Source organism: Homo sapiens, chromosome 16 (genome assembly GCF_000001405.40).
Source record: "Homo sapiens chromosome 16, GRCh38.p14 Primary Assembly".
Lineage (NCBI taxonomy): Eukaryota > Metazoa > Chordata > Mammalia > Primates > Hominidae > Homo > Homo sapiens.
Window position 1 is genome coordinate 32,147,824 of NC_000016.10, and position 72,089 is coordinate 32,219,912.

Here is a 72,089-nt window from a genome sequence, read left to right on the forward strand (position 1 = left end):
TGTGAGTAATAAACCTACTTCTGTGATTTCCCATGTTTGGTTCTGTGGCCTCCATGTGTCTGAGCTGACCTACACTGGAACCTAACTCTCTTCCTGGCCAGGGTCTCTGAGAGTGGCTCTTGTCAGAAATACACAGGACACAAGTCAGGCAACAGTCACTAGGCATCTCCTAGTCTCAACAGATGTTCTGTGAGAGGGAGGCCTGGCCGTGGGATGCACACCTGGCCACTGCTGGGGTAAGGAAGTGTCCTGTGAAAGGCACATGTTAAGCATCCACAACCCCCTGACCAGAACCCCAGAAAGGCAGGGCTGCAATTGTCAGTCACTCTCCAGAGACAAACCTCAAGCCCTAACTGGAGGAAAAGAAAACAATGTAAAAAGTTCAATTTATCTTACTATTTTAATGATCCAGTAAAGACATTCTATGCCTGTACACCACATATTTTCTTCGATTGTGGATTTATTTTAGATAGAATTTTAGGTCTGGCTTTCACTTTAGCCTGGTCCCTACCTCAAGCATAAGGTAAAGATTTTCCATGCGTTCTTTTCTCGTACTACTACCTGCCAGTGTGGGGTCATGTCCTAGTCTATCTTGAGGGAATCCCCCTGTTCATTATTGTCAGAGTGAGACTGTTAAGTCTTGATTTCCCTGGACAACTTCACTGCATGACTTTTAATATGATTTTTTAATATACCCTTTACTGGACAATAAATTCTATAGTTATCTGAGTAAGAGATATGGTCAGGAAGAGGCATTGCCTCATTCAGCTATTCTCTTTGGTGAACTCGCATATGTTCTCCTCACCCGCCAGTCACCTCTAAACCGTATTGTTCCAAGACAACAAACAGAACTCGAGTGTGTATCTTTCACCACTGGATTTGTGTTTGCTCCATAAAGCTTCATGCTTAACAGAGTTTCCGTTAGCATTTTCTCTATTTATTTTCCCATAAAATATCACAGGCCTTCTTCATATGGAATTATGGGTGATTTCCTTCAATCTGCATCATATCAAGTTGAGGTTCATGTTGATGAAAAGTAAAACATACATTGAAAATATCAGTAAGGATGTTTTCCCCTCCTTTTTAGCACCTGTGCTTGTGATACAAGCACATTTTAATACAACTGTACTCTCATGCTTTGATCATTCCTATGATGAAAATAACATTTTTAGATAAAATATCTGAGTTTTATGAGGCCTTTAGTATGTGATGTGATAGAATATCAGAAGACCATACTTTTTTCTAGTTGTCCGTGCAATTCTATCATTGTTTCATCTTTACTCCTACCAGAGTAATTTTCCAAAATACATATCTTGTCATTCTTCCTGTTGTTATCAGTAAAAAAGTGAAATGAAAAGCTAGATTATATAATTTATCTACAACAAGAAAGTAGAATTGAATCTATATTCATTAATGAGTCTAACCAGTCAATTACACAGACAGGCATTTTACATTTTGAAGATCATATGGACCCACTGTCAGAAATATTATTTTTTATGTCTATATGGACATCACCTGTGCATATTTACATAGAAATCAATGAGAGTTGATTTTTATTATTATATATATTTTTTGAGATGGGGTCTTCCTTTGTTGCCTAGGCTGGAGTGCAGTGGTGCAATCGCTACACAAATCAATAAATGTAATCCAGCATATAAACAGAGCCAAAGACAAAAACCACATGATTATCTCAATAGATGCAGAAAAGGCCTTTGACAAAATTCAACAACCCTTCATGCTAAAAACTCTCAATAAATTAGGTATTGATGGGAGGTATTTCAAAATAATAAGAGCTATCTATGACAAACCCACAGCCAATATCACACTGAATGGGCAAAAACTGGAAGCATTCCCTTTGAAAACTGGCACAAGACAGGGATGCCCTCTCTCACCACTCCTATTCAACAAAGTGTTGGAAGTTCTGGCCAGGGCAATTAGGCAGGAGAAGGAAATAAAGGGTATTCAATTAGGAAAAGAGGAAGTCAAATTGTCCCTGTTTGCAGATGACATGATTGTATATCTAGAAAACCCCATTGTCTCAGCCCAAAATCTCCTTAAGCTGGTAAGCAACTTCAGCAAAGTCTCAGGATACAAAATCAATGTACAAAAATCACAAGCATTCTTATACACCAACAACAGACAAACAGAGAGCCAAATCATGAGTGAACTCCCACTCACAATCACTTCTAAGAGAATAAAATACCTAGGAATCCAACTTACAAGGGATGTGAAGGACCTCTTCAAGGAGAACTACAAACCACTGCTCAAGGAAATAAAAGAGGATACAAACAAATGGAAGAACATTCCCTGCTCATAGGTAGGAAGAATCAGTATCGTGAAAATGGCCATACTGCCCAAGGTAATTTACAGATTCAATGCCATCCCCATCAAGCTACCAATGCCTTTCTTCACAGAATTGGAAAAAACTACTTTAAAGTTCATATGGAACCAAAAAAAGAGCCCGCATCACCAAGTCAATCCTAAGCCAAAAGAACAAAGCTGGAGGCATCACACTACCTGACTTCAAACTATACTACAAGGCTACAGTAACCAAAACAGCATGGCACTGGTACCAAAACAGAGATATAGATCAATGGAACAGAACAGAGCCCTCAGAAATAACGCTGCATATCTACAACTATCTGATCTTTGACAAACCTGAGAAAAACAAGCAATGGGGAAAGGATTCCCTATTTAATAGATGGTGGTGGGAAAATTGGCTAGCCATATGTAGAAAGCTGAAACTGGATCCCTTCCTTACACCTTATACAGAAATCAATTCAAGATGGATTAAAGACTTAAATGTTAGACCTAAAACCATAAAAACCCTAGAAGAAAACCTAGGCATTACCATTCAGGACATAGGCATGGGCAAGGACTTCATGTCTAAAACACCAAAAGCAATGGCAACAAAAGCCAAAATTGACAAATGGGATCTAATTAAACTAAAGAGCTTCTGCACAGCAAAAGAAACTACCATCAGAGTGAACAGGCAACCTACAAAATGGGAGAAAATTTTCACAACCTACTCATCTGACAAAGGGCTAATATCCAGAATCTACAATGAACTCAAACAAATGTACAAGAAAAAAACAAACAACCCCATCAAAAAGTGGGCGAAGGACATGAACAGACACTTCTCAAAAGAAGACATTTATGCAGCCAAAACACACATGAAAAAATGCTCACCATCACTGGCCATCACAGAAATGCAAATCAAAACCACAATGAGATACCATCTCACACCAGTTAGAATGGCAATCATTAAAAAGTCAGGAAACAACAGGTGCTGGAGAGGATGTGGAGAAATAGCAACACTTTTACACTGTTGGTGGGACTGTAAACTAGTTCAACCATTGTGGAAGTCAGTGTGGCGATTCCTCAGGGATCTAGAACTAGAAATACCATTTGACCCAGCCATCCCATTACTGGGTATATACCCAAAGGACTATAAATCATGCTGCTATAAAGACACATGCACACGTATGTTTATTGCGGCATTATTCACAATAGCAAAGACTTGGAACCAACCCAAATGTCCAACAATGATAGACTGGATTAAGAAAATGTGGCACATATACACCATGGAATACTATGCAGCCATAAAAAACGATGAGTTCATGTCCTTTGTAGGGACATGGATGAAATTGGAAATCATCATTCTCAGTAAACTATCGCAAGAACAAAAAACCAAACGCCGCATATTCTCACTCATAGGTGGGAATTGAACAATGAGATCACATGGACACAGGAAGGGGTACATCACACTCTGGGGACTGTTGTGGGGTGGGGGGAGTGGGGAGGGATAGCACTGGGAGATATACCTAATGCTAGATGACAAGTTAGTGGGTGCAGCGCACCAGCATGGCACATGTATACATATGTAACTAACCTGCACAATGTGCACATTTACCCTAAAACTTAAAGTATAATAATAAAAGAAAAAAAAAACTTAAAAAAAAGTTTTTTTAAAACTTGAGTTGTTCAATAAAAAGTAAACTTCATAAATTCACATTTTAAAATAATTAGAACTACCTCATAGACGCACGGTACCTTCTAGGTTGCTAAAGCCCTCTTCATGTCTCTGAGGCTGAAAAACACAGGAACCACTGCTTTAGGTGCCCTGTGAGACAGGCCCTGCTCACCACAGAAGCGCAAGCTCACACAGCTTCCTAGAAGGCAAACTTGAAGTACCAGAATCAAGTTCTTTCAAGTGCTAATGTTGGTGCTGGGTCCTAGTGTAAAGCCAATTTCCCTTATCATACAGTAACTGAGCACAAGTTCACCTACTGGTTTCAGCTGATTCAATGGGCAAATGTGACACGTCCGCATGTCAGAGAACTGCACGGTGATTTTGCCCTTCGGGGTGATGCCAGTCACGGTGCCTTCTCCAAACTCATCGTGCACAATTTGGCCGCCCAGGCACAGGCGACCATCGATGCCTCCAATCACAGCCAGGACCGCCATGAGGCCCCCCACTTCAGGGTTCTCGGAGTTGGGGAAGTAGTCCTCTAACTGGGCCTAGTGCAGACCAAACAGTGAGCTCGACCAGGGACACTCACGGAGCTGCCCAATCCCTACAAGTTTACTGTTCAACTAAATTAATTCTGAGAACACAAACTCACCCCTTCAGAAGGCCTTCCCGCAAAGCTGTGGGTGATGGAGCGGAGCTGGGAGTTGATGTACTTGTTGATGAGCCCATTCCACTGAGTCAGGGAGTGCAGCGTGCACAGCAGTGCCACCACCACCTCCACCAGTGTGCTGCTATGGGTGGCAGTCAGCAAGGCCTGCGGGCACACCCTGCGCCACCTCGGCATGGACTCTGAGGAGGAAACAAGGGGAGAAGCTGCTGCACTGCTCTTCACCAGGACACAGGGAAGGGAGATGGCCACCGACCTCTGAGTGATGGCACTGTGCCACAATTCACCAGGGCACAGGGAAGGGAGACAGCCACCCACCTCTGAGTGATGGCACTGTGCCGCTCTTCACCAGGGCATGGGGAAGGGAGACGGCCACCCACCTCTGAGTAATGGCACGTCAGAGGAGCAGGTAGTGAGCAAGCTCCCCAAGAAGTCAAACAGCTTCTCCACCAGGCATTTCATGTCCCTCGCCCTTTTGGTCTTGTCCCATGACCGAAGGACTGCTTGCAACAAATGCACAGCTAAGATCTGATAAAAGAAAACTTAAAATGACAAGCATTAAAAATCTGATTAAGAAACTACAGATTGTTACTTTCTCTTTTCTTTCTTTTTTTTTTTTTTTTTTTTTTGAGACAGAGTCTCGCACTGTCACCCGGGCTGGAGTGCAGTGGCACGGTCTCGGCTCACTACAACCTCCACCTCCCAGGTTCAAGCGATTCTCCTTGCCTTAGCTTCCTGAGTAGCTGGGATTACAGGCACCCACCACCAAGCCCGGCTCATTTTTCTTGGATTTTTAGTAGAGACAGGATTTCACTATGTTGGCCAGGCTGGTCTCAAACTCCTGACCTCATGATCCACCTGCCTCGGCCTCCCAAAGTGCTGGGATTACAGGCATGAGCCACTGTGCCCAGCCTCTCTTTATTTTCTGTTCTCATAATGCAAATAATCATGTGAAAATTTTGAGATTCGTTATTTTACAGCCAGGTAATTACACTCAAGTTGATTAGTGATTAGGATTGTCAGGGACTTTAGAAAAAAGCAACATTACAGATGCATGTGTTTAATTAAAAAAGAATTATTTTTAGTTTAATTCTTAAGACAATTATGCTACAAATTCTGTGAAGCAGATGAGCAAGTAGTTGCAGGATTTACCACTTAAAAGCAGGTAAACTAAAGGTTAGCAACTTACCAATTATCAAGGACCACTGCCCCTTGCCTCCAGAAAATCTACCCTGTTACTTCTAGACCCTTTCTGCACTCCTTACTGAATAAAGGCCCGACTCTAAGGGCAGGGAACTTCAGTACATGGATGCCTCTCTCAGGGAACTGGTTTTGCCTGGCAGCACGTTACCTGCCTCTGCAGCGAGGCGGCAGGGAAGGGTGCGTGCCCTTTCATGACCTTCATGAGCAGCGTGATCCACTGCGGGGAGCTGAGGGCGCCGCACACCTGCGGCGTGAGAGCGATGCTCCGCACAAACCCCAGCATGCACCAGCTCCGGTGTTGCTCCCTGTACACCAGCCTGTTTGGAGAAGCTGCGGGAGGGAAAATAGACATGCTTGGTAACAAGTCCCTAAAGACAAATCCCTAAAGATAAATCCTTATTTTTTTATCAACTTATTTTATTTTCTACAATAAGCTCCTTTAAAATATATTGCAGTTTGTAAATTAATTCAAACTAATTCAAAGTGAGAAGTGCAAGAAGGCTTTTAAGGTAGTTCAAGAAACATTTCCGCATTTTTCTTTTTTTTTTTTTTTTGTTTTTTTTTTTTTTAAGAGATGGGCCCTGCCCTCACTACGTTGCCCAGGCTGGTCTAAAACTCCTTCAAGTGATTCTCCTGCCTTGCCCTGCTGAATAGCTGAGACTACAGGTATTTTTAAAACCTTCTAAGTATGTGTAGTAAAAGTAGTTAGGGAATTTTAGCTATGTATTGTTTCTAGGCAATAAGAAAATGATCTATAATTCAAATAGCAGTAATTTGCAACAGTGTATCTACTGTATTTTTAATTTTGTGTTTTAAATATCTCCACAATCTTGCTTATATTTAATCTGCACCACTTAAATACTTTTTTTGCATTTTTAGTAGAGACAGTTTCCAATCCAAGTTTAATACATCTGCATTAACAAAATGAGTTTTTCACTAGGTTTACACCATTGGATTCTGGCACCAGTGGGCCCACCTCTGCTCCGCCTGGCTCCAGGACTCCATTACTCCCTGAATGGAGGCTGAGGCTTGGAGGCTGGGCCCCCCTAAGGGACCCCGCCCACAGCCCCACAGGACCTGCTCTCGCCTCCCACCTCCCACCCGCCCACCTCCCCCGCCCTCAGCTATCCAAGCTTTTGAGGACACCTGCCTTCTTTCAGCATACTCACATGCGCTCACACACACACACTCTCACACCCTCACATGCATCCTCACACCCACACCCATACTAAGTTATTCAGACACACTCATGGGCACTCACACACCCACCCTCACACAGGTGCACTCACACCACTGTCGCAATCACTAACACACACACAATCCCAGTCACACGTATGCACACACAACCTAAGATGCAATCTGACACACACTCCTATGCACTCTCACATACACTTACCCCTCCCACTGCATACAAAAACTCACATATGCACTCACACTCAACACTAGTCACAACCGATTCCTCACCCACTCACACCTTTACCCACTTTCTCACTTTACACTCACACCTACACCCACTTTCTCACTTTACACTCACACCTACACTGTTACCTCCCACTGACACAAGCAAAATGCTCACATTCGCTCACACGCCTTCACAATAACGTCACTCGTGCTCACACTGATTCAAGGCACTCATACACATTTACACAAATGCTCACAATCGCACACTTACACTTGTGCTGCCACCCATACTTCCTCACACTCATCAAGCCTCACTGACTTACACTTCATCTCATTGGCACACCCAGTAATCCCCTCACACTCACACTCATGCCTCCCTCGTGCTCACCCTCACACACACACTGGCTCAATGCACTGACGCTTTCACTCCCACTTCACCTGACTGTAGTCACCTGCCCACTCACATGCTGTCACGGACATACACACCACTCACATAAATGCATGCATACATACACCCACACAACCACATGCTACAAACACACTGTCACACTTGCAACACAAACGCTCAGCCACTTGCCCATCAACCGCTAACACACTCTCACCAATATGTGCAGATGCTCCAGCACACCACTAATACATGCATGTTCTCACACACACTGGAGCACACCCACATACCCACCCACACTCACATGTGCTCACTCTCAGTCGCATGCACACTCACCCCACTCCCTCAGCTCACATTTCTCATACTTATTCTCCACACACACAAACACTTTATGGATTAAACTGTGCCTGTCCCCCAACTTCACATACATTCGGAACTCAGAATATGATCTTATTTAATGAGGTCTCTGTAGACGTCCTTAAGGTAAGAATTTAGGTGACATCATGTTGGATTAGAGTCAAAGAAGCTCAATGAAAGAGTCCTTTCAGAGACAGAAAAGGACATGCAGAACACAGGGGCAGGGGCCATGTGAAGACGCAGGCCTCTGAGACTGGCACAATGCGTCCCCACACCAGGGAAGCCTGGAGCTCCCAGAAGCTGGATAAGGTAAGGAAGGACCTTCCCCTAGAGCCTGTGGAGGGAGCATGGCCCTGCCCGCACCTGGATTTGGGACTTCTGGTCTCCAGAACTCTGAGAGAACAAATTTGTTGTTTGAAGCCAGTGTTATGGGTTGAATTCAGAATTGCAAAATTCGTATGTTGAAGCCCTAACCCCTACCATACCTCGGCAGGTGACCTTGTTTGGAAATAGGGCCGCTGCAGATGTAATCAGTTTGATGAGGTTGAATGATGTCCTTATGAAAAGGGGAGATTTGGAGGTGACTCACACACAGGGAGAATGCCATGTGAAGATGATGGCAGAGATCAGGGTGACCCCTCTACAAGCCGAGGAACGCTAAAGAGGCCAGCAAACTCCAGAAGCTGGGGCAGAGCCCTGAAGCAGCTTCTCCCTCACAGCCCCAGAAGGAACCACCCTTGATCTCAGTCTTCCAACCACCAGAATCATGAGAATTTCTACTGCGTAAGCCCCCAAGTTTGTAGTACTTTGTTACAGCAGCCACAGGAAATGAATCCACACACATCCACACCCACCCACATGCACACCCGGACACGACAAGCGTGCGGCCCCCAGCGCTGACTCCCTGGGCCCTCAATCTCTCATTCCATGCGTGTCTTGTCCGTCGTTCCGCTTTCCACTAATATTTGCAGCAGTCCGCATAAAGTCTTGGTGGCTTCGCTCTGCATGATCTCAGCATGAACTCTGGCAGGCAGACAAAGAGTCTGCAGTAAGTTAATAGTGCTGGTAAACATCATTGTAGTGGGGTGAATGTTCCTTTCAGTTTGTTCAGCTTCTAAAAAAAATAATCAAAATAACAAATTATATTGGCAGCCCCAGCCTCTTGGATGGTCTTACCAAGCCCAGCCATGTGAAGCTTCGCATGTCTTTTAGGAACAGCTAAGAAATGTCATGAAACCTCCTCCCACAACCTGGATCTCCACAGATAGGATCTAGCTTTCTTGGTCCACCCCTAAATTCTCACCTCTGCTTCCCTAGAAGCAATAAAGTGCTGACTAACTCCACATTACTTGAAGAGTTCAGAGTCAGGGACCGCAGAGGAAAGGTAAAGACAGGTGGCAGGTTGGGTGTGCTCAGGCGGGGGCTCTCACTGGAGGAGGAGGCAATGGACCGAGACCGCAGGGCAATTCCACCAGGCCTCGGCTCACTCGCTCAGATGCAGGCTCAGCACCAACCACATGAGACTCACTGGTGGTGCAGCTGCCCCGACCTGGCCACCACATTCTCAAAGAGGGGCAGGTGCACACGTGAGAGGAAAATGCAGAAAGTCAGTTCCAGACAGATCGCCGGATCCCACAGCCACTCCATGCACCTGCATCGGAGGTGCCTGGGAGCTTATTTAAATGGCAGGTTCCGAGGACAGAGTGCCAGCTGCAGGTGCGTCCTGACATCCCATTCTAAGGCCCAGATGGCAGTGGTGGCAGCCAGCACCTGGACAGTTTGTGGGCTGCCTTGGACTAAAGGCCTTCCTGAGTCACCCACCAGAGTCGTCCTCTGTGTCCGAATCCTCTGCTGAGGGCTGTGCAGCGGCCGGCAGCTCTGCCAGCTTGAGGTCGTATTTTCCTTCTTTCCCCATCCTGTAGGAGTTGGTGCTGCCCGTGCCCCACTGGACTCTTATCCACCCGTCCTCTCCCAGCTCACCAATCACTCGGCCTAGGCCTGGAGGAGGCCCATCCTGACAAAGCCCAAGTAGAGATCAGTTAGGAGGGTGCGTGCCTTGCCCTGGTCCTTCCATGGCTCCCAGCAGACCTCAGTTAGGCGGGTGCGTGCCCTGCCCTGGTCCTTCCATGGCTCCCAGCAGACCTCAGTTGGGAGGGTGCGTGCCCTGCCCTGGTCCTTCCATGGCTCCCACCAGACCTCAGTTGGGAGGGTGCGTGCCCTGCCCTGGTCCTTCCATGGCTCCCACCAGACCTCAGTTAGGAGGGTGCGTGCCCTGCCCTGGTCCTTCCATGGCTCCCACCAGACCTCAGTTAGAAGGGTGCGTGCTCTGTCCTGGTCCTTCCATGGCTCACACCAGACCTGCCACACAGATGTCGCCATATGCCACCCTGTCTGTCAGGGGCTGTCCCCAGACACAGATTTCACCTCTCCTACAAAATGTGTGCTTGCATCATTTTAAATTAAATGGCATAAAATAACGTGCTCATGCTGCTTTACCAAGGAAGTAGGGGAAATCTCATCTCAATGAGGATCCTCTGAGTTAATGCACAGACAGGGCTTTGCAGCAAGTCCTGACCCCTCAATCCCTCACCGGCCTTGCAAGAGCAGAAACCTGAAACAAGTACCAGCACCTGCACATTCCCTTTTCTTCAGTTTCCTCCGGGCCCCAGGGGGAAGCTCTGTCTCTCACTTCTGTAGGAGAAAGCTGTTTCTAGGATGGATGCTGCTGTCTCCAGACACTGCTATTTCTAAGATGACTGTGACAAAGCCGGGGCTTACTAGCGTGGCTGAGAAAAGCTAGACAGACCATGGGAAGGTGAACACTGCCCTAACTTAGCTAGGGCTGTGGTAAGTGACTTCCACCTGGGGGCACCTGGCAGCGATTTAGAAGACACCTGCGATGAGGGAAAATGGAGACATGGCCACAGGCCCATGAAGTATATCCCTAACTACTGGGTTCAGGGCACTTCGCAGCACGTGGCCATCAGCTCACAGGGGCAGAATCTGGGCTTCCTGCCTCAGAGCCTTCACTACACCAACTTTCAGAATGAGATTTACTCTCTTGCTCACTCTCACTCTTGTTCCAGTGACCCATCAAACTGAGCCTCATGCCAGTGAGTTTCCTGAAAAGAGCTGCCTCTCTTTCCAGACTTGATTCTGCTCAGATGCCCTACTTATGATTCCCTATTTGTGTTCACTCCCTTCAGCAGCTCGGGAACCAACACCTGTGTCATCTATCAACCGACACATCCTGGATTATTCCAATTTCCACCCACCAGTATCGTACAGACCTGTGCAGAAGATAACTAATGTGTGGCTAATGTGTTCACATCAAATCTCTGAGTACCTGATCGCCCCATTTCCAGTCCACACCTCTCATGACCCTCGTTCCAATCTTCATCGTGGCAGCCAGTTCTGGCCCTGAAACAGGGAGATGCACAGGAGCCGTTTCCTTCCTTGTTGCTTCCAAAACTGTGGCAGAAACACCTTGAGCAGAAGCATTCATATCTTCCTCAACATTGTCACAACTGGGGCCTGACAGAGCATCAAAAACAATAGCTGAGCCAACAAGTAGCTACAATGTCCCTTTAATACACACAAAACATTTAAAAAATACTAATGAAGATCATAATGTTTTGAAGAATCCATACTATATGTTTATCAATATAATACTATGAATATTTTACTGATATACGATAAAAAGAAGATAAACGGAAGGACAAAATACATAAATATCCTAGGAAGATATAAAAGATATTAAAATGCTCAGTAAAGCTACTTTCTCTACTTCTAGGAATTACTCCCCCGTAAAAAGCAAAATAACTGAGTTAGAAAGATACTCATCACATTTTTTATTAATAGAAAAACAAAGATAACTACCTAAATATCTAACAGTGGGAAACTGACAAACTTTAATCATGGTTCTGTGCAGAAGACAGCTAACAGCTGGCCCGAGATACAACCTCAGACAGGATTGCTGCAGGCTAGCCCTCGGCTGGAGTCTGGATTTCAGGAGGGCTCCCCAATTCCCTAGGTGGTAGTTGTGGTTCGCTGTGCCTGAATTGACTGTACAAACAACATGGTCTGTGCTGAAACCTGCTTTCCTTGTTCTGGAACTTGGTATGCACCAGGCACGGGGTGCCCATGTGGTCAGCCCTGATGGAAACCCTGGGCCTGGAGTCTCTACCCAGCTTCCCGGCAGACAGCACTTGACATGGCTCGGTGCCGGGGCAGTTATGCTCGTCCTGTGTGGATCCTGTGGAAGCTTGTACCTGCTTTCCTCTGGACTTTACACACGTCCTTTTTCATGATTTTGCTCTGTGTCCCTTCACTGTAATAAACTATAGCCCTGAGTACAACTACATGCTGAGTCTTGTGAGTCCTCCTGGCCAACCATCAAACCTGGAGACCCCTGACAATTGGTGCCCTGGGTGGCTACAGAGTCATCCATAGCATGAAACAGAAGCTGAGCTGCTGTCACCTGAGAGAAGTAAAACTTACCAATGGATTTGAAAATAGGAGAGCTAACCCTAGGAGAGTAGGCTAGATTTTTAACCCCCCTTTTCTCACTTGCTAAACTGAGAGCGGGTAGGAGTGCGGTTCTGGTAACTCCCTTGATTTTAGTTTTCTCCTCCAGGTGGGAGGGAAAAAGATCCAAACGGTCCCAAAGGTGGGCTTGGGTGAGCCAAAAAATGTAAAAAGTTTGTGTTTCTCTCTCTTCCAAGAGAGCAAAAAAGGATATTCAATTCCCAGGGCTGGAGCAAAACTTTAGATAAACTAGCGGGGGAAACAGCCTTTCCTTTAGCCTAGCCGCTACTTTAGGGCTCCCAGGAAGGGGCCCCAAGGAAGGGACAGGAGTTGCATTCCAGGTGGATCTCCCAGGATCCCCTGGGCAGCTATACTGTTAACTCTGTAAAGACTGAATTTATTGCTAAGGGCTTGAATAAATTTGCAACCAAAACTGGGGGAAATTTTTTATTTTACATAGCTTTATGTTTTGTGGCTGTTACATGTGGATGTACACATTAAGCTGGTATAAAATATTATATGCTTATAATTTCTTAAATGATAAGAAGGATACCCTGATCAGGGCAAGCTGCAAATATAGACGGATATTCATGAGACACAACTTCCTTGCTTTTTGCAGCCAGTGGGCCAGATGAAATTTAAACACATGAATACTATCAACAGAACAAGTCCCCATACTTAATGATTTGTGCTGTGATTTTTACTTATTGGAACCTCTGGGGAAAAAGCAGACAACATAAAAAGGCCATTTCTCGATGGAGATATGCTTCTGTAATTTTTAAATGTAACTTTTGGTTGCTAATGAGGCCTCAAGAAATCAGATATAACTCTTACTAGATGATTCTTTTCAGCTGTAATACACATATTAAAATATATATTTAACATAATACAACATATAAATATAATATATAAATTAAAAAATAATTATATACATATATATATATAGAGAGAGAGAGAGAGAGAGACAAACTGACAGACAGACAGACAGAAAGATTCCCCCCACCCCCAAGACAGGATTTCACTCTGTCGCCCAGGCTGGAGTGCAGTGGCTTGATCTCCGCTCACTGCAACCTCTGCCTCCCTGGCTCAAGCAATCCTCCCACCTCAGCCTCCCAGGTAGCTGGGACCACAGGCACACACCACTATGCCAAGCTAATTTTCATATTTTTTATAGAGACAGGGTTTCGCTATGTTGCCCAAGTTGGTCTCAAACTCCTGAGCTCAAGCAATCCACCCGCCTCAGCCTCCCAAAGTGCTAGGATTACAGCCTGGCCTGATACGTATTTTTGAATGGATTAATGTGAACTCTAAGACTGATGTGATTAAAAGAGCTTGGGAAAACCTTGCTTTTTCACTGTGACTTTGACAACGGGCCCTGCAGCATCTCAGTTTTAGCCAAAGAACACCACCATAAACCAATCAGATCTAATAGACATATACAGAACATTTCACCAAAAAGAGCAGAATAAACATTATTCTCAAGTATACCACAGAACACTCTCTTAGACTGACCAGACCATATGTTAGGCCACAAAGTCTCAAATTTAAACAGACTAAAATCATACAAATTACCTTCTCCAACCAAAATGAAATGATGAGAAATTAATAACAAAAGGAAAAGTGGAAAATTCACAAGTATATGAAAATTAAACAACACACGGTAAACAATCAGTGGGTCAAAGAAGAAATCACAAGGGAGATTAGAAAATACTATGAGATGAATGAAAACACAACATACCAAAACTTCTGTGCTGCGCCAAAAGCAGGGCTAAGACGGGCAATTATACTATAGAAGTCTGCATTCACAGAAGATGATCTCAAATCAATAACTCTACATCTGGAAGAACTAAAAAAATAAGAACACAATAAAAACCAAAGTTAGGCCAGGTGTGGTGCCTCACACCTGTAATCCCAGCACTTTGGGAGGTTGAGGCAGGTGGATAACTTGAGCCAAGGAGGTTGAGGCTGCAGTGAGCCATGACTGCGCCACTGTACTTCGGCCTGAGGGACAAAGTAAGACCCTGTCTCAAAACAAAGACAAAAAAACAAAAACAAAAACAAAAAAATACAAAGCAGAAGGAAGGAAACGACAGAGATTAGAGCAGCCATAAATTAAATAGGGAATGGAAAAATAATCTACAAAACCAAAAGTTCGGTTTCTGGCAAGAACAAAAAATCTGATAAACTTTCCGCAAATTAAGAAAAAAAGAGGCCAGGCAAGGTGGCTCACGCCTGCAATCCCAGCACTTTGGGAAGCTGAGGTGGGCGGATCACGAGGTCAAGAGATCGAGACCATCCTGGTCAACATGGTGAAACCCTATCTCCACTAAAAATACAAAAAAATTAGCCGGGCATGGTGGCGGGAGCCTGTAGTTCCAGCTACTTGGGAGGCTGAGGCAGGAGAATCACTTGAACCTGCGAGGCGGAGGTTGCAGTAAGCCGAGACTGTGCCACTGCACTCCGGCCTGGCAACAGAGTGAGACTCCGTCTCAAAAAAAAAAAAAAAGAAAAAAAGAGAAAAGATGCAAATAACTAACATCAGAAATGTAAGTGGAGACAGTACTAGCAACATAAAAATAAAAAAGATTATAAAAGAACACTGTGAACAACTGTATGCCAACAAATAAAATAGCCTAGATAAAATGGACACATTCCTAGAAACATAAATTACCCAACCTGACTCAAGAAGAAATAGAAAATCTGAATAGACCCATAACAAGTAAAGAGATTGAATCGGTAATTAAAAATCTTTCAGGCCGGGCGCGGTGGCTCACGCCTGTAATCCCAGCACTTTGGGAGGCCAAGGCGGGTGGATCACGAGGTCAGGAGATCGAGACCATCCTGGCCAACATGGTGAAACCCTGTCTCTACTAAAAATACAAAAAATTAGCCAGGCGTGGTGGCAGGCGCCTGTAGTCCCAGCTACTCGGGAGGCTGAGGCAGGAGAATGGCGTGAACCTACGAGGCGGAGCTTGTAGTGAGCCGAGATCGTGCCACTGCAGTCCAGCCTGGGCAACAGAGTGATACTCCGCCTCAAAAAAAAAAAAAAAAATCTTTCAACAAAGAAAAGCTTAGCTGGTTAACTCTACCAAACATTTAAAGCAGAATTGACACCAATCCTCAAACTCTTCTAAAAATAGAATATATGGGAACACTACCTAGTTCATTCTATGAGGCCATTATTACCCTGATAACTGTAAAACAATAAAATATTGCTGAAAGAAATTAAAGAGGACGGAAATAAATGGAAAGACATTCCACATTCAGAGAATGGATGTTAACATTGTTAAGATGGCACTATTCCCCAGAACAATCTACAGATTCAATCCCTAGCAAAAATCCCAATGGTCTTTTTTGCAGATATGGAAAAGCCAGCCTTGAAGTTCATATGAAAATTCAGCGGAACCAAAGCAGACAAAATAATCTTGAGAAAGAAGACACACTTCTCAATTTTAAAACAGTACAAAACTACAATGTTCAAAACAGTGTGGTACCTGCATAATTATCAACATATAGAATGTAATAATGTAATTGAGAGTCCAGAAATAAACCTAAATATCTACAGCCAACTGATCTTTGCCAAGGGTACCGAGAACCTCAGGGAAAGAATAGTCCTCAACAAGTGGTATTGAAACAATCAGATAATCAAAAGGAAAAGGCTGGACTCTTACCATACACTGTGTAAAAGAAATTACCTAAAAATGGACCAAAGATCTAACTATAAGAGCTAAAACTATAAAACTTACGGAAGAAAACATGAGATGAGGATAATCTTCATCAGTCTTGTATTTGGAAATGGCTTTTTGGGTATGATATCAAAAGCATAGACGACAAAAGAGAAACAGATAAACTAAACTTCATCAAAATAAAAAACTTCTCTATGAAAGGAAATACAATCCAGAGAACAGGAGAAAATACCCACAAATGATATATCTGATAAAGGTCTACAGATCTGTGAAGGTCTAGTATACATGAAATTTTTAAAGAGTCTGAGGACTGGTGTTAATTCTTCTTTAAATGTTTGGTACACTTACATAGTGCATTTACCGGTACAACAACAAGATGACGACAAATAACCCTATTTAAAAAGGAGAAAGGGGCTGGGCGCAGTGGCTCATGCCTGTTATCCCAGCACTTTGGGAGGCCAAGGCAGGCAGATCACCTGAGGTCACGAGTTCCAGACCAGCCTGGCCAACATGGCGAAGCCCCATCTCTACTAAAAATACAAAAATTAGCCAGGTGTGGTGGTGTGTGACTGTAATCCCAGCTACTCGGGAGGCTGAGGCACGAGAAGCGCTTGAACCCGGGAGGTGGAGGTTGCAGTGAGCCGAGATTGTGCCACTGCGCTCCAGCCTGAGTGACAGAGTGAGATTCCGTCTCAAAAAAATAAAATAAAAAATAAAGAGAAAGGGACTTGAATAGACACTTCTCCGAAGAAGATATACAAATGGCCAACAAGCACAAACATGTAAAGAAGCTCAATGTCATTCATCATTAGTGAAATGCAAATCAAAATCACAATGAGATAGCACTTCACACCCACTAGGATGGCCTTAATCCAAAAAAAAAAAAGAAAACCACAAAAAATAGTGTTGGCAGGGAAGTAGAGAAACTGGGACCCTGGAATCCTGCCCCCTGGTGGTGGGAATGTAAAAATGATATGGCACTGTGGAAAAGTTTGGTAGTCTCTTAGTAAGTTACACATAGTTGTACCATATGACCCTGTAATTCCAGTCCTAGGTGTATAATCAAAAGAACTAGAAACAAGTGTTCAAACAAGTATTTGTATATAAATGTTGCTAGCAACACTATTCACAAAAGTCAAAAGGCAAAACCAACCCAAATGTCCATCAACAGATAAATGAATAAACAAAATGTTATATATTCATACAATGGAAATCTTTTTCAGCCATAAAAATAAAGTACTGATATATACCAAATGAAATAACCCAGACACAAAGGCCACAAATGGTATGATTCCATTTATATGAAATATCCAGGATATGCAAATCCATAGACAGAGAAAGCAGATTTGTGACTACCAGGGGCTGGAGAGCAGGTGAGTCAGGACTGATGGCTAAATGGGGTGCATTTATAGTGATGAAAAAGTTCTACAACCAGACAGTGGTGATGACTCTAGAAAATTGTGAATGTATTTAATACTGCTGAATTGCGACGTTAAAATGCTACACTTTCTGCTATTTGTGTCTTACCATAATTTACAAAAAGCTTAAAAAAAAAAAAAAGAAATCAAAGCAAAATCTTGACGTTTTCCCAAAGGCTCTCAAGCCAGTGCAGACCTACCAATCAGGCGCAGTGCCGTCTGAGTGAGGGCCAGCGTGCCGGAATTGAGCAGGAGGTCGAGGTTGTTTGCGCTGTGCTGCAGGGTGAGCATGCTGAGCATCATCAGGAGGAAGCGGGCTTGCGGGATGCTCCCCAGGCTCGGTCCCAATGGGTTCTCACTGGTGATGGTCTGCAGGGGAACCGGCTGGATACCTAATAAGCATTGACACCCACTTACGTTTCTTGTGATGGATACAAGAATAAACATAACGCAGAAAGCACGGGCTATTACTTTAAACATCTGACTAATAAGCATTGACACCCACTGACATTTCTTGTGCGTGGATACAAGAATAAAAGTAACACAGAAAGCACGGGCAATTACTCTAAACATCTGACTATTTTTCAGTGGTTTCCACAGAGTGGGCAGCTCTGTCATGCTGCACGATGGGCCCAACCCCTGTATTCTATGCACAGGTCGTTCCATCTGTCTACAGGACTTAGCATGTTTCTCTCTGAATACACTGGTGCCCTATTCCATTCCTTCCATTTCAAATATAAAAGTTATGTCTCACTTTTCCTCCACAAAACCAATCCAATCAACTCTCTGTAGATGCTCAGACTATCCAGGAAATAAATATTAATATAGGACACAGACACTTAGGATATGTGGTGATACACATATAAATGTCAAAATGTAAAAATGTTATACTAGAGTACTTCAACATTGTATCTCCTGCTAAATTTTAAAGTTTTGTTTAAAATCTGAGAAAGCTGACAGCAGCATAGATTATACAAGTACAAAGTACAAACTTATTACAGTCTTCTCAAAAGCAAAAATTGGCATTTGCAAGTTTCCACAACACATAATTAAAGGCAAACTATAAAATAACATTGATGCAATTGTTGACTCACCAAGCTCTTTAAATTTGGCACTGGCATCCATCAGAACATTTAGAATGTTCTGAACAGTCCAAGCATACAGCTTGCCAAAGGTGACTTCCAGCAGCATCCGATTAAAAGGTGGGATCAAATCAACATCCTTTAAACAATCAGTAAGAGGTTCCCTTTCAAATAAAGATAAAGAATTTGACTCGGGACACTGCCAGACTTCTAACTGTTACAGAACAACATTCTGTTGCCACAGCTTCCTTAGTTAGGAAAAAAATATGCTAACGTTTTACCCTATATCGATTCCTTCAGGAATAAGTCTTTGCCATCCACAAAACATCGCTTACTGCACAGATGGAAGTAAGAAATTCTTGCTCACCAGATACAATTTCAAAATTGTATCTATCCCTTCCAGGCGAACCTCTGCTCTCTCCAACTGCAAAATATCAATGCATATACAGTTAAGTGTTATGTATATTACCCACTGCAGAGAAGCATTTCTCATCAAATGTTATCTGTTTTAGTAGGCACTATCTCATTTTTTCCACATCCACTGGCTCTTCCTTAAGGGCAAATTCAGCAATTGTACTGAGGAGTGGAGACTGCGGATAAAGATCCTGAACATTCTGCTTCAACCACTTGTATCTGTGAACCCCTGTAACAGTACTCAACAGTGGCTGCCATTTGTCCTAACAAAGGAAAACAATTTTCATCATTAGTCTACCCTATTTAATATTAAACTGTGCTCTAAAAGTTATTCAAGTAAAATATAAATAATGCTCATAGGTTTAAATTGGTTAAAATATGTTAAATTTAGTAATTAATACATGGTTTTAAAACTATGCTATAAATATAAGTGAACTTATCTCTATACTAATATATGTTGGAACAGGCTAGCTTGGCATACGAAGTTAAGTTGTGGTTCATATTAATAGCCACAGGGCCCAGCACTGTTTCTGGAACAAAGAATATATTTAAGGAATGAATGGTGAATAATTAATGATACAATCTAGTACCAAAAATAAAAGGAAACCCTTCTCCAGCTACAGCTCTGACCAGGACATCATAAGTCAAGTTCATGAACCATCACTGGGGCCGTATTTCTAACAACCGCCCGTCCCTCCCTCCGGATGCTCAGGTACGGAGGTACAAGACTGTGGATTCCTTTGCTACATGCTATGATTCTATTCAGCTAACCTCAGAATCACAGAAAACACTGCACCTTGGGTGATTTAATTGCAATGGGTCTCTTGTCCACATTTATTGGACTATGAGGCAAAATGCAGGCTTCTTCTAAATCACTCTCTTCGTTTCCAATTTTTTCTTCATCAGCCGTAGATTCTGGCTTCTTAGGAACTGTGTTTTAAAACATCATTCACTATAAAAAATCATACACTTAAACATTAATTTTAAATTAGGAAATACTTAGACTTACATGAAAGACAAATATTTCATTCAAATAAACATCTGAACAACATTATAAATTGCAAGGCTCAAACAACAAGAGTGAAATGATCACCATGGCAGAACAAAATGACAAAGTGAGAGCGTGACAAGGGGAGAAGCCCCGAAGCAGGGGAAGCCCAGCAGCCAGCAAGCTCTTCCTCAAGTGCCAGAGAGTGAACATTTGAGTCTTTCAGGCCACGCAGTCTGTTGGAAATACTCAACTCTGCTGCTGTAGCACAAAAAGTAACCACAGATAAAGCAACAGGTGTGGCTGTGCTCCCGTAAAACTTTATGGTGCTACAATTTTAGCTTCATGTAATTTTCATGTGTCAAAAATAATATACTTCTTTTAATTTTTAAAAAACAATTTCAAACTGCAAAAAAAAAAAAAAAAAAAGGTCTTAGTCCACGGGCAACACAAAGCAAGCAAGAGGTGGAATTTGGCCCACAGTTCCTGGCTTGTCCACCATGGTCCAGTTCAGTGGTTCTGTTAGTGTGTAACTGAATTAATTGAATTCATTGTGATATGTGGAATTTCCTCCCTATATTTTATCTCTTTTAAAATTTTTGGTCTAAATCTCCTCAGCATATAATATAAAAAATAAGCAACATGACAATACACCTGGGCAGTAAAGAGCTAACATAGCAGGCCGGGGTTGCTCAAACACTGCAAATTCCCAAGGAAGGTCTGTCCCTTCAGGATTGGTCCTTCTTCTTCTAGGAGCTGAGCTCTGAGGCCTTGGAACATCCTGCCTGATAAGTTTTTTGGTATACCTGACACCCAGGACCTTGTGGCAGTGGTCTGGCCAGGCAATTTATGCTAATGATGTGACTTGCGAGGGACCACTTGTTTTTGCACTGGGGCACTGGAGTGTAAGTAGTTGAGGTCAGTCACATGGGCACTGCCTGCGTATGTGACTGGCCCCCAACAAAATCTCTAGACTCGAGGTTCAGGTGCGCTGGCCTGGTTAACAATTCTGCACACATGATGTGACCCACTGTTGCTGGGAGAGCTAAGCACATCCACGTGACGCCACTAGGGAGAGACACCAAAGCTTGTGCCTAGTTTCCTCTGGACTTCCCTCCATGCACCCTTCCCTTTGCTAATTTTAATCTGTATCCTTTTTGCGGTTAAAAAAAAAAAAAACACACAGCTGTGAGTATAACAGCTCTTCTGAGTCCTTTTGGTGAATCATCAAGCCTGAGAGAAGGCTTGGCGATCCCTGACACAGCAACAGGAATATTAATCACTTAATCTTCTTAAGTTACTTAATTTCCAAAAAAAAAAAAAGAAAACCAGCTTGAAACAACACACAATAAATCTATAAACCCACAAGAAACTCTAAAAGTGACAGTGTGGGCTCAGAACCCACGGATATGAAATGGCAAATGGTGGAGTCTCTCTCCCTCATGCTGAGGCAGGCCTGTCTCCTGGGCCCGGGCTGAGTTCCTGCATGCCTGGGTTAAAGGAATTGCAGCAGTGTGACTGCTGTGACTTCCTGATCCAGAGCACCCATCGGATTCCGACAGGCTGTTATGGTGTAGGGTTTGTTCAGGAACAATCAAATTAGGATGGCTTCTAAAACGCTCTAGTCTTTCATAAGCTTATTGTTCAAAATGCCCATCAGAAACTGAGTAATTAATACTGTTCAATAAGCAGGTTTGTGAGTAAATCAGTATAAGTCATAAGAACATGATCAGAGGCCAGGCGGGGTGGCTCATGCCTGTAATCCCAGCACTTTGGGAGGCCGAGGCAGGCAGATAACAAGGTCAGGAGATCGAGATCATCCTGGCCAACATGGTGAAACTCCGTCTCTACTAAAATACAAAAATTAGTCAGGCGTGGTGGCGCATGCCTGTAATCCCAGCTACTTGGAAGGCTGAGGCAGGGGAATCGTTTGAACCTGGGAGGCGGAGGTTGCAGTGAGCTGAGATTGTACCACTGCACTCCAGCCTGGCGACAGAGCAAGACCCCGTCTCAAAGAAAACAAAAAAGGATATAATCAGAAACTTCTGTAGTTTATTTATAATCACAAGTGACTGAATTCTAAACTATTTTATAATTTCTAAGCATTTTTATTCAAATTTGGATTTAATGCAAAAAGACTTTTCTGTACTCTTACACAGCTACTTCCAGGAAAATGTCAGTAACTCTTTCAGCTTCCCTTTATAATTCTCCATGTATCAGAATACTCAATATTTCCAAACAAAAAACATTTCTTTAGAAGAATGGCAATAAGTTTAAATGTTCCCATTATATCTCATTACCAGGATAACTAATAAAATAAAAATACGTCCTTGTTCCCATCAATTTAGCAAAGATTATTTACGTTTTCAACATCAATTTACTAGTAATCAAATCATACCACACTCAATTCCTAAACTGCCTCATTGTCTGATCGGTTGAAAAAATAGGAGAGATTTCCGTATTTAATCATAACTATACATAAAAATGATGGCAGCAGGTAGAAATGTCACATGGAATCAACAGTAGAGAAACTTCACTCTGAAATCACAGGTCCAGCGAGGCAGGGTGAAGCACATGCTTTAATAGTATCTTCTGTCCTTTTACATTCTTACTTCTCTTTTTCCTCCGTTCCCGAATTATCTTCTGAGCTATCCTCCTCCAACGGGGCAAAGAACTTAACAATTTAAACTCAGAGATTATAGAGAGGTCATTACCAACAGCAGGTCTCAATTCATTAGAGAGGAATCTCAAACGTTCGATGACAGGAGTGCAGACCTCCTTGTAAGAACGGCCCTGTTCTTGATGAGTCTGCAAAGTTAACCAGGAAAAGACAACTTTAACAACAAATATTTCTGCAACTGTCTGCAAAGCACAGAATAAAAAGAATTAAAATATATCACCTTAATGAGCGAACATTTTGCTTGGTAGACAACTCTACAAACATCCACCACTGACTTAGGCAACGTTCTGTGCTTTATTTGCTCAATATCAAGTACACCTGCATGAACTAAAGATAATGCCACATGACCTGCAAAAAGACATTTAAAAGAAGGACAGGGAAGGAATGAATATGTACCACAGGTTAGTCGAGGAATCTGCAGTCTAGCTGAAGTACACAGATATTGAGCTCCTTACCTAAATCTTCATGTTTTAAGAAGCAACATAACAGCAAGCGACCGACCTCTTCCACGGGGTGCTCGGGGGGAAACATGATCGGTGTGGTCAAATGGCACTGCCTACAGTACCTTTCTATTTGACACAAAAAGCCCTGCAACAGAAACAGCTGGAGGTAACTTCAGGGCCGGCCAGTGAGTCTTCACAAATCTTAAACATGCCACAGCTTCTGATGCACTTGCAATCAGTAATGCTTCCGAAGCCTTGCTAGCATGTTAACACAATCAGGTTCTCACCTCAAAACCCTCCAAATAATACATGAAACAAAGTCTGTGCTATGTTAACCAAAGAGCACATAAGTATTCCTATGTCAAAGTCCTCAGATAAACAGAGCACTGAGGTGGCAGTGGGGACAGGCCTAGCTCACCTTCACGTTGTGATCCTGAATGTTATTGTCTGCAATGGCTTGCAGAAATGCCTGAGAATGGTCCCCCAGGGCCCATCTGTGGGAGCAGTCGCGATTTGCTGGCAGGTGTGCCCACTGGGAGCTGCAGTGGTCCTCATCTTTCTCCTCGTTGTAGCTGTAGTGGATCTGGCTGGTCTGCAGCCTCCAGAGAAGATGGATGACTGAAGCCATTCTAGAAAATGCACACGCAAACATGAAAGAGAAACTCAAGTGCACAACTCAAAATAAATACTAAAAAAAAAAAAAAGATGCTCAACTGAACACTCAATTTAGAAGGTAAAATACAGCATCATTCATATGAAAGAGCTCCACCTAACATGTTTACACAGGTTGACTTGTAATTCCTCTATCTACGTGAATACACTTTCTGGTGATTCCACACACCTCAGGCACGGCATCAGAACTCAGGATTGTAGTTCCAGTCCAAAATTCTCTGGATACCTGTGCTCTGCCTGCAGCTGCCTGGTTCCACAGATACCGTGTGAAGACTGAGTTGCACACTCTAACAAGGAAGGCAGCAAAGGGCACCGCTGACACAACTAATCACAGGATTTCAAGTCCAAAACTGTGCACGGATGACTATGGGGGTACCAGGGAGACCGGAGGACAGACCACCGCTATTCTGAGGGTCAGTAAGGGACTTGTGGAAGCAACAACTGAGCTAAGATGAGGAATAAGACCCAGACGCTGAGTATCCAGGCAGGGAACAGCATATCTGAAGGGTTTCTACAAAGAATTACATCCTCAGGGTAGGCTATGTATTCCTAGAGCACTTATAAAGGAATGAAAAGGAGAAAATATTTAACAAACACACAATCTTTAATGAAGGATAGATCCTTGGAGACGGGAGGGCCGATGGACTGGAAAGGAGACCTGTGCATGGTGCAAGGCATGGGATCAGCCAGTGCAAATGTTAATTACAACTGCTTATGGTCACTTGAGGGAGCGGCACATACACACAAAATTAGGATGTGCACCACTACAGATCTCTATTAACGATCTGTGTTATCAAATACTGCTCCAAATCCAAGCAATCAAAGCGGGGATGCACTTACTGTTCTTTTACTGGACATTTAGATTTTTAGAGCACTCAGGAGCATTCCCCAACCCACCACATTCGTTCTTCTGAAACACTAATCCAATGCCAACTCTCTCTGGCCCCCTTTCTTTAAGCACAGGACAGCCCCTCCTTACTGCTCCAAGATAAGCCTCTGATCCTCCTGTGGCTCGGACCCACCTGCCAGGGCTCATGGCACCCTCTGCTCTGGAGCTCGCCAGCCCTGCCCTCCTTGTCAATTTAAACAAAGCCCATCTTCTGGCAAGCAATGAGCCTTGAGGAGGAGGGAGGGAAGCAGACACCTCAGAGGGCACCACAGGCAGTCCAGCACCCAGCACTGCACAAAGGTCCACCCAACGGGGGGCTGTGTGGACACCAAGATCCTCCTTTCCCGCAAGCCTCTCCCACACCCACTCTCGCAAGCAGCAGGAAAGCCCTGCTCCTCTCAGCATTGCCCTTGACACTCCTGTGTTTTCTGCCCAGAATGCTCCCTCATGCAATTTCAGGACTGCTGCCGGTGTGAAGCCTTTCTTCTCCCAGAACCACGTATGAACGTCTCCATTTCACCATTCACCACCTTGTAACGTGACCTGCTTAGAATGCTGGCTCATCAACAAGCAGCAACTGAAAGCAGAGGCGTGTCCTATCCATCACTGCATCCTGAACACCTCGCATGGTAACGGCACCAGGCAACTGCTCAACAGAAGCTGCTCACACGGACGGACAGATAGACAGATGGGAAATGCACGACTACATGAAGGAAAATGTAAACCCATCTTAGGAGACAGGAAAAAGCTTATTATTTTAGGTGGTTACAAAGGCTGCCATCCTGAAATATAACTGACTTGAGCCTGGTCTGGTAAAAACGCAGTCCTCAAATAGAACGCTGTTCCCTGAGAGAACAGCTGATCCACATTCTGTGCAATTTCTGGGCATGCAGGGAGACAAAAGCCATGCTGGGCCCATCAGGCAGGGGCTGCAATACGTGAGACCACCACAGGGTAGACGGGTAGACACTCCTGCACACTTTTTAGCTTCCTCTGCAGCAACAGACCATGAGGGCAAATGACAGCCACTCACAGCTGTTTCTACCTGATTGAGTCTCACTATCCTTATTATTATTTTTTGTAGCATCATCAACTGTGTTGAATCCTCCTCTTTTTTTTTGAGACGGAGTCTCGCTCTTGTCACCCAGACTGGAGCGCAGTGGTGCGATCTTGGCTCACTGCAACCTCTGTCTCCTGGGTTCAAGCAATTCTCCTACCTCAGCCTCCCGAGTAACCGGGATTACAAGCACCCGTCACCACGCCCAGCTAATTTTTGCATTTTTAGTAGACATGGGGTTTCACCACATTGGCCAGGCTGGTCTCGAACTCCTGACCTCAGGTGATCCACCCGCCTCAGCCTCCCAAAGTGCTGGGATTACAGGCATGAGCCACCGCCTGGCCATCTCCTACTTTTTTAAAGAGAGAGTCTTGCTCTGTCACCCCGGCTGGAGTGCCGTGGTATGATCATGACTCACTGCAACCTCAACCTCCCAGGCTTAAGCGATCCTCCTACCTCAGGCTCCTGAGTATCTGGGACTACAAGTACATGCCACCATGCCTGGCTAATTTTTGTGTTTTTTGTAGAGATGGGGTTTTGCCGTGTTGCCCAGGCTGGTCTCAAACTCTTGACCTCAAGCAATCCACATGCCTCAACCTCCCAAAGTGCTGGGATTACAGGCATGAACCACTGTGCCTGGCCCTCTCCCACTCTTAATGGCACTTACAGTTCAAAAAAAATAATCTGCTAATCAGCAAAAAGCAAAGATTTTCTTACTGGCACATTCAATCTCGACAGGAGACAGCGGTGTGCTCATTGCTAAATAGGAAGTGTGTAATCCGAGAAGCAGGCCCAGATTCCTCTCTGTGTCTATCAGAGGTGAAGAGAGACTTCCCGGATCTGGTATGGTGACAACTTCTTGGTCAGGCTGGAAAAATAAACTTCATCATCAATCTGAGGAAACAGAATTAATTAAAAACATAAAACCAAAAGGACAGCTCTGTCCTGCAGCTGTACCGCCATGTGAGCCCAGGGGTGCCCTGGGTGTTCTGCCCCTCCATCCTGTAATGAGTTGATGCTGCTGTGCCCAAGTAACAGCAGATACCACATAAACCCACATGCCCTATAAAGCTGGCAGCAACCGTACACGCAGAAAAACTAAAGCACAGATACATGATTTGGCTAGAATATTCCTTAGGAATCAGTTTCCAAAGTGACTGTACACCATGCTTCAGAAAGTATAATGAATTGTTACATGCATAAAGAACCCACTGGGCAACAAAACTATGACAAGTATTCGATGACAAGTATTAGTGGACTGTGACCACACAGGTAGAGGAAATGAAATTTATTCTAACAAAAATCAAACTCTGAAAAAAGCAAGAGTTCAACTTTTCCAGTCACAGAAGATATTTACAGCAAAGTTAATTCTCCCCTTCATAAAATGCTTTAAGCCCTGCCCTAATGGCATTTAATACATTTTATTACTTGTGGATAGCTGGAAAGCTAATCCCAGTATATAAATTCTATGTGTTCGTGAATACATAGGAAGGACATATTTCTATTGTAAAGAATTACACTTCTACATAGTTCTTCCCAAAAAATACATACCTCAATATAATAAGCCATTCCAAATTTCTACATAAGACCAAAGTTTAACCTCTTTTCTTGTGGAACACTGTCTATATTTCTCACAAATTGATCATTTAAAAAACAATCTTTCAAGACCAGTACATCACAGATCCTAACACGAATAAATGTAAATTCATTTATGACAAAACTTCTAAAGGATCTTTATATTATCCCTAATGCCCCCCAAAAGACCCAGATATCAGTACTTCTAGATCCAAATATTCCTATCACAAACACACGGAGGGTGTCCCCTGCCATCCTCTGCATCACTCAAGGCATACAGCCTCACCTCCAAATATTGGCCAACACAAAATGCGTGCATGGATTCCCGGGTGACTTCAAACTCGAAAGCAGCTTCCAAAGCTACCACTGGGTTTTCCCCTGCAAACTGAGCTGAAAGAAAAAGGGAAAAAGCAACAGGAGTTCAATTCAGCTTGCCTGAAGAGCTATAGGAGAAACAGTGAGTAGGAAATAAGTTAGGCGCTTAACTCAAAAGTGAGGGTTACCAGAGTATAATGACCTCCCACTGTCTCCCAGGGTTGCCTGGGCCAACTCAGAACTTGAAATGAGTTCCAAGTATTAAAACAAAAAATGCATAATGAAAGGAAATTCTTCAAATGTGCTGAATTTGTTGATAAGACAGACACCAAAGCCACAGATACATTAAAATATGCGGGGGCTGGCACAAAACTAAAGAAATCATTTATAAGCCAAATACTCTGCTTAAAATGATACAGGCTGTAACTTTTAACCAGGAAATAAGAAGGGTAATCTTACCAAGAATACTATTTCCTGTTAACGACTGTGTCTGGAAGTCCTTTATATCATACACTTTCTCATCAATCACAATCCAGAAGCCTCCATCTTTATTATGGTTCTCCAAATCAGCTTTGCATATAAGTGTCACTTCCTCATTATTTCTACAGTTCTGACCTGTAAAAAAATGACTCTCTGTATACAGAAACCAGAATCAGTCCATTGATCAATCAACAGGTAAAATGAAAAGAACAAACTGTGTGAAAGAACTACAAGCAGAAATAAACAAATCCACAATCACAATGGGAGAAATACATACCTAGCTCTGAAACTAATACCACACATACAAATTCTATTAAATATAGAATGCTTTAAAAAAAATCTAGGCAGCATGAATATCAAATCAGGCCATGCCAGGCCATAGAGCAAATCTCAACAGATTTCAAAGAAATAAAGTTACACAGCATGTGTGCTGACTACAATGCAGTTAAATTAGAAATAGGTTTTCAAAAGTTCATTCAAAATAAAATAAAAATGACTCTGTATATACAGAAAATGAAAATATTCATCCACATATTTGAAAATTACAAAATACACTTATAAGTAACCCAAAATTCTAAGAAAAAATGACTATGAAAATTAGAAAATGAGTTCAATTAATAATCAAAATATTGCAGATCAAAATTGGTGACATACAACTAAATGCATGCTTGAGGGCATTTACGCCTTTAAATGTGTATATTAGGGGGAAAAAGCTAAAAAAGAAAAGAAACACCAAATCAATAGAAGTCTATTAGTTCATAAAAATACTCAAAAAAAAAGAAAACCTGAGTGGTGGTCACCTATGCAAGTGCTAGGATACCAACTCAATATTATGAAAAATAGTTAAAGGGAGGTGGCAGTTCAAGAAGTCAAGCTTAGATTATGTCCTTCCTGTACAAATTGTACCTCCTGCTAACCAGACAGCAGAGGGCAAGGTTGGTAGGGGATTTTATAGAGGACACGCAACACATGAATTCCCTGGTCTAGCTTCACAGAACTAAAGCGGGGAGCCACTGAGCATTACAGGCCTCCTGAGCCAACAGAAAGCATGCAGCATGACTCCAGACATAACACCACCCCAACGAGACTGAATTCAAATCCAACCAAACCTCTAGATCTAACCAGCAGATTAATGTAACTAACAGAAGAATATGTTGGTCTAGAATAAGAGAATGCAATCAACCAAGTTCAGAAAATGTGAAGTTCTCCAAAATAACCAACTTGCTTCTTTGAAAAAGAAAATGGTATGATCAGAGACAGGGAGAGGAGGGCCTGGAGCCATGTTGTTTGGGGAAAGAGACTAGAAGCATTATGTCAACCAATGCCAATACACAGAACATATTCAGGTCCTAATTCAAAATTACCACCTAAAAAAGGCATTTTTGAGATAGTCCAGGAAAATGTAACATGGACTACATGTTAGATTAAGGAATCACTGTTAATCTTATAGACAGGATAATGATATTGTAGGGTTTTTCTTAAATCCTTATCATTAAGAGGTAAAATGCCTTAAAATGTTTTAAAGACAGAGTTATGCTTTAAAATAATCCAATTGGCCGGGCACAGTGGCTCATGCCTGTAATCCCAGCACTTTTGGAGGCCGAGGCAGGCAGATCACGAAGTCAGGAGATCGAGACCATCCTGGCTAACATGGTGAAACCCCATCTCCTACCACGCCGTATTACCGCATTTAACAGGTATGATGAAGCAACTGAACAGGCTATTTTTCCATTTCCATTGCATTTCAACAGAACCCATTAAAAAGTAGTATAAATGGCCCTTAAATACTAATATATTTTAAAATGCTCAAACTATATCAGGGTCACCATTTTGTGCTTTAGCAGGCAAAATCCCAAAAGCCCACACACAAGGCTGGGAGACCAGCATCCCTATTGGTGGTGAGAGAAATCAAGATGTACAGGAGCGATCTGGTGACAACCAGCCCACACTAGGTGCATCCCCACCTGTGCATGTGCACAGGCACACACGCGTGCACACATGGAGGACACATGTTCCAGGTCAGGCCTTGCAGCACTATTTGTGTTTTTTGTTATTGTTGTTGTTGTCTTTTGAGACAGTTTCACTCTTGTTGCCCAGGCTAAGGTGCAGTGGCGCAATCTCGGCTCACTGCAACCTCTGCCTCCCAGGTTCAAGCGATTCTCCTGCCTCAGCCTCCCGAGTAGCTGGGATTACAGGCATGTGCCACCATGCCCCACTAACTTTTGTATTTTTTAGTAGAGACGGGGTTTCTCCAAGTTGGCCAGGCTGATCACCTCAAACTCCAAACCTCAGGTGATCCACCTACCCTGGCCTCCCAAAGTGCTGGGATTACAGGCATGAGCCACCACAACCGACCCTCAGCACTATTTGTGTAGCAACACTGTGGCAATAAGCCCAAGTGTCCACCAATAAGAGACTCACTGAAGAATGATACATAAAAGACATATCTACACACTGAAGACTAAGCTGCTTTATAAAAACAAAGAGCGACACTCTGATAAAGTACTCCAGTATATATGGTTAGTAAAAAAAAAAACAAGCAACACAAGTAATGCAACATGCTACCACTAGCATACTCATTCCAGAGAACAAGGAGGTTACAGAGGAGACTGAAAAGCCAGAGAGAGCAGGTAGGAAAATGGGTGGAAGGGGTGGGCAGGGGAAGTGACAGTGTGTCTCTGCCTAGGTTTGATTTTTGAACCATGTGACTGTATTCCTCTTTTTTTTTTAACGACTGTAAAACAAAATAAACACTCTTCATACTAGAAATAAAATGTTAGAAAAATCTGGATTCAAAACTAGGATTACTGTTATACACTGGCAAAGTTCACTAACATTCCCAAAGGCAGTTTTCTCATTGACATAATGAGATACAACAGCGTGCATGAGGTCCTCAGTGGGCCTGCACCCTACAGGTGCTCCACACATGCAAATCACTACTATTACCATTACTATTACATAACAGATATAATATATAATTATACTGTCACTACTATAACCAGCATTACATACTAAGACAGCCCACGTTCAGAGTATAAAGAAGGCTGTGGAACCCTCTGTAGAAGGTGGGAGGGCCTGGGGCTGTGGCTAAAGGGGAGCTCTCTGGGGCTGTGCCACCTGAACCTGGAACCTGGGCCCCCAGGTTGGGTCCCCAGGCCTGTGCGCCTCAGCTTGCTCATCATTCACTCTCAACACGGATAACACGTTCAACTGCAAACACGTTTAAAAACCACAGGCCAGCTCCCCCTACCAATACCAGAAAAAGCAAGTCTCCACACGGGCCCAGGATGAGAACCTACAAGTGGTACTAGCTACAAAACCCATGGAGAACACGGTTCTTGCACACACACCTTATGAGACGTCGGACAGCTACACGGCAGAGGCATCTACAGGGTGTAGCCAGATCTTCTAAATGGGCCATGACAACAACTGCCGTTTGTTGCAGATCAATGGCAAGCTCGTTGTCTTGTGGAGGGTGAGGTACCTCAGGAAACTCTCACTGGGGCTCAGAGGGCCAGACAAAAGCTAGAAAGGAAAGGTAAACAAACATTCAGAAATGGTGGGAAAAATTAAAGTAATACAGTTAGCCTTTACCCACTCTTTATATTTTGGTATTGACTCATTTGACCCATCAAATGACAATGTCGATGATACAGTTATACTATACATCTATATATTTATGTAGCATACAAACTGTATAAATGTCTAAATGTGCTGTACACATGTACACAACATTGACTGTGCATGTATACATTTATGACACCACAGGTAAGTTGAATCCACACAGATTACTAACATGACCAAACCACCCTACAGGCCTAGGACCCCTGGAGAAAGGCAGAACCACCTCTGTGGGAACCCAGAACAGCATCTCAAGCTGGCCTTGAAATCTAAAACCAAAACCTTTATTTTAATCTAAACATTGCCCACTCTGGAGAACACCTACTTTCATTTGCAAATTAAATCATAGTTCTAATTCTTCTAAAGGCAGAAGAGCCCTATTATCATTAGTTTAAAGACTAACAAATAATAGAAAAATTAAACCAAAGCATGATATTGAAATGCCTAAGACTTTCCCAAAAAGATGCAAAATTCAACTTGTACTTGAACTGTAAAGACCAGCAGTCCTGGAGGTTTACGCCCAGGGCCCCACATGCCTGCTCCTCCCCCAGCTCGGCGTCCACACCTGTTAAGGGGGGAGCTGGTACTAAACAGAGTGACAGCTCAGATGACATGCCCTGCACAGAGCCCAGTACATAGGAAGGGCCAACAAAGAAAGCCACTATTTTCGTTGTTCTTTTCTAGTATTGATTTAAAAGTGTGTGTTTCAAGCTTGGTTCTGTGCTGACAAGGAAGTCGGTGCTCACTGATCCAAGTCTTCTCCACAAACAAGTGGCCTCCCACACCTGTCTCATCTGACTCGCTGCTGTTACCACCAAATACACCCACGCCAGAGAAAAACACTGCCGTGGACACACACACTGGTCTTGCGTAAAAAATAACTAGACTTGAGTACCACCTAAACACAACGTTCCATCATGACACTCACGTGCATGTTGCCCTCGGAGGGGGGCGTATCCTTACCGCAAATGATGCTCTGGAACGTTTGCAGCAAGGACAAAAGCAAGGTGCTGGTGCCCTGGGCAGAACGCTCATTGTCAGTTTCCTGTGCCCTGCTGTCCCACAGCTGAAGCAACAACAGGATGGCAGACAACATTTGGCTAAAGGAGAAAACACATTTATTCCTAGTAAAAACAGATTAACTTTTTTTTTCATGGTTGATCAAAAATAAAAGCAAACAGCTAGATAGAAGTGAAGCAATACTTGGGATATGAAAGGAAATGAAAGTAAAGCCGTGGTAATTAAATCACTGAATTGACACTAAGATTTTAGCACAAGTCATCGCCTTCTGCTGATAGGAAAGACCAGTTAAGAAGCTCAAAGAGCACATTCACATGGAAGTTCTAGGATCTTAAATTCATGGAATAAAAATAATTAAATGAGGAAAACTGAAAGAAAAAAAAAAAAAAAGAACAGTTCCCAGGCTAGAAAACTGAGCATAAAAAAGGAAGTGAAGAAAAGGTAAAGAGAGAGCGAGCTCTGGGACATGGTGCTCTCTGCTGCAGTCAAACACGATTCAGTGAAATGCACACAATGCAACAGGTATTTGGATACAGAGGCGCTTCCCCAAAGCGTTCCCATTCTGCACAAGCCCTCACCTCAGCGTGCCTCTCTGCACAGCCAGCTCCAGCAGGATGGCCAGAGCCAAGTGCTGGTCCTGCAGGGGCATGCTTCTGGCCTTTTGGTGCCTGGCGTTCCGTGAACATCCCTGAAATGAAAACAGTGGATGCAGGAACACAGCGACCTCCAGAAAGACAGTATGCTTACAATCACACTAACATGTTTACTACATGCTCCCTCCCAAGGAAGGATATATTCTTAATATTTAGAACCAAGTTTCTGAGACTTGCTACTCAAATTTTTCAGAGATTTTTAAAGTATACAATTAACTTACAGAAATGTATTTTATTTAAAGTATTCATTCAGATACCGTATTACAGTAGATGACATACTCCAAGTGTGTGAAGCATAAAATATCTCATTATCCAAAACATGAGTAGAAGAATATCTAGCTACCTTTTCCAGTTTCAATGACGTGTAAGCCTATACCAGTATCAACCTTCTCCTACAGAATTAGAGAACCAATTTCTAAAACCACCTGAGGATCTGGAGGCAAAATGTCTATACTAATTTCTATCTCTGATCAAAGATTACCTGGTTGCTTACTCCCATACCCAGCTCTCCAGAATTGACTTGGCCCTATATACAGGTGCAGGAGTTTCATCTTTTTTCTCTTTGTCATCCAGATCTTCTTTCTTTGTTCCACTTGGTTTGACACTATCATCTGCAGAATTAAAATTTTTTTAATCTGTAACCGCTTTTCAGAATGCCATACCATTAGTCAGTCTCTGCAAATGTCCCTCCCTGAAAAGTTACAACACACATCATTAACTGAATGTTTGACAACTCAAAAATAAAATATATCAATCATACCTGTAACAGATCCAGTATAATTTTCATAAACAAACCAATATATCGGCCGGGAGTGGTGGCTTATGCCTGTAATCCCAGCACTCTAAGAGGCCAAGGCCGGTGGATCACGAGGTCAGAAGATGGAGACCATCTTGGCTGACACAGTGAAACCCCGTCTCTACTGAAAATACAAAAAATTGGCCAGGTATGATGGTGGACACCTATAGTTCCAGGTACTCGGGACGCTGAGGCAGGACAATGGCGTGAACCCGGGAGGCGGAGCTTGCGGTAAGCCGAGATGGCACCACTGCACTCTAGCCTGGGCAACAGAGCAAGACTCCATCTGAAAAAAAAAAAAGAAAAGAAAAGAAAAGAAAAGAAACCAATATATCAAATTATTTAAAGCATGTCTTCCAAAATGATATTTCATTAACTTCCTAGTAGATTTCACAACTGAGAAACTTAGTATTTGATATTTACCTACTTCAATTTCACACGAATTGCTTCCATCCATTGAGTCCCAATGCTTGCGTACCCATGGGAAAAGGGAGGGTGTAGAAAAGGAGTATGATTCAAAAATCTTTTAACCCTTTCCAAGGCCCTACTCCACTGCCAACTGGCAAGCACTGCTATGCAGGGGCGCTGTCACTGATAGCATAATTCAAGAGCACTGGGACACAAAGGAAAAGCTGGGAAAAATGACTTTAGGCCACTGACAATGTAACGTTTCAGTCAAAAACAACTGTCATAAAACTCCTGACATAGTAAGCGAAGAGAAGAGAGAACTAACCTTAACCTTGAAGTGTAAACACGGTCCATCACAGAAGGCTGTGACTAAACGTCTAAACAACATAATTAGAAAAATGTACCTCAATCGGTGAAAGACATGATATCCCATCCAGATTATAAATAATGAGTATCTAAAAATCCCTAAGGAAACAGTTCCTCTGTTTACAACACTTCTGACGCCAAATGTATGGACTTTTGCACCAAGCAATTCTCCAGTTCTTTGCGACACCCAGCTATGTGTCCCACAATGCAATTCAATTCTGAAACTAACTACCTAGAATTAGCACAGACCCCACAGGTTAATAACAGGAGAGAAAAGGTACAATGCTGGAAAAAAAATCTAAAGAACTAATAGCTGAAAACTTCCTAGGTTCAGCAAATGACAGAAACCTAGGCAGACTGAAGAATCTGTGCAAAGCCCAAACAAGATAAATCCAAAGGAAGCCATGATGAGGCACATCATAATCAACTGCTAAACACTAAGGACAAAACCTTTTGAAAAGTGCCACAGAAAGTAGATACAGAGGAATGTCTTGTGTGGCCTGAAATTAAGACTAAATATTATGTGCTGCCTTGACGTCAGTAAAATCAAGAAGGCCTCAAATAGCCTAACCACAAGGTCTCCTCCAAGCTCTGCTCCCACGGATAAGATCCCAGAGCCAAACAACCCTCCTTATCGCGGAGACCCGACCCCAGCCTGCTCATCCCTGCCGGTCCAGAGTTATTCCAACAAGCCAATCACATCTTCCCACGGAAGCAAGGTCATTTCACCCTCTTCTTACTACAAAATGTGCCTCCCACAGCCCCTCGTGGTTCACTCTGTTCCCAAGTGCAGCCCCCGTGTGACATGCGGTGTCCCCCACCCCCAGGGCTGTGAGCATGCGTGACTAATAAACTGCTATTTCATCTGTCCAGTGTTGGTGTCTTATGTTCAGCCATCCCATATCCCTAAGGCAGGAATCTTCTAGGATTATAAACAGAACTTTAATCAACCTCTCCTTGGTTATTTTACTGGTTCCATGATACAGCTTTTTCTGTGCAAAAGATCTGAACAGAAACTTCACAAAGGATACAAGAGTGGCAAAGAAGAACATGATATTCAGCATTGTTAGCCATTATGGAAATGCAAATTTAAACCACAATGAGATCCCACTAGACGTGTTAGAATGGCTCAACTAAAAAACACTGATAACACCAAGTGCTAACAAAGACACAGAGCAACAGAAACGTGACAGATTACCAGCAGGAATGCAAACTAAAACAGCCACTTTGGAAAACAGTTCAGCACATGACCCAATTTTCACACTACTAGGTCTTTATCCTAGGGAAATGGAAACTATATTCACACAAAATCTGTACAGAAATGCTCACAGCAGGATTACAATTGTGAAAGAAAAACGGAAACAACCACAAGGTCCTACAATAGCAGAATGGATAAACACAATGTGGTACATCCAAATGATGAAACACCATTCATCAATAAAAAGAACTATTAATACACAGAACAACAATAAATCTCAAACATATAACTAGGAGTAAATGAAGATGGTTTCAAAACGTTACTTAAAATATGGTTCCACTCACATGACATTCTCAAAAAGAATACCCTATACTGATGGAGAACAGATCAGTGGTTGCCAGGGTATGAGGCCAGGGGATATGTGATAAAAAGCAGCACCTTAAGGGAGCTTTTGGGGTGATGAAACTTCTCCATCCTGATGATGGCGGGGGTTAAATGAATCTATAGGGTCAAAATTTACTGAACTAGATACCACAATAAAATAAATTTCATGTAAGTTTTTTAATAAAAAAAAAGTTGGCTGGGTGCGGTGGCTCACACCTATAATCCCAGCATTTTGGGAGGCCGAGGCGAGCAGATCACAAGGTCAGGATTTCGAGACCAGCCTGGCCAACATGGTGAAACACCGTCTCTACTAAAAATGCAAAAATTAGCCAGGTGTGGTGGCATGCACCTGTAATCCCAGCTACTTGGGAGCCTGAGGCAGGAGAATTGCTTAAACCTGGAAGGCGGAGGTTGCAGTGAGCCAAGATCGCCACTGCACTCCAGCCTGGACCGCCAAGTAAAACGTCATCTCAAAAACAAAAAACAAACAAACAAACAAAAAAACAAAGAAAATATCTAGGTCCAGGTAGGACAGTTGGAATACAGTCCAGTGGAATCATGTCAGAGCAGGGAGCTGGGTCTGGAAGGCTGGAGCAGGGCGTGGCCCCACTCTAGGAAGGAACTAGGAAACGCATCCTGGGTGAAGCAAGAGCAGAGTCCCGTTCTGCAACAGATGAGCCTTTATCCTGATCTGAGAAACTATATGCAAATTTAATACATCTCACTTAGCCTCTTATTTTCCTTAACAACATGGAAAATGAGAGAACAAACAATTCAGAAGGTTAAGACATGAAATACATTTCATTCAGAAATCATACACAGAAAGGTAGGAAATAAATGGGGGAAAATAGCAGCTAATGAAAAGTGAAAATGGGCCAGGGCAGTGGCTCACACCTACAATCCCAGCACGCTGGGAGGCTGAGGCGGGCGGATCACTTGAGGTCAGGAGTTTCAGACAAGCTTGGCCAACATGGTGAAACTCCAACTCTACTAAAAATACAAAAATTGGCCCAGCATGGTGGCAGCCACCTGTAATCCCAGCAGCTTGAGAGGCTGAGGCAGGAGAATTGCTTGAACCCAGGAGGCAAAGGTTGCAGTGAGCCAAGATAATGCCACAGTACTCCAGCCTGGGCAACAGAGCAAGACCCTGTCTCAGAAAATAAAATAAAATATTCATAGTCTTAATAATGGAAAATAAAAACATTTACTGAATGCCAAAAAATCTCCCTAAAAACCCCAATCAGTTGGGATCTACATAAAGAACAATTATGCTCTGCTTTCTAACCACAATTTTTAAAAGAACAAAGGACAAAAATATCCATCAAACGTGGGCCGGGTGCGGAGGCTCACGCCTATAATCCTAACACTTTGGGAGGCCGTGGCAGGTGGATCATGAGGTCAGGAGTTCAAGACCAGCCTGGCCAATATGGCGAAACTCCGTCTCTACTAAAAATACAAAAATTAGCTGGGCGTGGTGGAGGGTGCATGTAATCCTAGCTACTCAGGAGGCTAAGGCAGAGAACTGCTTGAACCCGGGAGGCGGAGGTTGCAGTGAGCCAAGATCATGCCACTGCACTCCAGCCTGAGCAACACAGCAAGGCTCCCTCTTGAGAGGAAAAAGAAGCAAACAACAAATTCATCAAATGTAATAAATAAAACATATACTTTGGATTTTTCCATGTGCTTAGCTTTTCTTAGAGCATCTTTTAGAATTATTGTTTCACAAAAAAACACTTTGGGAAATGTTTTAATTTATTAACACATACTAGGGCTAGGAAGAGAGCTTAAAACTTTTTAAAATATACAGAATGAATTACAGATACGTGAAAGAAAAAAAAAAAAAAAAAGATTGCTGACTCCTGTCATGGAAGGCCCTATCATATGGACATTCTTAGCCTCAGCATCCGGAGGTCCAGAAAGGGACAATTTCGAGTCAGAGAGAATTCTATATATACCATTTATTTGGAACCTTCAGCCCTTAAGATTCCAACATCATGACCTCAGTTTCAACACAATTGTCCTTAGACCTTGTATTGCATACAAATACAAAACAAACACCTCGACTGAACTAACTCTTGTCTCTCCAAAAACACAAACACAAGACCTCATAAAATGAGTGCGTTTCTATTGGCCATAATTACTGCAACTTACTTCTCCAACTTTCCCCTGCACAGTTAACTAAACAGCTCAAAAACTATCAGTAACAAATAACAGTCACCATCATATGGTTAGGAGTGTGGCAGATTTCTTAACCAGTAATAAAAAAATAGGAAAAAAATTTTGCCTATTCATAGATCTCAAGTTTCGTGCACTTGCAAGAAACTAATTAAAAGGCAGCCGTGCACGATCTACAAAAACAGCCATAAAGACTGTTACATTTTAAGTTACAGGAAACAAACCTGCTCCTCTACTATAGCAAGAAACAACTGACTTCCCCTTACATACCCTAAAAAAAAAAAGACACGAGAAATTTAAACATGGAAGCAGAAATACACCAAGAAAGAGACATGTCAAACCCCACCTGTATATCTGTTTTCAACCATTTGGAGTCAAGGCGAGCCTGGGCAGCCAAACACAAATATTCAGAGGGCATCTTTTCTCCAGCTTCCTCCCAGTTCTCAGGCCTGCAAGTAAACATACATGTTGAAGACCTAACGCTTTTTAATATTTTACAAAGACATTCCCGAAAAGTTTAATGCAGAAAAAAAAGAACAGAAAGATGGGAGAGAAGAGCTCGGGGAAGGGAATGAAGAGGAAAGAGAGATAGAGGGAAGAGATGGAGGGAGAGGGAGGTGGGGAAGGGAAAGCCTCCTTCCTAGATAGGCAAGGTATGCCGGGTTTCTGCACCACGCTGGCGAGACCTTGAGAATGGACTGTCACAGGAGGCCAAATCACAATGTCATACCCCTGCCCTCAAATCCAAAAGGTACACACACACATGACAGGAAGCCCATCATTTTTTGTTTTGTTTTGTTTGAGATGGAGTCTCCCTCTGTCGCCCAGGCTGGAGTGCAGTGGCGGGATCTCAGTTCACTGCAAGCTCCGCCTCCCGGGTTCATGCCATTCTCCTGCCTCAGCCTCCCGAGTAGCCTGGAGTACCAGCGCCCGCCACCAGCCCGACTAATTTTTTTTTTTTGTATTTTCAGTAGAGACGGGGTTTCACCATGTTAGCCAGGATGATCTCGATCTCCTGACTTCATGATCCGCCCGCCTCGGCCTCCCAAAGTGCTGGGATTACAGGCTTGAGCCACCGCGCCCTGCCAGGAAGCCCATCGTTTGAACGACAAATGACAGCAGCGTGAATCTGCCGCTTTACCCAACAGCAGGGCGCCTGCATGAAACAAATTACTCAAAAGGCTCACCTGCAGAAAAACCCACAGCCACCACCACTTAGAGATAGAGAGAGGCAGGGGGCTGCGCCGCGGGCGGTCCGCGCAGCAACCCCCCCCCGCCCCCCCACCCCTTGTGCCGCCCGCCAACCCCGCACCGCCTCCGACGCCGGACGCCCCGGTGCCCCAGGCCAGGACCTGAGGCGCAGGGCCCGGCCTCCTCGCCCCGCAGGCGTGCGCACACAGCCTCCCAGCAGCCGCTGGCTCAGCCGGCGCCCGCGATCCCGACGCCTCTCGCTACCCGAGGGGCGTGCCCGCGCGGGACTGCCGCCCCCTCCACCGACCCGCGCTTACCGCCAATCGCAAGGCGGCTCCGCGGGCGCAGCCAATGGGGAAGAGGAGCCCTTCCCTGCTCCTCCTGACTCTCCCGCTTCCTGCAATCCCGTTTATCTTCCTACTTGGAGCTCACCCACTGCAGCCAGGGCCAACCGCCGGCGCCGGAAGGCGGGATTTCCGCGGCACGCACGCACGCCCGCACTCCCACGGGAGTCAGTTTCTCACCAGCTGAATTATTTGAATTTAGCACCACTAAAAGTGGAGCAATCAGGTACGGAGTGCCTCCAGAGCTGATGTAGCAGAAATCACTGACACCATCTTTTTTTTTTTTTTTTTTTTTTGAGACAGTCTCATTGCGTCGCGGAGGCTGGACTGCAGTGGCATGATATCAGCTCACTGCAACCTCCACCTCCCGGGTTTAGGTGCCTCAGCTTTCCGAGTAGCTGGGATTACAGGCATCTGCCACCCACCCGGCTAATTTTTGTATTTTCAGTAGGAACGGAGTTTCATCACAAACTGCTGACCTCTGGTGATCCGCCCGCCTCAGCCTACCAAAGTTCTGGGATTACAGGTGTGAGCCGCCGTGCCCGGCCTATTTCAGATATTTTAAATATTAAAAAGTAGAACCTGGCCAGGTGTGGCTCACACCTGTAGTCCCAGCACTTTGGGAGGCTGAAGTGGGAGGATCGTTTGAGCCTAGGAGTTCAAGACCAGCCTGGACAACATAACAATACACTGTCTGTTCAAAAAATAAATTTAGCCAGGTGAGGTGGCACGTGCCTGTGGTCCCAGCTACTCGGGAAGCTGAGGCAGGAGAATTGCTTGAACCCACGAGGTGGAGGTTGCAGTGAACCAAGATCGTGCTACTGCACTCCAGCCTGGGAGACAGAGCCAGACTCCGTCTCAAAATAATAATAATAATAATAAGCTTGGGCGGTGGAGGGCTCCCCCAGGCATTGGCCACCTGTGGAGTGACCTGGCTTTTGGCTCCCTGGCAGCCAAGTTCTGGGTCGGGCATCTTCGTTGGTGACTGCCCCTTCAGCTCTCCTGGTGTGGCTGTGAGTGGTATGGCACTGCTGTGACCCATCATCTTGTCTTAAAGAGGCATCCTGACATCTCCACACTTGCACACTGAAGAACGCAACATCATGATTAACTTTTTAAAGGAATATTACAAAAATCACAGCATCCGAAAATTTTTTGGTCATTGCAATGATCTTGATCAGGCAATGAGAAAATAAATCCTTGAAGAATGAGTACATGGAAAAGAGGACCAAGAGCAGAGACTATGGCAATTTGATGCAAGAGACTTTTTTTTTTTTTTTTTGAGACGGAGTCTTGCTCTGTCACCAGAGCAAGTGCAGTGGCTCAATCTTGGCTTATTGCAACCTCCGCCTCCTGGGTTCAAGCAATTCTTCTGCCTCAGCCTCCCACATAGCTGGGACTACAGGTGTGTGCCACCACACCCAGCTAATTTTTGTATTTTTAGTAGAGACAGGATTTCACCGTGTTGGCTATGGCCAGGATGGTCTCGATCTCCTGACCTTGTGATCTGCCCACCTCAGCCTCCCAAAGTGCTGAGATTACAGGTGTGAGCCACCGTGTCCAGCCGCAAAAGAGACTTTTTAATTCTCCAGAGGAATCTGAAAAATAAATTGTATTTTCACTGGATGCCTTGGCTGAGAGAAGACTGAAAGACTATGGGTTGGCCCGGGCACGGTAGCTCATGTCTGTAATCCCAGCACTCTGGGAGGCCGAGGCGGGTGGATCACCTGAGGTCAGGAGTTCGAGACCAGCCTGACCAATATGGTGAAACGCTGTCTTTACCAAAAATACAAAAATTAGCCAGGCATGGTGGCGTGGGCCTGTAATCCCAGCTACTCGGGAGGCTGAAGCAGGACAATCTCTTGAACCCGGGAGGCAGAGGTTGCAGTAAGCCAAGATGGCGCCACTACACTCCAGCCTGGGCCACAGAGCGAGACTCTGTCTCAAAAAAAAAAAAAAAAAAAAAAAAAAAGACTGGGTTGATACCTGAGAGAATCCTGTCTTATTTGCTCTCCAGAATCCTTGTAATGAAAAGTGACCCATGAGAAATTGAACCATGGAGAAATATGAACATTTCTGGATTCTGAATATTTGTTGGGCAGTCTTTAGTATCATTTTTCCTCCACCAACAAACCTGACTTCACCCTGTTTCTTCTCTTTGCCTACTACCAGTTATCTCAGTAACTTATCTCCCTGAATAAAGGAATATGATAAGTTAAAATAAAATAATTTATTTTAAAAACTTGTTTAAATAGGCCGGGCACGGTGGCTCACACCTATAATCCCAGCACTTTGGGAGGCTGAGGTGGACGAATCATGAGGTCAGGCGATCGAGACCATCCTGGCTAATATGGTGAAACCCTCTCCACTAAACATACAAAATTAACCGGGCCTGGTGGCGGGTGCCTGTAATCGCAGCTACTTAGGAAGCTGAGGCAGGGGAATCACTTGAACCCGGTAGGGGGAGGTTGCAGTGAACCAAGATCGGGCCACTGCACCACTGCCCTCAAGCCTGGGCGACAGAGCGAGACTCCATCACACACACACACACACACACACACACACATACACACACACACACACACACTGTTTATAAATAAATTAATAATTTATTTTTAAAAATTAATAGACTGAATCTGTAGGCTTTGTAATATCTAGTTTATCTACTCCAATACCTCTTGGAGGCATACTTCCTTTACTTGATTTCTGAATTGGGGATCCTATCACTGCAAACAAACAATAGAAAATAAAGAAATAAAGGCCAGGTGTGGTGGCTCACACCGGCAATCCTAGCAATTTGGGAGGCCAACGCTGGCAGATCACCAGAGGTCAGGGGATTGAGACCAGCTGGGCCAACATGGTGAAACCCCATCTCTACTAAAAATACAAAAATTAGCCAGGCATGGTGGCACATGCCTCTACTCCCAGCTACTCCGGAGGCTGAGGCAGAAGAATCGCTTGAACCCAGGAGGCAGACATTACAGTGAGCTGAGATTGTGCCACTGCATTCCAGCCTGGGTGACAGAGTGAGATGAGAGAAAGACAGACAGACAGAGACGGGGTTTCACCGTGTTAGCCAGGATGGTGTCGATCTCCTGACCTCATGATCCGCCTGCCTCGGCCTCCCAAAGTCCTGGGATTACAGGTGTGAGCCACCGCGCTCAGCCAGGTATGTGATCTTGAGCAAGTTTCTAAGCCTCTTTGTGCCCCAATGTCCATTTCTTACAATAGGGATAATAATAGCAACCTTTAAGTGAGTCATTACGCATAGAGTTTAATTAGAAGAGCTCTTGACATACAGCAAATACTAAAAACATTCAGTAGCATCCACAGTAGAAAACGCAGGGCCGGGCGCGGTGGCACACGCCTGTAATCCTAGCACTTTGGGAGGCCGAGACGGGCGGATCATGAGGTCAGGAGATCGAGACCATCCTGGCTAACGCGGCGAAACCCCGTCCCTACTAAAAATCCAAAAAAAAAAAAAAAAAAAAAAAAAAAAAAATTAGCCGGGCGTGGTGGACGGTGCCTGTAGTCCCAGCTACTCGGGAGGCTGAAGCAGGAGAATGGCTTGAACCCGGGAAGCGGAGCTTACAGTGAGCGGAGATAGCGCCACTGCACTCCAGCCTGGGTGACAGAGCGAGACTTCGTCTCAAAAAAAAAAAAGAAAGAAAGAAAACGCAGAGTACATAGCACATGGTAGATACTGACACTGCGCTGAGTCTCTTACAAACATCGTCTCATTTTACTCTCACAAAACCCCAGGAGTTTGGTATCTTTATTCTAATTTTAAAGACGAGAAACTGAGGCTTGAAAATATTAGGGATATGTCCAAGGTCACGGCGGAGCTTGCAATGAGCCGAGATCACGCCACTGCACTCCAGCCTGGGCAACAAACAGAAGAAGACTCCGTCTCAAAATAAATAAAAATAAATAAATAAATAAATAATTAAAAAAGATGTATTTGGATGGTTAATGCATTTTTAATGTATAATCATCTACTGTAGTTAAAAGATGATCAAATGTGCTGATTCACTCAGTGTGTTTCAAATGCAGGACTTAAGGAACAATATGCCATAAGCCACCAACTTATTGTTTTCTTTTAAATTATATATCTAACACGCATACATACACACACACACACACACATATATATACAAAATGTTAATAATGATGAAAATTTTGAGCATCATGAAGAATAGTATATATGTAATATATGTTTTTTCACAAGAGTTTTCCAACTTCTGTACTTTTTTTTTAGTAGAATACATTAGATACTACAAAAGAAATGAAAACAAAATGATGTGGAATAGCATGTAAACAATAGAAGGAAGTTTTTGAAGACTGTTACAACACAGCTTCCCTAGCTAATAATACCTGAGAAAACCTGCACATGTGGCATATATGTGTCGCTACCTTTTAGCATATATAATGGGTTTATTAATATTTCTTCATAGCATTGATGGGATGAATATATAAAATAGTATCTATAAATACCTAGACCTTTGCTGGGTGTATAGTAAATATTGTGTTAAAATAGAACTCTTCCATCTTTCTGCAGAAATACTCTATGCAGTGATTACTTCTGGCTGTGATACATAAAAACAGGAAAATCTCAATAGAGAAAAAATACGTATTGATGATACATAATCTGGATTTTTCCAAAGAACAAAAACTATGAATTGGGTTGCAAGGATTTCATGTTAAGACAACAGTAAGAATAAAGACATGGAGTAGAAGATACACACGTTGAGTAGGTTTAACAGGCCTGAGCAAAAGATGCATATAATGAAACGTCACAAGAACAGACTAGAAATTCCTCTAAGCCTGTTGCGAGAGCCAAAGAAAATACATCTGTATTTGACTGTTGATAATGAGGAATTTCTGAAAGGTTGACCTATAGAAGTTCTGAAAAAATGCTTCTAAACAAACCAGATTCCTTTGTCAAACAGATAAGGGAAATTATGGATATGTAATGCCACTTTAGAAATTTCAAATGCACATTAACAAAGCAACAGCAAAAAGCAAACCCCATTTAACATTGTTTAACCTAGATTTTATGAACTTATTTACCAAGGAAACTCTCCCATCTGTATTTCCCTACTTGTAATACTTATTAAGAATCACTATTTTGGTGTCGTTGGAATTTACTTAGAGAAATGCGGTCTAACCTCTGCTTTAAGAAGACAACTCTGGCAGAACTATCAATTGGAAAAAGAGAGTTTAGATGCTAGGAGGCCATTATAATAGCTCACTTGAGAGCTAATCTGTGCATGACTCTGATGGGAGAAAATAAAACTGAGAAAAAGGCATGCATTGGAGGCAACAATCCTTGGAATGTGATTGACTGTAGAGAATAATGAATGTGGAAGACCCAGAACAGACTTTAAAATGTTAAGCCCAAATGACTGTCTGACAGGTGGTATCTGTAACAAAAATTGGAAACTCTGAAGGAAGAACAAGATTCTGAGGAAACGACTAATTTTTTAATGTGTTGAGCTTGAGGGCCTGCTTTGGAACTAACAGGCAGCTGAAGATTTCATTTCATGTCAAAGAAACTTAATTTAAAATCCATCAAGTACTAAACTCAGAGCTAAATGTGAAGGACTGAAATACCAACTTGCCCACCATGTTAGGTTTATGAGAGCTCAATGCAGAAATGCCTCTGAAGTGGGAAAATCTATAATTTCTCCGAAGAAGCACTGTCTGTGCTCTGGAGGTCAGAAAATTTCTAGACTCATGTCTTCATTAGGGTAGATCGAGAAGCCTTTTAGAAATTAAATTTTGGACATGCCCATGTGTCCTCTGAGCCTGTCCTTTCTGTCAGAAGTCACGCAGAGACCCAAATGTCAAAAAGGGACACACTCTTTTGTTGATGCACAAGATTGTGGCATTCCAATCTCTTTCTGAAAATACATTATTGGATTCTTTGCAGCCAAATTCTTAAGAAAAGTTTGGTATTGGAGACTAATATTCCATGAAGAATTACCTGAAGCATGAGGAAATCATCCCTTTAGATCAGTGGATTTTTTGCTTTAATTTTTAAATTGACACATCATTGTACATATTTATAGGGTATAGGGTGATATTTTGATTAGATCAGTGTTTTATATAGCATGTTATGTAAAGCTTCTGAGAAGAGTCAGGGAGCATCTTAGAAAGCAAAATGGAGTCTGTAAACAGACATGTAATGAATACTAAGACATGTAATGAATCTTCATGCCCTCCCAGATATTTCAGAGACATCCAGTTATGTTGGGATCACGTGGAAAGATCTAAGAGACTCTGAGGTGAAGTGCCATGAATCACTCTGGGGCTGAGGCAGTAAAAAGCCCCTGCCTCCTTCCCAGGTTCTCTCCTTTTCCACTTCCAGTACTTTGAAGGTTACGTGCAATGTGTGTCATAGGTTAATGATAGAGGAGTTTATTCTGACTGACATTGAACTTTATGGGAGCAACCCACAAACTTTGGTGTGGTTGAGCCACTGAGAATTCAAGCTTAGTATCTTCTTGTTGCTGTTGCTGTTTACCAACACTGTGGTATTTCTACAGGGCTCAAGCGGGCAGAGAAATTCCATGTGAACAAGAATGTCTCATGTTGGGCTTCTGTATAAATTGTGCTGTTGAAAAATGTTAAGCAGATAAAAATTTTAGAAATTCATTGCTCCACACTGTATCGATACTATTTTTGTCTCAGTCGAAGCCATCCTAAAGTTATATATACTTAGATCATATAATCTTCAATAGAATTGTTTTTACCAAGTTGCTTTTTGATGTTATAGATGAGCCTTAAGTAATTCACAACTGAATTCATACACAAATGTTATTGAGTCTATTTCCCACCATGTTAGAGAGGTTTATGAGAGCTCAATGCAGAAATGCCTCTGAAGTGGGAAAATCTATAGTTTCTCCAAAGAAACTATTATAGTTGTAACAGAAAGAATGATGGAAAATAATAAGATAGAAAATCGTATGAAGGAGTACAGAAGATGGGGCACTATTGAAGGGATTATTTAACAGCAATAAGGATGAAAATGTGTCATTGAAATTCTTTAGGTTCCACATAGAAATTGCACCAGTTTATCCCGGCAGACATATTGTTTAGAAGTTTTTAAGAAAAGAAATTTTTGAATCATGGTTTTACACTGTTTTAGGTCATGGGAACTAGTAAACATGTTTCACTCTGCAGACTATTAGTCAACATTTAGATCATGCTTTTCAATAAAGAATGTCAAATTGTGAGAGGAGAATCGATAGATCTAATTGTTACAGTCACTCAACTGACATGTTGACGGGCCTGGAAAATTTCTCACATGAATAATGGGTGAAGAGTCAAAGAATGATTCTTTTGGGGAAAAGAAGACCTGCCAGGGTTTTGGAAAGGGTATGTGTATGCATTTAGTATTGTTTAGTGTGGTAGCTCTATGGTCCTGACTGTCACATATTTATTGGGCTGCCATGTGTTAGGTGGAAACACAAAGCTGTCATTTTTTTGTAGGACAGAAAAGGCTGAATACTGACAATTTCATATGGTTCCACCTAATAGAATAGGAAACACAGGTATCTCTGAATTGTTTATCTAAGGTAGAATTTGGGGAAGAACTTAGAACTTATAAAAATTAAATTTTAGACTAAAATATATAGATATATCTAGAGTTGTTCAAAAATGAAAATAGAGCTGAAATATCAAGTGCTATAATGGAGTTCACATAAGAATTCCATGCTTTATATTTGAGGTTGGATATGTGCTTTTTCTTTATCCCTTTCATTTATATGGATCTAATCTTCTATAATGTTTAAAACATTTTGATTGAGATGTTCTTTGGCATTCTTTTTTTCTCTTGATTTAAAGATCTGCTTTACAACCAAACAGTAAGATTAAACAAAACAAAACAATGCCCATGGCTTCATGATCACTCTACCCATTTAGAAAGGCCTTGTGCATGGCCTATTATGGTCATCTTGAAATTCTTTGTAATTTTTTATCAAAGGGTTCTACATTTTCACTTTTTACTGGGCCCTGAAAATTATGCACCCAGTCCTCAATCCGTGGTCTTCTTAAATTTGCATGCAGATTAGAATTATAAAGGTACATTAATTCTAGGCCGTCAAAGCCTAGCTTATAACTTTCAAATTACATTTGGGAATTGTTCTTATATAACAGCATTTATTGCTCCAAAGATCATTATGTAATAACTACTAAATAATCTATATGATTGTACATTTGGGAAACCATGAAAACTTTCTAAAAGAGCTCTGCTGTTTTATGTAACAATCATGAAATATTTCCAAATGCATAAATATAAATAATTACAATAGAAAATCTGAGAGACAAAAAAAGCTATGATAGTATACCAATGCAATTTCTTGAAAACAGATACACATGAAACAAAGAATAAAGGAACAGCAGGAAAATGTGCCACTATTGTGGTTACAGCTTTGAGGCAACACATTAAAATGCCAACCAGACACAGGTGGCAACAGATGTATCTACCACCAAAAAAAAAAGTTAAATCAAGTGAAAAATTTCAAATGAAGTAACTGTTCAATGAAAAGGAAAAAGAATAAAAACCACATCTGCTTACATGGCAATGAAACATGAAAGATTCTGCTAAACATTTATGTTGAAAATTAAGATGGAGGTAATTATGCACACTCATCCAAAAATAGAAAACAAGGAATTAGTGGACCAATGCCAATGTTAATTTTGAAAACCTCAAGAAGAAGAAAATTAAGATATGGTTGATAGGTTCTCTACAATATAGCAAGAAAACTCTGCCCAAATTCTAAAGGATACAAAGTCTACTCAATTTAAAAACAAATGGCACGTTTCTGTTTCTTAAAAGACATACGCATAATCTGTGAGTGCATTTTCTACTTTAGAGACCATTTGAATTAAAATCCTTAAGTTCTTATGAATGTTTTCAAAATATGTACAGTAAATGAATAAAGCCCACAGTTATTTAAGGATAACATTTAAAATTATTTACTAAATCTTTAATATTAAAATAATAGTACATGCCATCCAGTCATAATCAAAAAAGCCAAGGTGATTATGGAGTATTGAGGCTGAAAAGAGAAAGATCTAAACCAACCTATTCTGGACTTCACTGTCAAGGAAAAAAATTGAGAGGAAAATTTTCAAAAAATACTTATACTTGTGAGATTGGTGATGAGAAACAATCTGTGAAATATTGCCATTTCTCTGGAGTAAAAATTTTAAATGATTGGTTATCATGATGTCCCTTTCTCTTCACACTCAACATCTTTCTGATTTGCTCCTCAGATCTCAGGCATGCTGAGGCTATAATGTCTTTCCGTCTACCTTAGGTTTACTATTTTAAAATTGATTTTTGATGTTGTTGTGAACATGAATTTTGTATTAATACAGGAGGATGGGGTGTGTATTTCTGAAAGTCCAGAGTTGTAGGGGCAAAGAAGAGATTTCTGGAGTTCCCCTGCGTGCCTGCTTACAGAGGTTTCCTTCCTGATATTGTCAACTTCTACAATTCTTGCTCTGGCTCCATTTTAAAGCCCTGAGCAGTTAAGTGTCTTTTCCCGACCCTCATTTATACTACCATGAGGCTCCTTTGTAACATGAAATGTACAATGTGACCAATTGTTGGCTGCCCAAACAAACATACGTTAGGACTTTTCACTCTGGCCTCCTATACTGAAACATCATTCACATTTAGTAAAGGAAGGGGCACTCTGTTAAACTCACCACATTCTTTACTTTATGGAGTCAGATAGAGATATTCCACTAAGTCCTTTTGCTTGATCCCATAGAGACCATCCTAGGAAAACTGAATTAATATGAGAGCAGGTAGAGTGAATATTCATTAAAGTCATTTACAACAACATCCAATAGTGTCTCCAAGTGGAACAGATATTTAGAGACCATTTGGCAGGAGATAGGATGGGGAAAGAGAGTGGCTGATGCATGCTGAGAAGTAGGAGGAACAATCCAGCTTTTAAAATATTGTTCTTGTTAAGAGTCTGTTTATCAGGTTAAACACAGTCAAGTGGTCAGTTGGGTCTAATAATTCAGTAACTGAGAACAGATGGAGAATACATGGATATGTGTCTGTGTGTACACTCACATGCAAAACCAGTTGCCCTGACTTTATCTTACTTACATCAATCTATTTACTGATTTTGATAGGAAGAGTATGTATTTTAGATACCTCAAGAGTATCTCCTGAAATACTTCCATATTCTTGCCTTTTGAAGAATCTTTTTAAAGGAAGAAAAATAATTATTAGCAAAGAATTCACATTCCCAATGGCTCCATTTTAATCTCCTTAATCAGGTGTTAAAATTCATGGCTTGGGAAAAGTGGGATGTTTACAAGGCCTATCTGTACCATTTATCTATACCATTAGTTTTAATAGCCTGTTCACTTGAACAATTTCTAAGTATGTGGTAAAAGAAACTAAACTAAAATAATAATGCATTATATTTGAAAACATCAGTATCCTGTACACAAAACTTCCATAAGTAGTTCTTCCTAGATTGAAACTAGAACTAATCCATTTCCAAAATCATCTATATTTTTCTGAAGACAAAAAAAATGTTGCTACAGATAATTGTCATAGGCTGCAAATATTCTGATTCATCCAGTATTTCTCTCTTGTTGCATGTTGTATAGATAAATATAATGAATCAATATTAGGATAGCATATATTTTGTTAAATGTTAATGCAGAATTCTAAATTTTCTAGCATTCACAGAAAAGCAAGCTACTGATAGTAAGTAGTATTTAAAGAGAAATCTTATCTACTACAATGAATTGAGAAATCCAGGATATTAAGACCACAAAAATGATTGTTTAGATGATTTAATTATAGCACAACAGGCTTTTCTGCTGATAATGTTATAATTATGTTTTAATAACCCAATCTCAACAAACATAGCTAGAGTACAAATGATGAGCACAAAAATCCATCTCATCTGTAGCTCAGACTAGTATTTCAAATGTAATTTCTCTATTAGTAATTTAGTCTGATTTTTATAATTCATTAGAATAAATCAATAACTGACTTAGAAATCACTTCTGTGATTTTTTTTCCACAGAAACATTAACAATACCACAAGCATTAAAATGTTGAGAAATATTTGTATATGATGATGTCAGTGGATGTTCCTTTCCTCAGCTAATAAATTCTAGTATAAAGTTTTCAGATCTGTACACAAAAATGGATCATAAAAATATAATCATGGTAGAAACTAGCAATTTTATGAATGTGGAGAAAGAGTTCAAATAGTACTTTTGTACTGTACTGTGTCCATGCAAAGCTTCATTCAATCAAACAAAAACAATACTGAATTTATTATGTTAAAATATTTAAGGACACTCTGGTAGATGAGATCATTTTCCTGCATTTGTTCACACTCTCTCCTATCTCCATCTCTAAGGGACAGATATAATTCCCCACTCCTTGACTTTGATCCTTGCTGTGTGATTTTGCTTAAGCCAAAGGGGTATCTTAGAGGATTTCAGGCAACAGAAGCCTGGCATGTTTTTGCACAGGCAGGTTGCACTCCTGACTTTTGCCATAACAATAACATGCTTCAAGTACCCGGGAGGGCTGAGGAGAATCACAAATACGTAGAACAGATCTGGACACCAGCTGCAGCTTCAAGCCAATGCTAGCCAAGCCCAGCCTAGATCAGCTGAACTGCGTCTGACCAGAGGTGCATGAACAAGGAAGGCAACGCGGTGGACCTGGGCCAGATGAGCAGCTTCTACATTGGCCTGTGTTCCCGCCTCCACTGCAACATTTTCTCCTACCACTACTCTGGCTACGGTGCCAGCTCGGGCAGGCCCTCCGAGACGAACCTCTACGCCGACATCAACGCCGCCTGGCAGGCCCTGCGCACCAGGTGAGGGCGACCCCGGGCGCAGCTCAGCCTGGGCACACCCGAGAGGGGACCAGGCCGGGGGCCAGGGGCCGGGGGGAGGGGCGGGCTTCCCTGGGAGGAAGGTGGGCGGCCCTGCAGGAGAGGAGCCACAGTGGACGCATGCTGCCAGAGAGCCGGACAGGTGAGCTCAGGCATGCGGGTGCTGCCTCCACATGGCTGAGGTGTGGCCAGGAGGTCCCCCCACACCCTGGCCTGTGGAGCCAGGCTCCCTGGGATCCCCTGGCCTGAGGACAGGAAGGGGCTGAGCTTGTCACAGGGGCGTGGACACCACCTGGCGGGAGGGGGTGGGTGGTGTCAGGGGGTCTGTGCATGTGTGGCTGGGAGCCCACGGGCTGAGGCCGCACTTGGGGCCAGGTGAGGCGAGGCTGCTGCATCGAGGTCCCAAGGCCTGGCCCATGAGGCCCCGTGGCTGTGGAGCTCAGCCATCCCGGGGCAGGGCCTGCAGGGTCAGGTGCAGACCCCCAGCACACACCTGAGGTCTCGGCCAGCTTCGATTCCAGATCCAGCCCTCCTAATCATCCAGGTCCCCAGCCCTGCGCTTGCCTGGGCCCTTCACTGGTGTTTGAGCACCACCCGGGCCAGTGCTGCTCTGGACTAGAAGACCCGCGTGGGCCTCTGGGGGCCTTTCCTGCTCGCCACCCGCTGGGGCTGTCTCGTCCTGGCCCTGCCCTGCCCAGCCCAGTGGTCTGACCCGCTCCTGCAGGGGCCAGGCGCAGCTCTGAGAAGTCAGAGGCCCTGGGAGGTGGGGTCCTCGTTGCCTTGGAGATATCCCAGGCAGTCCCTGCTGTGGGCGTGGGAGCTGGGTCCCCTGGCACCACCCTGGCTCTGGGGGCCTCCCGGCAGTGTGGGGCGCCGAAACCAAGCACCACTTCATGCAGCTTCCTGGGCCCCCTCCTGTCTCTACTGCCCGGGGCACTGGCAGAGTCACACCCCCCATGGCCAGCTCTGAGCTCTGTCTACTCCGCCGTCTGTCCTGCTGTCGCTTTGTCCTGCAGGATCCTCGGCCCAGAGCCGTGAGGGGGAGGCCAGATAGCGCTCAGGGCCTCTATGGAGGATGTGTCTTGTTTGATTGTCTGAGTGGTGACATCTAGGTGGCAGCTGGGGGCTCCTGCCTGGAGCAGGTGACAGGGCTGGGCTGGCTCAGCACACTACTGGCCTTGGCTGCCAGGGAGCAGGCCAGGGAGGCTGAGGCAGAGCTGCAGCCACAGGCACAAGCCAGGCAGCATCCTTTGGGGCATGGGTGAGCAGTGAGCTGTGGAGTGCTGCCAGGAGGCTGGGATTCCAGGCCAGGGAGGGAGACAGCCCTGCTGGTGGAGTCCGAATGCCAGCCAGACGGGACGCACACCTGCCCATGCTCCTGTCTCGCAGGAGGGCATCTGCCTGGCATCAGAGCCTGGAGCTTGTGGGAGGAGAGTTCTGGGGTCTCGGCATCGACAGGGTGGCAGGTGGGTCCCGCGTGGTTGGGACTGGGCATGAGGAGGCCTTGGGACTGGTGCTGGATCAGCTGGGCCAGGGGCCGCACACCAGTGACCTGGGAGTGGGGGTGGCCCTGGGTGGGAGCTGGTGGTGCTGAGGTGGCGGAGGACTTGTCCACTCCCAAGGGAAGGCACTGGTGGGAGGAGATGCTGCCCCCGCAGCCACCACCCTCGATGTTGACCTGGGTTGGGCTGGCAGCTCATTGGGCATGGGACTCTGAGAGTCCAAAATTGGGTGGAGACATCTGGGGACACAGCTGCCTGAATTCCTCATGGCCAAGGGGGTAGGCAAGGGCTGCAGGGAGGAAGAGTGTCCCGGCCAGTGCACCAGGAAGAGCTTTCTAACCTGGGCAGGAAGGCGTGAAGCATTCAGGATGTGGGAGGCCACACAGTTCCCAGTGTGCGCCTAGGGGTGACCAAGAGGAGGAGAGGTGCCAGGGCTTCCCCTACCCTAGCCCGAGGGGGACTCCCTAGCCAGGATCCAGCAGATCCTGGCTAGGAAACGCCAGTGAACCATAGTGGCAGGGAACAGGACCAGGCCGCCGGCTTCGCCCACCGCTGCGGTGTTGGGGGGCTTGGGGGTGGCCCTTGAGACTGGTGTGGAGCCTGGGCCTGACCAACTGACTTGGCTGAGCGGGGAGACTGGAGAGTCGCATCCGGAGCTGGGCCCGGGGACGCCCGCTGGCAGGAGGGGTGCGCGCGCGTTGGAGGCCTAGGCTGACCCTGCTCAGGTGCCGCCAGGTACCGCATCAGCCCGGACGGCATCATCCTGTACCGGCAGAGCATCGGCACGGTGCCCACCGTGGACCTGGCCTCGCGCTACGAGTCCGCCACGGTGGTGCTGCACTCGCCGCTCACCTTGGACCTGAGCGTCGCCTTCCGGACACCAAGACCTACTGCTTCGACGCCTTCCCCAAGTGAGCAGGCTGGGGCGGGGACGGGGGCGGGGGCGGAGCGGGGCGGGGCCCGGGCCGGGCGAGGTCTCACCCGCCCCACGCCCCTCCCGCAGAATCCAGAAGGTGTCCAAGATCACGCCGCCCGTGCTCATCTTCCAGGACACGAAATACGAGGTGATGGACTTCTCGCACGGGCTGGCGCTCTACCAGCGCTGCCCCAACGCCGTGGAGCCGCTGTGGGTGGAGGGCGCCGGGCACAAAGACATCCAGCTCTACAGCCAGTACCTGGAGCGCCTGCGCCGCTTCATCTCCCAGGAGCTGCGCAGCCAGAGCGCCTAGCGGCCGCCAGGGCCCCAACCGGCCGGACCTCAGCAATAAGGCGGCCCCCGGACCTCACCCCGCGCCGGCCCCCCCAGGGACTGCATGTGGACCCCCGGGCGGCCCGGGGGACCCCGCCCCAACCCAGGGGCCGTGGACGATGTAAAGGCAACAGAGCTACGCACTCCTTTCCTTTTGGAAGCAAGAAGAAAAATCGTGAAAACGGAAATTAAAGATTTAATTTTTTTTTTAAAAAAACACAATGTTTATTAATATACTCCAAAGTTTTTCTTTTTTTTTTTTTGAGACGGAGTCTCACTCTGTCTCCCAGGCCGGAGTGCAGTGGCGCGATCTCAGCTTACTGCAACCTCCGCCTGCCAGGTTCAAGCGATTCTCCTGCCTCAGCCTCCCGAGTAGCTGGGACTACAGGCGCGTGCCAGCATGCCCAGCTAATTTTTTGTATTTTTAGTAGTTACGGGGTCTCACCGTGTTAGCCAGGATGGTCTCAATCTCCCAACCTCGTGATCCGCCCGCCTCGGCCTCCCAAAGTGCTGGGATTACAGGCGTGAGCCACCATGCCCGGGCGTTTTGCATAGATTTTTTAATGCAGAATCATGGTGGCAATGGCTAATGGCTACCAAGGTGCCATCGTTCAACAATCCTGTTATTCAGTCATCACATCTACTATGTGTAAGCCATAATATCTTCTAAAATGAATTATAACTATTTTCTAATTGAAATAAATGGTATCACAATATTTCACTAAGTAATCTCTGCTAGTTTAGTCTCTATTTCATCTCCACGGAATGCCTTCTGAGTTCCTATAATTGTGACTAATTCTCTGAGACGACATCAGAAATATCAGTATAAACTATGAAACCTACAAAGGGGATTCCTCTTTTTCCTTTTTATTATAGAGATGCTTTTCTGTTTGTTTTCTGCACGCAAGCATGGTCTTAATCAATTTTGTATGCCCGTACCTAGGAGAGCCCCTGATTCATAATAAGACCTCAATAAGATTTGTTGAATAAAGTGAAAATATTACTTTTAGCTTTCCCTCACCATTTTCTTCAAAACAGACTAGTTCATAACTGAAATAGGCATTGTTTCTAGAAAACAGTCACTCCAACTGATCCCCTCATTTAATCATTTTTGTACTCCCTGAATCTATCATAATACCTGGCACATAGTGGGTAAGTAATCAATATTTGTTCACTGAACTAATGGAAGCATGAGTGAATGAAACAATACAGGCATTTTAAAAGTATAATTCAAGATTGAAAGCATATTACTTGTCATTAGAGTGATTTTAAACAGCTAAGTATATGATAATTAGGAAGATTTACTTTCCTGCTTCATTTAGATTTTAAATATAGTGATCGAGGTAATTATGATTTTCATTCGTTTATTCAATAAATGAATGTTTAATATTTTTTATCTCACATGATAGATTGATACTGGTCAAAGACATTACAGTGATATTATACATAAAGATTTGTTTTAAATTTACAATATCTTGAAATTTTTCTCTTGTTAATCTACAAAGTATATTTATAGGTTAGGAAATATACTTTTTAAAATGTCAGATAATGATATTTTTATTTTCTATTTTATATTATTATTATTTTTGATACAAGGTCTCACTGTGTCACCCACACTGGAATGCAGTGGCATAATCATGGCTCACCACAACCTTAACCTCCCAGGCCCAGGTGATCCTCCTACCTCAGCCTCCTGAGTTGCTAGGACTACAGGTGCCTGCCACCTTGCCCAGCTAACTTTTTACTTTTTTTTTTTTTTTTTTTGGTAGAGATGAGTTTTCACCATGTTGCCCAGGCTGGTCTTGAACTCCTGCGCTCAAGCAAAACGGCAGCCTTGGCCACCCAAAGTGTTAGGATTACAGGCATGAGCCACCACTGTGGGGCAGATAATGATAGTTTTTCAAGAATCGGTAAAACATTGTCCTTCAATGAATTAGTGCAGAAGCATGAAAAACATCTATTATGAGCAAATCTGTGAAACAGATGTTGAAATTAGTATTCTAATAAGGCTTTTGTGCTTTTTGATGATACAAAATAATTTTGCTATGACAATACAGTTACTTAAATGAGAAGTATGAATAACTTGCTTTGATATGTTTGTGGTATGTTTCACTTATTTTTTGAGAAGGGTAATTATTAAATTTAAACTATATATGTAAAGAGTGCACATCAAATATTTTAAAACCCTGAAGAGTTAGGTCTTCATTTCAAGAATTGTTAAGTGTCTTAAGAACATGTTTATTTTCTAGAAATGTTGAGCCTCTTCTTGGGTAATGTGATTCTTTTAAAAATTTTGGAAGGATTTCTTATTACATTAAAAATGAATGTACACAATAGGAAGTTACTAGGATAAAGTGAATTTAGCAGCTATCTTGCTTTGTTATATGTCTTATAAATTAAAATTACATTTTCATAATTAAAAGCCAAGCTCATTTGCTTTGATAAGACTAAGAGGAAAGGAGTATTAAATGAAGTTAAATTAGATTTTACCGTCTTTTTAATAAGTTTCAGGCCTGGTTTGATAATATATTCCCAGATGCATAATTTAAAAATGATCTTTTGGCCGGGTGCCGTGGCTCAAGCCTGTAATCCCAGCACTTTGGGAGGCCGAGGCGGGTGGATCACGAGGTCAGGAGATCGAAACCATCCTGGTTAACATGGCGAAACCCCATCTCTACTAAAAATACAAAACATTAGCTGGGCGTGGTGGCCGGCGCCCGTAGTCCCAGCTACTCGGGAGGCTGCGGCAGGAGAATGGCGTGAACCCGGGAGGCGGAGCTTGCAGTGAGCCGAGATCACGCCACTGCACTCCAGCCTGGGCGACAGAGCGAGATTCTGTCTCAAAAATAAATAAATAAATAAATACATAAACACATAAATATGAATTTAGTGAGAGCTGGTTATAGTTTGGAACCTCATTTGTGAAATAAACCATATTTCAAAATATTTTAAGCAGAAATACATTTAAGTTTTAGCCTATAAATCACCAGAATTTATCCTAGTCACCTAAATAAAAAATATAAAAGTTCTACATTTTAACGTCCTTTCAACATTTTATGACCAGAAAACCCAGCAGATAAACAGCTCAGGTCTTAATGGGAAATGATAACATATAAGATCAGAGGCATCCGCATAAATAAATTTGTATCCAACACAAAACAATTACATACGCTTTAATCAAAAAGAAATTACCAATGGCCAACCCCAATCCCACTACTTTCAAAAAAAAGTCCTCAAGCTTTCCTTTCCAGTTGAATGTACACTGATGGAAATGGTTGTTTTATGCAGACAATTGATGTTTTTAAATGAAATGTCTAATAGGGAAGTCAGTGCATTACACTACCCATTCGAGAAAGCAGCCTTCCATTGAATTTACTCAGACAAACTAATTGCTGAATTAGATGACCATGGAAAGTTATTGAGGGCATATCCAGCGCTTCCTTCTGAACCAAAACTAAATCAGTTTTGGTCAGTACTGCATTTCTATTCAAAATCAAGAACTGTTCGTCTCTCTGGAATATTAGTATCATAAGCCTGGGGAGGTGACAATGTCATGTAATGGAGTTGTGGGGAAAGGAGTCAGAGTGTTGTGGCAATTCCCCGACCAAGGGAAAGAGTCTGTAGAAGTTCATAGAATCAGCTGACGTGCTATGGTCAAAGAATTCGGAATTAGCAATTGACCAATCAATTATGATTAACTCATTCTGTATGTCTATCATAGGCTATTAAAAATAGGAAAGGGTGTTTCTAAAGTGTGTTTCATAACAAGTGATTTAATGATAAAAGCTTGGACAGTTTTCAGAATACAAAAATTCCGAGATACTAATATCTTTAAAAACTCCTGTCATTGTGTGTGTGTGTGTGTGTGTGTGTGTGTAAACACTACCTGTGTAATCATCTATTGAGATTTAAATTAGAACTTTTCTCAGTGTATCACAGTTCTAAAGGTACTATTTATTATATTGGTATCCTAGGAACAGAGTGAAAAAAGGCAAAGAGGTAATTTAGCACAGTCTTTTTCTACTAAAATCAGAGTGTCTCTCATCTCTGCCTGAATCCACTACATTGTGATTACTGAAATACATATTATAGAATATCTACTTATTTTGTGGATTTAGGCAATGATTATGATTATTGCTTTTCTCACATCTAATTTATATTATACATGAAGACATTTTGTAAAGAAGTTTTGGTCTCTATAAAAATGAATGCTTAATAGAAACGTAATATTATTTTATGTTATTTGAATTGTTAGGTTTAAGAAAATAAAATGTTTTTTAAATCTATTACTTTTAACGACACTGTAACATTTATTGGTTTTGCAATAAAATAAATCCAGAAAATTGCTGTGATATTACTTTTTATGTTTCTTATTGAAAGTAGGTCAATTAATTTCTAAGCAATGGGGCAATATAATTGTCAACTAACAGTGCTCAAGCAGTTAGGATTTTAACTGCTGACATTATTTTCTTTGAAAAATGATAGATGTCATTTAGTGTTTAAAGATAAATTGCTGCATAACTGTGACTTTTTTGCTGATAACTTTGCCGTAAGCAAACATAATATGACCAAGAAATTTCAAAGTAAGTTTGCTAGGTGAGCAAATCTAAATTAAAAAGGGTCTCATATTTCCTCAATCAGATATACTAAGATCAACCAAATGTTGTTTTCAATCTATAATATTAAAGGGCAATTGAGTCTGACTCAAACATCTGGAAACGTTAATGTTAACACTTAGGAATATGTCTCCCCATAGGAAAATCTTCACTGGCCATGGGCTATACCACATTTATCACAGGTGATTTTCAAAGGGACAAATATTGCCTATTTCACAAACAGGTCTGGAATGCAGGAAACTGCCAGAAATTAAGTGAGAGTTTGCACAATGGCTGACCCAGAGGAAGATGTCAGAGTCACAGATGGAAAAGGGAGGTTCATGACTCCCCTCTGTTGCCAAGGTTCCCATTCTCAATTCAGAAGGATTTGCAGAGGGGGTGAAGGAATATTGAAGTTTCTGAGATATTCCTTATGGACCAAGCTATAATCCAGTTATCTATTTACATCAGATCTCAGCTTTTTTTTTTTTTGAGGAGGGTGTGGGAGGGGATGTGTGCAGAACATACATATAGGGCTTGTCCTAAAGGATGAAATAAAATTGTGTATGCTATGACCTCTCTAGGAAGCCTCTAAACTTTTCTTATAAATTGTCTTCTAACTAAAATATTTCTTTTGGTCATCCTTGGAGTACTCCCAGGTGACACACAGCTCAGGCTAACATTTCTACAGGACTGCTGCCTTGATCTCTAGAGAGTCCAGTGGTGTTCCATACCAATATGTCTGAGAGTCACTGCCAAGCTTCCACCCACAACCTTAACACACAGAGAAAGCTGACACTTTCTGTTATCTATAATTTTCCTTGAGAAAAACGTGGCAATATGTATCAAAATACAATTATTAGTTTCAATATGTAGAATGTATTACAAGAAAATAAAAGATGCCAAAAACATTTTATGTCTGCTGATATTCCTATTAGTCTTTATTATCATGAAAATCTGGTCACAAGCTAAATATCCAACTTTAGGTGACTGGATGAAGTAAAACTGTAATCTTTCCATATGATAGAAAAATATGCCAGCACTGACAACCAGATAGCAGGATATTTAATGCCATGGTAAAATATTTGTTTTGTGTGGTCAGGTGAGCAGTTCAGATCATAAAATCAAACGTGCCCTACGGTCTTATTTTTTTAAGTAAAGTATTGATGTATTTATATGTATAATTAAGTATAGAAAAAAGCCTAGATGGCTTCTCTTATAAGTCTTTTCATTGTTTTATAAATGTATCAATATTTATTTTTCACTTTTTCCATCAGATTTCCTAGAATAATAAAATTCAATTCCCTCTGATGAGCATTCATTATTCTTTTATTTTTTGAGACGGAGTCTCACTCTATCTCCTGCAGCTAGAGTGCAGTGGCCTGATCTCAGCTCACTGCAGCCTCCGCCTCCTGGGTCATTATTCTTACAGTAAGAAAAAATGAATGTTACTAAGTATCTTCTCTGTCCTAGATCAACTAAGTATATACAAGGTGCCAAATACAATTAATAAAATGTTTTATCCATTCATAGGTTTTTGCAGTACAATTTTTTTTTTTTATGATTCCATTGTCTTATAGTCTCCACTAATAGTTTTGGTGTGAATTTATACTGTAAAGGAAAGGTGACAGCCTTATACAATCTCAGAGCTTAAGTACTATCCACATGCTAGTGCTTACAAACATACACTTTCAGTTGTGTGGTCTCCCTGAGTTCTGCACATCCCTCTTGGGTATCTAATAAGCATCTCACAGTTAACAACACCACTGATTTCTAATCAATCCCAGGGACCCTCTGCCAGGCCTGCTCCTCTCTCAGAGTTCCTTTTCTCACTTAGTGACACTATCATCCCACCAAACCTCGCTATCATCTTTCTTCTGTCTCCCAAATTTCCAATCCATTAACAAATCCCAATAACCCTGCTTCCAATATTTGTCTAAATCTATGCACTTCTCAGCTTATCCACTTTTATTATTCTAGTTCCAATTATGTGGTCTTCTGTCTGTATTACTTTCTTTTTTCATTCTTTCATGCAGGGACCATTTTTCATAGTGAAGTCCTCATAAAACATAGATTAAATTGTATCAGCTTCTGCTTACAGTTTTTATTTATTTATTAAATTTGTGATGTATTTGTATTTATTTATTTATTTTGAGACAGAGTCTTGCTCTGTCACCCAGGCTGGAGTGCAGTGGCGCGATCTTGGCTCACTGCAAGCTCTGACTCCTGGGTTCAAGCGATTCTTCTTCCTCAGCCTCCCGAGTAGCTGGGATTACAGGCATATGCCACCAAGCTCGGCTAATTTTTGTATTTTTAGTAGAGACGAGGTTTCACCATGTTGGCCAGGCTGGTCTCAAACCCCTGACTTCAGTTGATCTGCCCACCTCAGCCTCCCAAAGTGCGGAGAGTACAGGCATGAGCCACTGCGCGCAGCTAGCTCTGCCTACAGTTTTTAAATGACTTCTTAGTCTACTTAGGAGAAAATATAAACTCTTTACCAGAGCCTACTGGACTTCTCAAAACATGATGTATGTTTATCTCTTCCCTTTAGCTCACTTGGTTTTAGCCGACTGACCTTCTGTTCTCTGAGTAAAACAAACTTATTCCTGCAACGGGGCCTTTACGCCTACTTTGCCTTCTGCCCCAGAAACAGTTCTCACAGGTTTTCCCATGACTCTTTTCTTCTCCTTATTCAGCATCACCCCAAACATCTCCCCCTGAGTGGCCTTCGCCAGGACATTCTTCTTAAATATTTTTCCTTACCTCATCCTGTTTGGTTTTGTTTATAACAGGTGTCAGCTACAATACTGGTTTTGTTTGTTTATTTACTTTTTCTTACAATGGAAAGCCCATGAGAGCAGGGTTGTGTCTGCTTTATTCACAACTTTAACCTCAGTGCCAGTACAGAACCAGGACCGTACTAGAAACTCAATGAACATTTGTTGAGTATTTTGAATGAATTAATTATTAAAACATTAAAAAGTGCCATTTTCCAAGTAAAAATCTTTTTCTACTTCCTTAATGATTCTAATTGCAGACAATTCTAGGTAGAAATGAGGTTCATATTAATGGCAGGCCGAGAAAGGCATTTTTGGGTGAGTCTATGCAGGCAATTTTTGCTTTTATGGCTGATTTCCTTCCATATACTTCAATACAGGTATGTCCCTATTGAGAGAGATGGCATTTTTCATAGTATAAAGGTGGACAGTGAACTTAATATTATAATAAAAAATAAAGTAAATTTTATACAAACACTAAGAAGTGATCATCTAAATCTACAGTTTAGAATCTGAAACCTATTCCTATGTTGACATCTTCCATGGCCCTACTCCTAAATTAATAAATTCTGACTTACAGAAGGCTATTTTCTGAATCCTTTCGTAGCTGACATTGTGGTGGGTGCTGTTACCCATTCCTTGATACTGACAGTACAATGGCCATCCCTGCCAGGGCACGCGTACATTATCAGTAGTCAAAAGTTTGGCAAAGTAGGCCGGGCATGGTGGCTCACGCCTGTAATCCCAGCATTTTGGGGAGGCCGAGGCAGGTGGATCACCTGAGGTCGGGAGCTCGAGACCAGCCTGAGCAATGTGGAGAAACCCCGTCTCTACTAAAAATACAAAAAAAAAAAATTAGCCAGGCCGTGGTGGCACACGCCTGTAATCCCAGCTGCTCTGTAGGCTGAGGCAGGAGAATCGCTTGAATCCAGGAGGCAGAGGTTGCAGTGAGCCGAGATCGCGCCATTGCACTCCAGCCTGGGCAACAAGAGCGAAACTCCATCTCAAAAAAAAAAAAAAAAAAAAATGGCAAAGTAAAACACTTCTCTTCATCTCCAGGAGAGCAGTTTATGAAAGAGCATACTCTTACACATTAAAGGTGAATGTTTCAGTGACACCTGTGCAAGATAGGACTTTCTGCTCTCCTCTATAAAAATCTAAATTTCTGTCATATAATTCTAGCAGACCTTAAAAGGATAGACCTCAAAGGCAGCGTTGCATTTGATATTCTCTTGCAACCCCAGAATGAAACTTAAGCATGAATAATTGGAGATCTGCACACTTCCATAAAGAAGAAAGAATGGGACTCAAGTTCACACAGAAACTAAAAAAGAAAGGCAGGATGACTTCCCTCTGCCACCTTGAAAAGGCTTTGAAACCTACAAAACAAGAAATGGGGAGGGGAGTTGCTGAATGGGTAATAAATATGTGAACCCTCCTCCTAAGGGTTTTTATAATCCTTTCTATCTTGGGTATCTACGTGTTCCTCTGTGAATGTGTTTACTTCTAACTGCACTTCTTATGGAACAGCTCCATCCTTGTTATCCACAACAGGGTTTCTGTTCTGCTTTCATCTTGTATATATCTTAGAAAAACAACCTGAACAGATGTCCAGTTAATATGTATATTTATGTATTTATAAATTATATGTATGTGCTATTGCACTAGTATATTACATATTTTATATACCTTACTACAACCAAAGAAATATAAAAGAATGAGATGGAATAAATATATACTTAAGGTCTAGGTTTTCTTCCTCCACCCTCTGTGGAATGCTTACCCCACTTAAGAAACCCCTAAGATTTCACCGTGTCCTCACAGTGAGATTGTACTCACTCCTCAATGAGAGGAGCTGATTAATGTTAAAGCTCTTTTGGTTTTGTTATCAATTATGCACTTGAATTTTCAAATAATCTAGCTGTACATATTATACTACAGTGGGCGATACTATGAGGTACCAACTGGACCAGCTCAGCAGAGGCTGGGAGGTTTGACTCATCAGTAGTCATGACACCACTTCTCTCTTAGACTTTTCCAGTAGAATTTATTTTTGGTTTTGACAGCAAGGGTGACAGCTCTGTTCTCTATAGGTATCTATGGTAGAATAAGCATTGTTACCTCGCAGAAGGGAGAAGTCTATGGTATTCGACACCAACCCCCAAGTCCTTCTTACACATCCTCTCTTTGAGATATAGGGACTCTTGTGAAAAATGGAAACCCAGGAACTGGCTCTGCATAAACTTAAGCTTCGTCTTGGCAGGACAATTATGAGAAGCCTACCACTGACTCTGAAATATGTTGTATGCAATAAAAACTCTGTACTATTTAGGTGTTGTTTCTGACCCACGATACTAGAAATAAGCATCAACTACCCATACAAAGTTTTGCTTAGGAAAAATGAAAGTATATTCAAATATAAATTTTTATAAAATGACCATTAACTAAAAAGAAAAGCCTTCCTTTCCCCAAACATCAATAGATGCAGAGTGGAGGATAATATTTACAACATGCAACATAATGTTTGGTTCTAATTAATAGACTATTTCAATGAAATATTATTTTGATAAATATGTTCATGCTTCATTTGCCATGTATTAAAAACAGCAATACACATTCACTTGATGAAAAATATTATTGAAGATAAGACAGAAGTATTTCATAAACAACCATTAGGTAGATTATAAGATAACATACGAAAGGTGATATTGTAAATCAATATTAGAAACACATATTCTTCATCTATGACCTAACTTGTATTGAAATGCTGCAAAAACCTTAGAGCAACATTCAGAGAATTACCTGAAAGATAACTCTGGCATCTTCCATGGCCTTACATGTGTTTTCTTTAATGGTCACAGTGATTCCCATGTTCAAAGTTATTCACTGAGGACAACGCATGTCCTGAGATTCTCATCATTGAAAGGCCGAGGCTGAGGCTTGCTTTTCACATATACAGATTGTCCAACATTAAATTACAGCTGCATATTGACTGCATACAAAAATCATTAAACTAAATCTTTCCAAAAGTCCTGATGCAAATAATGTGCTACAATATTTTAGGTAGGATTATCTGATAGGATTAACAAATTTATCAAGTATAACAGAAAGTAACCACTTATTATTTATTATTGGCTATACCAAAAAATATAGGATCAGGACTTACCTGAATAACATGCTTCAGTTTATCAATAATCTGATTTATCACAGGATCAGTTCCTTTGACTTTGACTTCAGGAGTTCCAGACTGGGCTTTGATTCCATTTCCAACCACACGCTGAGTATAACTAGCAAAGGGAAATGTGGAAGATATATGACTTAGTACCTGATCAGAGTATTATCTGCCACAGCTATCTGAACATAGTTGAGGTCAGAATTTCCTCCTTTAGAGAATACACCAATGTATTTTTTTCTTGGAACAGAAACTGGCACAGCTATAATGTTTTTCCAGGTAAAATGCTAAAATGTTTATCGTGCCATTAGATCATTCTAAAAATAATGTTATTCTCTCAATGGACCCAACCAAAAATTACTTGTTTTTTAATACTACTTAACAATATGCTACAAAGAGTTAACATATATCTCACTTTGTTACCAGTTCTTGCTGAAGTATACGTATGTCTGTACCCCTATGGTCTGGGTCAGCTTATTTTAGGCAGTCCCAATCTTATGTTTTAAATATTAGGCTACTATATATGTGTGTGTGTGTATTTATATAGAATACATATATAGACTATATATAGAATTATATATAGAATATATAGAGAGAATATGTAGAGAATACATAGAGAATATATAGAGAGAATACATAGAGAATATATATAGAATATATAGAGAATAAATATATAGAATATATAGAGAATATATATATAGAATATATATAGAGAATATATAGGATACACATAGAGAGAATATATATATAGGATATATAGAGTATATATATATATGGAATATATATATACACACACATTATATATATTTCCTAATTAAGTCCTTCAAGAAATAAGTGATTAAACTTTTTAATAATGATAGTATCAATTGGACATGATAAAAAATAATATTATTAATAAACTCTTTGATTTTTAAAATAACCTTGAACCCATTTTTTGTAGGCATAGAGGGGCTTAGAGATAAGAATTTCAGTATCCATCAGGGATTTGGCAGTATACACCAATAACAAATAGTAGAAGGAAAACAGTTATATCTATTTTGTTAATGTGTAATAATATTCTTTATTTTAGAAAAATAAAATTATACATAGTATAACCATATGCAATATATAATATGTAAACATATATATAACTGTACAAGTCAATATCATAAACTATAACTGTACAAATTAAAATCATCACATTTATAAGCAACTAAAATACGCAAAGTATTTCCTAAGTAGAGGAAACAATCCGCTTTCACCTAGGTTCACCTAAACAAAGATCTGGTAAATCATGTGGTATGTAAAAGGGTCATTTCACAGGTGGTGAAAGCCATTTGAAATTTCACTACCTTCCCCAAATTACAATCATATGTCAACTTAGAATTAATAAAAATATTTAAATTCATTAGTCACAAAGATGTCTTAAGTGCATGCTATATTCCAAGTCCTGTAGGAGGTCTTTAGGATTATAAGAAGGTGTAAGACTCAATTTTTGTCCTCATAATGCTTATTACTTAACCAAGAATATAATATATTAATTAACTCATTCATTTGTATGTTTATTCATTACATTTTATTACACTTAAAAAATACCATAGATTTCAGCCATGCGAATACCCTTGTTTGCCTGACAGAATAGTGAAATATAAACACAACTGAACCGTTAAAATACAACATTATGAAAGTAGCTGGAAGGAACTGCACGTGCCAAGTGTGAGGAAAAATAAGACAAGTAGTAGATATTCTGGATATAGAGAAGTCCATTTGGACTCAGACACTAGGGAAAAACTAAAGGAGAAGTTATAACTTGAGGTAGCCTTGGATGTATTGAGGTAAGAAGAGGACATCTATGGTATGGTTAATGAGAACTTCAGGGCAAACGATGTCATCCTAGCAAGGAAAACGGCAAAGGTACGTGAACAAGGCAGACAGGGAGAACGGACCTCTATTTACAAAGCAGAGAGTACAAACGGTGGAAAGCAATGGATAGAGGGCCACATCCTGAAGATTCCACCGTGAATGTTGAAGACTCTCCACTGAGTGGTATAATGGGCTCTGGAGATTCGTAAGGGGGAAGTTGGCAGGCGGGTGAGGGATTAAAAAAGCTACATGTTTGGTACAATGTACACTACTCAGGTGACAGGTGCAATAAAATCTCAGACTTCACCACTATACAAATTATCCACGTTACCTAAACCACTTGTGTTCCAAAAGCTATTGAAATAAGACATTTAAAAAGTTAAAACAAAACACTATCATCTGAGTAATTTGTTTGCTTACATTAAATATCATAATACTTTTCAGCAAAAAAATATTTTAATGTAACTTTCATTCCCTATATTTGAGCAGAGTACTGCACTATCCATAAACACCCTCTGAATTTTCTACAGTAATGGAAAAAATCTTTGAAAAACATAAAAGAAGGTTCTATGTTTGAGAATATGGCTATATGAAAGGGGTTTCAAGAAATATCCAGTTCTTCCCAAGACGATGTACTTCCAGTGACCAGTTTTAAGAAGTGGAACAGGCCGGCAGCCGTGGCTCACGCCCGTAATCCCAGCACTTTGGGAGGCCGAGGCGGGCAGGTCACGAGGTCAGGAGATCGAGACCATCCTGGCTAACATGGTGAAACCCCATCTCTACTAAAAATACAAAAACTTAGCCGGGCGTGGTGGCAGGCGCCTGTAGTCCCAGCTACTCGGGAGGCTGAGACAGGAGAATGGTGTGAACCCAGGAGGCGGAGCTTGCAGTGAGCCGAGATCGCGTCACTGCACTCCAGCCTGGGTGACAGAGTGAGACTCTGTCTCAAAAGAAAAAAAGTGGATTGAACATTTCCTAACTAGGTCCTTCAAGTAATAATAAGTGATTAAACTTTTTGATAATCATAATATCAATTGGACATGATAAAAATAATATTAATAAATCTTTCGATTTAAAAAATAACTTTGAACCCACTTCTTTTTGTAGGCATGGGGGGAGCTTAGAGTTAACTATTCCAGTTTCCGTTAGGGATTTGGCAGTATACATCAATAACAAATAGCAGAAGGAAAATAATTATACCTGTGTCTCATATATATATATATATATATGTATATATATATGTATATATACATATATATATGTATATATATATGTATATATATATATATATAGAGAGAGAGAGAGAGAGAGAGAGAAACCGTTTCTTAAATTATCTGTAGCACTGCTATGTTATTCTTTACTCTCCCAATACCCCAAGTAGATTGCATATGTGGCTCTTTTATTAATGTGTTGAATATTCATAATGATAATGAATAATATGAATAAATAAATCGATAAGTGCATAACTATGATTTAGGCATTGCTTTACTCTATCTGGAGATTTCCATTCATAATAAACATCTTTTAGTGACCGTGAGTAAGAAACTCATAGAACTTCATTAGAGAAATGCAAATCTAAACCACAATGAGATACCATCTCACTCCAGTTAGAATGACAATCCTTAAAAAGTCAGGGAACAACAGATGCTGGAGAGGTTGTGGTAAAATAGGAATGCTTTTACACTGCTGGTGAGAGTGTAAATTAGTTCAACCATTGTATGGAAGACAGTGTGGCAATTCCTCAAGGATCTAGAACTAGAAATAGCATTTGACCCAGCAATCCCATTACTGGGCATATACCCAAAGGATTATAAATCATTCTACACATTCTCACGTATGTTTATTGTGGCACTATTCACAATAGCAAAGACTTGGAACCAACCCAAATGCCCATCAGTGATAGACTGGACTAAGAAAATGTGGCACATATACACCATGCAATACTATGCAGCCATAAAAAGGATGAGTTCATGTCCTTTGCAGGGACATGGATGAAGCTGGAAACCATCATTTTCAGCAAACTATCACAAGATCAGAAAATTAAAGTCTGCATGTTCTCACTCATAATTGGGAGTTGAACAATGAGAACACATGGACACAGGGAGGGGATCATCACACACTGGGGCCTGTGGGGGGTGGGGGGTGGGGGGTAGGGGAGGGATAACATTAGGAGAAATACCTAATGTAGGTGTCGGGTTGATGGGTGCAGCAAACCACCATGGCACGTGTATACCTATGTAACAAAACTGCAAGTTCTGCACATGTAACCCAGAGCTTAAAGTATAATTTAAATAAATAAATAATAAATAAATAAATAAACTCATAGACCTCAAAGTATGGGAAGCCTAACTGCCTACGGCCACTTGCTGCTTCACTCTAAAATCTGTTTCTGCATCTGCCCCTCAGTCAATGACTGAGGGCCACAAGGTGGCTAATGCACATCCCTCTTTAGGAGACACAGGGCTTCTCTGAGGACCAGTCTTGGCTCAGGATTCCTGAAGCCTTTTCATACCCTTCCTTAGACTGCACATTACGCTCCAATGCTTCCACTCAACCTTCCTTTCCTCTTTCCTTCATTCTAGGTCAGACTTGCCTCATAGTTGAGAGCTCTTCCAGGCTTACTCAGCTTCCTCTCCATTTTCTCTCACAGGGATTTCCCTTAATAAAATCCTCTTGTGTATAACTCGTTTTCAACATCTACCTCTTGGAGGACCTGGACTAACCCACCATATAATATCTGTATTATAATTACTTCCATTCTACAGGTTGAGAATCTGGGATCTGGAGAAGTTAAGTAACATAAGTTACTCAAGTAAGGCCACACAGTGTATATAAAGTGTGCTGCAAGGAGTTAAACCCAGGGAAAGCGCACTCCAAAATAGAACCATCAATAAGTGTCAATCCTGAAACCAACTAATAAAAGGTAAAGATACAATTAGCTTGGTGCAAAAATGTTATTTTTTTCTCTAATTACATTTTCTAAGGCTTCACTGGTTGTAGTTAAGAAGGGATGAATGATTTTCATCAAAACTCTCCTCAACAAGCTGGGTTTGGTGGCATGCACCTGTAGTCCCAGCTACTCAGGAAGCAGAGGCAGGGCGATCATGTGAGCCCAGGAGATTAAGGCTGCAGTGAGCTGTGATTACATCTCATTGACCATGTGACTATGAGTATAAAACTCATAGACCTCAAGCCTGGGCAACAGAGCAAGACTCTGCCTTAAAAAGTAAAACTAAGCAAAACAAAACAATCCTCCTCAACAAATGGTTGCATATAACCAGCTAAACAGTAATATAACAGTTGTTGGCAGGGTGAGAAGAAACTAGCAGACTGTAGGTTTGTCATACTGTTTTTCTGTTCCTGCAGAAACACAGATATAATATAGGCAATGAAAACTGAGACTCATCTCTTAATTTCAGTTAAGCTATTAATTGATTTACATCATTTACTTACAGGCCAGAAAAGTTTCTTTCAAAAGGCAGGAATGTTGTTTCATGTTAATCTAAGGACTTGCTTACCTTTTGTTTCTGTTCTTAATGATCACAGTTACTAATACAGTAAAATAATATTTAGATAAAATACATTAGAATTATAGCTGATCAAAAATCTCATTCCAAGCTGTTATATTGTTGACTATCTCACAATCACTCTTCTTATGAATCATGTAAATAAGGGAAAATACTGCAAAGTAGACACACATTACTTCAAATGAAATATGATTTAATAAAATCAGTTATTCTTTGCCAATTTTGTAATGTTCAAAATAACCACAATTGAAATAGTGACACATACACATCAGAACAGTTCAAATGAAAAAGAGAAATGATACCAAGTGTTGGCAAAGATGTGGAGCAACTGGAACTCTCTCCCATTGTGGATGAAAATGTAAACTGACGGACACCACCATTTCCCATGTGTGCTAAATCTAACCATATTCTATGACCCTGAGCATATACGCAGCAATATTTACCAAAAGACAAATACATGAATGCTCAGAGAAGCACCGTTCAAAATAACCACGAATTGAACATTATATTTGTATAATGGTATAGTATATAGCAATGAGAACTAACAAGTTACAACTATATGCAAAAAGATTGACAAATCTTATAAACTAAATATTGAATGAAAGAAGCAAGATACAGAACATATTCTATGATCTAATCCACTAAAAATTGTAAAACTAATCAGTTATGTTCCAAATTACCATAGGAGCTACCCTATGAAATAGTGTCTAGAAGAAGTAATAATATAAAATTTCATGATTTGAGTACTGGATACGCAGAAGGGCTAAGTTTGTTTAAAAACAAAAAAAGTATTGGGCTGTACAGTTAAGATTTGGGTATTTTACTGTTTGTACGTATTTTCAGCCTTAGAAAATTATGTTAAAAAGTCTTTATGCTCTTTTTCTTAATATATTTACCATAGACAAATTTTCATTAAGCCACAGTATAAATAAAAAAGACCCACACCAGTATTTTTAACATGACGTGGATGAAGTGGTTCTGTCATCATTAAATGAGTACTTTCGGATCCAAGTCTGACATAAAAACTTACTTCCCTGAAGACTTTAATTTTGCATGCAAAATACACTGTTTCTAAATTAAATTTTTTTGTAACAAAGAGTTTTTGAGTTCCCCTCATGAAATTTTAATAAATCATTAATTTCTTCTTTTTCTCTTTA

The 72,089-nt window shown here is 42.0% G+C and overlaps 3 pseudogenes across 1 annotated transcript; 2 read left to right on the forward strand and 1 right to left on the reverse strand.

Moving 5' to 3' along the window:
• Positions 1-22,219: 22,219 nt before the first annotated feature.
• Positions 22,220-40,290, reverse strand: HERC2P4 (HERC2 pseudogene 4; annotated as a pseudogene). Its single transcript, NR_109773.1, has 14 exons — positions 40,186-40,290; positions 39,180-39,282; positions 34,267-34,588; positions 33,988-34,117; positions 33,432-33,541; positions 32,762-32,933; positions 31,563-31,737; positions 28,192-28,365; positions 27,704-27,807; positions 26,560-26,710; positions 23,643-23,853; positions 23,237-23,369; positions 23,002-23,129; positions 22,220-22,909 (listed from the first exon to the last, which is right to left on the reverse strand). The product of NR_109773.1 is annotated as an HERC2 pseudogene 4 (transcript).
• An 85-nt stretch (positions 40,291-40,375) lies between these two features.
• On the forward strand, positions 40,376-41,977 carry LOC124903764 (COX assembly mitochondrial protein 2 homolog; annotated as a pseudogene).
• On the forward strand, positions 52,076-55,198 carry ABHD17AP8 (ABHD17A pseudogene 8; annotated as a pseudogene).
• The last annotated feature ends 16,891 nt before the right edge of the window (positions 55,199-72,089 follow it).